The sequence below is a fragment of the Gossypium hirsutum genome, chromosome D01 (assembly GCF_007990345.1).
Source record: "Gossypium hirsutum isolate 1008001.06 chromosome D01, Gossypium_hirsutum_v2.1, whole genome shotgun sequence".
Taxonomy (NCBI): Eukaryota; Viridiplantae; Streptophyta; class Magnoliopsida; order Malvales; family Malvaceae; genus Gossypium; species Gossypium hirsutum.
In genome coordinates, this window is record NC_053437.1 from 61,934,278 (window position 1) to 62,006,366 (window position 72,089).

The 72,089-nt window shown below is 32.3% G+C and overlaps 2 protein-coding genes and 1 long non-coding RNA gene across 4 annotated transcripts; all 3 read right to left on the reverse strand.

The window, feature by feature from the left end:
• Nucleotides 1-26,086: 26,086 nt before the first annotated feature.
• LOC107928155 (transcription repressor OFP15) lies at nucleotides 26,087-27,044 on the reverse strand. The gene has a single exon (XM_016859340.2). The coding sequence runs from the start codon at nucleotides 26,965-26,967 to the stop codon at nucleotides 26,146-26,148; it is 822 nt and encodes a 273-aa protein (XP_016714829.1). The 5' UTR covers nucleotides 26,968-27,044; the 3' UTR covers nucleotides 26,087-26,145.
• Nucleotides 27,045-35,564: 8,520 nt separating this feature from the next.
• LOC107928208 (ubiquitin-conjugating enzyme E2 variant 1D) lies at nucleotides 35,565-38,682 on the reverse strand. Of its 2 annotated transcripts, XM_016859392.2 has the most exons (5): nucleotides 38,484-38,679; nucleotides 37,153-37,292; nucleotides 36,709-36,834; nucleotides 36,255-36,436; nucleotides 35,565-35,852 (listed from the first exon to the last, which is right to left on the reverse strand). In XM_016859392.2, the coding sequence occupies exons 1-4, from the start codon at nucleotides 38,515-38,517 to the stop codon at nucleotides 36,296-36,298; spliced, it is 441 nt and encodes a 146-aa protein (XP_016714881.1). In that variant the 5' UTR covers nucleotides 38,518-38,679; the 3' UTR covers nucleotides 35,565-35,852; nucleotides 36,255-36,295. The 2 variants fall into 2 exon arrangements, with proteins under 2 accessions (XP_016714881.1, XP_016714880.1); XM_016859391.2 differs by lacking the exon at nucleotides 35,565-35,852 and having other exon boundaries at nucleotides 36,062-36,436; nucleotides 38,484-38,682.
• A 6,227-nt stretch (nucleotides 38,683-44,909) lies between these two features.
• LOC107928142 (uncharacterized) lies at nucleotides 44,910-46,296 on the reverse strand. Its single transcript, XR_005909622.1, has 2 exons — nucleotides 45,733-46,296; nucleotides 44,910-45,657 (listed from the first exon to the last, which is right to left on the reverse strand). It is a non-coding gene; the product is annotated as an uncharacterized lncRNA (long non-coding RNA).
• Nucleotides 46,297-72,089: the final 25,793 nt, after the last annotated feature.

Consider the following 72,089-nt stretch of genomic DNA (forward strand, 5'->3'; position numbering starts at 1 on the left):
GATCGTTGTGAATAGCTTTTAGCCTTTTTCCTTCTATTAGGTTCAACTGATCATATCGAGATTGGATCTATTCTGTTTCATCCAACTTTAGCTCAACCAATACCCGGAGAGAAGGAATTTCAACTTCAATTGGTAAAACTGCCTCCATACCATAAACTAAGGAGAAAGGCGTTGCCGGTAGAAGTTCTGATTGATGTTCGATAAGCAATGATGGGAAATGGTAATTTCTCATGCAAGTCTTTGGAAGTTTTAGTCATTTTTCCAACAATTTTCTTGATATTTTTGTTAACCGCCTCCACTGCACCATTCATTTTTGGGCGATACAGTGACGAATTATAGTGTCTGATCTTGAATTGACTACAAACCTTTCTCTATTAAGCTGTTGTTCAAATTCAATGCATTTTCAGATATGATTCTTTCAGGCATTTTATATCGACATATAATCTCTATTTTTAAGAACTTGCTGACTGCTGCCTTTGTGACATTAGCATATGAAGCAGCTTCTACCATTTAGTGAAGTAATCAATAACCACAAAGATGAAACGATTCCCATTAGAAGCCTTCAGTGAGATTAACCCAATGACATCCATACCCCACATGGAGAAAGGCCAGGGAGAAGTCATAACGTGAAGAGGTAAAGGAGGTGCATGTATTTTGTCTCCATAAATTTGGCATTTATGGCACTTCTTGGCATAATTGATGCAATCTCCTTCTATGGTGGACCAGTAGTACTCGAACCTCATAATCTATCTAGCCATTGTGCAACCACTGGCATGCGTTACGCAAATACCCTCATGGACCCTCTTCAAGATTTTCTTAGCCTCCACACCGTCCACACATCTTAATAGTACTTGATCATTTCTCTTTTTATATAAGATCTCCCTATCTAAGACATAATCAATAGCTAGTCTTCTCAAAGTCCTCTTATCATTCTCAACTGCCTGGTCAGGATACTCACGATTCTTCACATATCATAATATATCTTGATACCAAGGGCTGTCATCCTTTTCTCCCTCTTCGATATTGTAACAATGAGCTGGGGTTTCATAGATACTCATCTGGATAGGCTTTATGTCCTCTTGTCTGTTCACTTTGATCATGGCGGCTAGAGTAGCCAACGCGTCAGCCATCTGGTTTTTATCTCATGGGAGATAGTAGAAAGTAATGTCATCAAACTCTTCAATGAATTTGAGAACTAGCTTTCGATAACTGATTAATTTAGGATCTCTTGTTTCCCATTCACCTTTGAGCTGATATATCACTAATGTTGAATCCCCATATACCTCTAGTACTTTGATTTTATGTTTTATAGCTGCACGAATGCCTATGGTGCAAGCTTCGTATTCTGCCACGTTGTTTGTGCAATCAAAATTCAATTTGCAAGTAAAAGTTTAATGATATCCATTTGGGGATACTAAGACTGCCCTGATTCCATTGCCCATAGTGTTCGAGGCTCCATCAAAGTTTAGCTTTCAAATGTGACCCACTTGGGAATTTTCTTCAGTGGTTGCCACATACATCAAATATCCTCATTCGGAAAATCAAAATTCAAAGGCTCGTAATCCTCTAAGGCTTTACTAGCTGGAAAGTCAGCTATCGCACTCCCTTTCACGATCTTCTAACTTACATAGATTATGTCAAATTTGAAAAGCAAAATCTGCCATCTGGCCATCCTCCCATTCAAAGCAGTCGACTGTATCATATACTTTAAGGGGTCTAACTTTTAAATTAGCCAAGTCGTATTGTACAACATGTATTGCCTTAATCTCCGAGTTGTCCAAATCAGGGCATAACATAATTTTTCAATAAGAGAGTATCTCATTTCATAGTCAGTGAATTTCTTACTGAGATAATATATCTCCTTTTCTTTCCTTCCTGTCTCATCATGTTGGCCTAGCACACATCCAATGGAATTGTCAAACACCTCTAAATACAATATCAGTGGTCTATCTGAGCTAGGTGGCGATAGCACTGGAGTATTGGATAAGTACTGTTTCATCTTGTCAAAAGCTTCTTGGCATTCTTCGTCCCAAGTCCCTGGATTATGTTTCTTCAGAAGACAGAATATGGGGTCACATTTCTTGGTTAGTTGTGAAATGAACCGGGCAATGTGATTCAATCTCCCTAAGAAACCTCGAACTTCCTTCTGTGTACGTGGCGGAGGTAAATCTCATATTACCTTAACTTTGTCAAGGTCAATCTCGATTCCTTTTTCACTGACTATAAAACCCAACAGCTTTCCTGACCAGCTCCAAAAGTGCATTTTGTTGGGTTAAGCTTGAGCTGGAACTTTCTCAGTCTTAAGAACAACTTTCTCAGGACCTGCACATGTTCCTCTTCTGTTCTAGACTTTGCAATCATATCATCAATGTAAACCACGATTTCCTTGTGCATCATGTCATGGAACAAGGCTACCATGACTCTTTGATATGTTGCTCCTGCATTCTTTAAACCAAATGGCATCACTTTATAGCAAAACGTTCCCCACAAAGTGATGAATGTACTCTTTCCCATATCTTCGGGATGCATTTTTATCTGATTGTATCCAGAGAAGCCGTCCATAAAGGAAAACAGAGAGTAGCCCGCTGTATTATCCACTAAAGTGTCAATATAAGGCAATGAAAAATTATCTTTTGGGCTGGCCTTATTCAAGTCCCTATAATATACACATATTCGTCCTTTCCCATCTTTTTTAGGGACTGGAACGATATTGGCTACCCATTCGAAATACTTGACTGCCTGTAAGAACCTAGCATCAAACTATTTTTTGACTTCCTCATTTATTTTTAGCACAATATCAGGCCTCATCCTCCAGAGTTTCTGCTGAACTGGCTTGCAGTCCTCTCTTATAGGAAGGCGATGCACTACAATGTCAGTGCTTAACCCCAGCATATCCCGGTATGACCATATGAAGACATCTTTGAATTCTTGGAGTAACTCAATGAGGTCTCGCCTCTTCTTTGTGGTAATGTCAGTTCCAATATTCACCTCTTTTTCCTCTTCCAAGCTCACAATTTCTATTGATTCCTGGTGAGGTAGGATTTGTTTCTCTTCCTATTCTACCATCCTCAACAAGTCCGGAGATAAACCACAGTATACGTCATCTTCAAAGTCATGCGATCCCTCTAAACACGTCTTGTTCAAAAGAAAATTCTGATTTGGTAGCAGCGTCACACATGTCATTTATATCCAGGGACCTATTGTAGGTACAAAAGAATATACAAAGAATGGATGAATTTATGAATAATTATTTGTATAGCATAATTATGAATGATTAAAAGAATGATTTGGAAGAAAATCCCAAAGGAGAAAAATATTTACTTGTATGGAATAAAAGAATATTTACTTAAAATGATTACAAAAATGTACTTCATTAAAATATTGATGTTTGGGCATGAGCCTATTTCACAAAGGGATTCTTATTACTTTCTAAGCTAAAAGCAATAAGAGTGTTCTGAACATTATTCTGAGTAAGCTATAAATACTACAGGGATTACTTCTGCAGTCCAATTGCTTAGCACGCTCCCAGGTTCATAAGGGCAGATATCTAACAAGTTCCTTCCTTCAATTTTCTCTTCATGAATGGCATTGATATGAACGTTTCCCAATATTTCTGCAATAATTTCTATCATTGGCGTCTTTCGCTCGGGATCAATAATCCCTCCTGACACAAAAATTTCGGATATGCGGGGGAATATCATTGGTTCCCACTTGATTTTCTCCCCACTCACGTGTGCCCTTCTTCTTTCTTGCCCCTTCTCTAACTCCTTCCTTCTTTGTCTTGTATTTGGCTTGTACCCTAAGCCAATACGATCATACTTGTCCTTCAGCATTGGAGCCTCAACTTTTCCTTGAAGATGTCTCCCTAGTCATTTTCCTAGCAAAGCTCCTCCTCCTACCATCAACTGTAGACCCATTCTTGTAGCCTTGGACATTTTTGGCAATGGAATCTTACTCCCCTTAGTAATAAATGCTGTATTTACAAACTCCAAAGACCGAAAAGAACATTCAACTGCCTCATCATTTATCTCTAAGTACAGCGCATCACTAGTTACCGTCGCTATAATATCCTTCTTGGCATTTATTGTCACCAATCGACCCTCTGATATCAGCTTCAACTTTTGATGTAATGATGAAGGTATGACCCCTACCGAATGTTTCCATGGTCTTCCTAACAAACAATTGTAGGAAGGTTTGATGTCCATGACAAGGAAGTCTACCTCATAGATAGTTGGACCAATCAATAAGGGTATTTCAATTCTTCCCATAACATTTCTTTTAGTGCCATAAAATGTTCTCACTATATTTTGGCACGACTTCATATGCGAGCTATCTACTGGCAACCTATTAAGTGTGGACAAGGGTAGTACATTTAATGCTGATCCATTGTCAATCAGGACCCCAAATAAGGTGAACCCTTTGCATCGGGTAGTAATGTACAGAGCTTTAGTAGACCCCATACTTCCAGGTGGTATTTTATCATCATTGAAGAAGATGAAGTTATCGGCACCTATATTGCTAACCAACCGATCTAATTTATTGACAGAGATATCATTGGCCACATATGTTTTATTCAACACTTTCATTAATACGCTTCGATGTACTTCTGGACTCAAGAGCAAAGCTAGTACAGATATGCGAGCTGGTTGTTTATACAACTATTCCATAACATTATACTCGCTGTGCTTTAAGAATTTGAGGAATTCTTTGGCTTCTTCCTCTCCTACTGGATAGTTGATGGGCTCGACTGCTTCCTTTTTCCTTTGTTCTGTCATCTCCTGTCCTTTTATAGGTTCTACTTGGGGATTTATCACGTCGTAACGTCTCTCACTATGTGTACGAAAACATATATCCTAATCTTCTTTTGAAGCACCGACTGAAGTCTCCCTTCTCGTGATGGTTACATTGCACTCATAGTTCCACGGGACCTTTTTGCTATCCTTGTAAAGGAAGGTTACGGGTTTCTGAATTGTGATTTTTGGAGCTACCAGTATTCCAACGTCATTATTTTTTTGTCTTGAAATGATAACCACAAGATGATTTACCTTCGAAACCTTCATTGTAGACTCGGATGCATATATACTTCCTTCCTCCTTGACTTCATCATCGAATTCCACTTCCTTGTCATCCATCATGCCTCGAACTAGGACTTTGAATTCTTTACACTCTTGGATTTTGTGCCCTTCCTCATGGTGGGACTCACAATAATACCTCGTCTTTTCACATTTTTCTCTGAATCTGAAACAATTAATCCCCTTTTAATCATCTCTTCCCAAACCCTTCTCAGAGAAGTTTTTACTTTTGCAATGTCGGTCTTGATTCTTCTCCCAATAGCTTCACTTATCATGTTTATCCCATTAACAACATGATTGGGTAGCGGATTTTCTGTATTGGATGAATCATCAAATTTGACAATACCCATATTGATGAACCTTTCAACCAATTTTCTAAAGGTGATACAATTTTTTATAGAATAGCCCGTAATTCTTATATGATAATCGCATTGTGTGTTTGCATCATACCATTTAGGTGGCAGAGGCTACAAGGGCTTTAAATAGAAAGGAGAAACAACGTGTATATCGAACAAACTTTGGTATAACTCCTTATACGACATTAGAATTGGCGTGAACTGGAGCTTCTCATTGTTTTGTCTTGTACCAGATTCTTACTTTGATGAACCTTGTTGGTTGGCAACCCCCTTTTCCTGTTTTATTTACAGTGATCTATTTTAAGTAACCTTTGTTGTATATACTCGTGTTGTTCACCTCGTTTTCTTTTTTCCTCGAGGCTGACCTTTTGTTACTTTTTCTGGCATCTATCTTCCCACTTCTTATGACATTCTCAATCATCTCACTATTCATGAATATATCTGAAAAATTTTTGTGGCACTTCCTAGCATGTGTGTAATGAATGGATCTTTTAGCGTGTTAATAAAGAGCATCGTAGTTTCTATTTCTAGGAGCGGCGGCTGAACTTGGATGGCAACCTCCCTCCATCTCTGTGCATATTGCCTAAAACTCTCACTAAGTATCTTCTCCATGTTTTGTAAAGTAATTCTATCAGGAGTCATATCTGTTACATGACTATATTGCTTCATGAATGCTTGTGCTAGGGTCACAGGCCAAAGTGCAAAGCCCGTGACCATGGCACAAGAAGCGCCCCATAGAGGTCTATCGATTAGATGGGGAACATTTAGCCCACAAGAACTGGCCCGATTCAGAAAACTATTGAAGAAGCCTAACAGATTGAAGCCTGGTTGGCCCGATAATAAAGACATGGCAACTTAGGCTAATTTTGGTAACTAATCTTAGAAGATAGAGAGAATCATATCTTGTAAAGATCAGATTAGATTTGATATGGCAAATCTTGTAAATCCCTAAATCAAAAGATATAGTGAATCTCGTCTGTCGATGTAAATGTATCTTGACCGTCGGTTTTGGGGGAGCTCAACTATAAATAGAGAGCCTCCCCCTCATTCGTACTCATCCATTGTAAGGTGAATTCTTAAGAGTAATAGAATTCCTTAAGCATTTACTCAAACACTTTGTGTGCATTCTTTCTTTGGATTTTTGTTGTTCTTTTGTAGCTTCTTTTGGCACAATCGCTTCCACTATACAAATTGGTGCCTTGAAGGAGTTCTAAAGAATCTTCACTTTTGGGCGTAAAGGCTGACTTAGGCGAGTTTGGAGCAAACGGATCGCCTAAGGCCGCACAGTTTGCAAGACTAAAGGTCTAGCCCCGTGGCAAGTGGTATCCGAGCTAAGTTTTGAACCAAGTGATATTCGAGTTGGTTCAAAGGCACCGTTAAGATGTCAAAATAAGTCGTTAGTCAGAGTGAGCCAATGGAGACCCGTAGGAGGGCCAGAAAAGTTAGCCGCTCGAGGGAAATGCTGATAGCCTTGGAAAATCGAGTGGTCAATCTCAAGGAATCTGTAGAGAACGTGAAAAAGACACTTGAATTCGTCGAGGGACGCACAGATGGGTTTGACTCAATGGAAGAGCAACTCAGAGATTTTGTGTTGGATTCTCTCGATGCCAATAGGGAAAAGATGAATGAATTAGTAGAGTCCATTGCGGAAAAGCTGGCAGAGAGGGATGAAGCTCTCGATGATATGTCGTTAGCCATGAAGAAAGAAATAGAGGAGTTTAAAGGGGAGCTCGCAATCTACAAAGCCGCTTTGAGTAATGGGATGTTATCTTCAAGGCCGAAGTAACAAGCAATGGATGTTTCCAAACCGGAGAAGTTCAAGGGTGCACGATCCGCAAGGAATGTGGACAAATTCTTGTGGGAAATGGAGCAATACTTTCGAGTGATTGGCATCGAAAATGATGCCATTAAGGTAAGCACTGCTTCAATCTATTTTACTGATGTAGCTCTCTTGTGGTGGCGTCGTAGGTCTACAGATGAGAAACATGGTGGAAACGCAATTGGGACTTGGGAGGAGTTCCAAAGACAGTTGAAGAAGTAGTTTTACCCACAGTATACCGAGAATGAGGCTCGGGCTAAGTTGCGTCATCTCACGCAACAAGGCACTGTTCGGAAGTATGTTCGGGCATTTAGCGAGTTGATGCTTCAAATCTTCGACTTGAGCGAGAAAGAAGCTTTGTATTGGTATGATGATGGGTTAAAGCCGTGGGCAAATCATGAGTTGTGAAGGCAAGGAATCACCGAACTTACTGTAGCCATGGCCGAAGCAGAGTCCTTTGTTGAGCTTGATCCAGCGAGAGACAAGCTTGAGGCATCTAAGCCCAATCGAAAGGGCAATAGTGAGAGAAACCATGAAAAATGAAGAGGGACATAGCGATGATGGCAACAGCACTGATAGTAAAAGTGGTACTGGGAAATCACGAGATGCGAAGTGGGGATTAGACAACCCAAGGGACAAGAGGAAGAAGATAAAATGCTTTCTTTGTCAAGGACTACACATGGCATGAAAATGTTCGAATAAAGTGATAATTTCGGCAATCAAAAAGAAGGATGAGCTGAAGGAAGAGGCGAAACCTACCGAGGTAAAGACATCGAAAGTCAATTCGATGGTGCTCATTCCTGGAAAGAGGAATGGTGAAAATAGGTTGATGTTTGTAGATATCAACATTGCGGGTCAGAAGCGGAGTGCTCTTATTGATACAGGAGCATCGGACTTGTTCATGTTAGAAAAGGTTGCAAAGAAGCTTGGTCTGGCGATTAGAAAATCGAATAAGAAGATCAAGGTAGCAACTTCTGAGAAAGCTCCAACTGTGGGAGTAATTCGTGATGCGGAACTACAAATCGACGAATGGAAGAGCAAGGAAGAATTTGAGGTAATCCGATTAGATGATTACGATTTTGTGCTTGGCTTAAACTTCCTTGTCAGGATTCAGGCAACTCTGTAACCATGGGCCGATCAATTCCATCTTGTCACTGGTCCGTCAACAAAAAGTGTTGTGCCGGTACAGCGGGATGTGAAGGTTGGGACGAAGGTGTTATCGTCAATTCAACTAGTCGAAGATGTTTCGTATTGGAGAAACATTAAATCGTCAAAACAGAATGCTACGAAAGCCCCTTCAGAAGTGTTAATGGCACAAGAGACCGATATGAAGCCTGCGGGATCGACTGTAGAGCCGACACCTTTGGGAAATGTGGGTTGCGCATCGAGCTTCAAGGGGAAAGGAGCGATGCAAAGACAGTCGAGACGAGTAAATACTGCGAGTAAGGTACATTGCAAACACTTTGATAGTGTTCTGAATTCTGACTTGTTGGCTTGGCAAGGTCGTAGGAGCCCTTTCAAAGTTCATAAGCAAGGAGGCAAAGGGACTATAGGTGCTATGAAGCCAAGATATGAGAATCTAGGGGATTCCAGTGGAACAAGTCAAAATTGGGGCAAGTTAAAATGGAGACTTCTTACCAACAAAATGTACCAACGAGCGCAACAGTTCAAGATAAGAGGCAACAGAAGCCGAGGCATAGGTTTCGAAGGAAGGGACAACCCATTTGCAAGACAAGTCGGGAAGAAGCCGAGGCAACGAGAAAATTCCAAGGTGAATCAAGTCAGTGTGATCCAGAAGTCTCAACGAGGGCGTTGCGAGAATGGGTAGGGGAGAATGTCACAGGCCAAAATGCAAAGCCCGTGACCATGGCACAAGAAGCGCCCCATAGAGGTCTATCGATTAGATGGGGAACATTTAGCCCACCAGAACTAGCCCGATTCAGAGAACTATTGAAGAAGCCTGTCAGATTGAAGCCTGGTTGGCTATATGATAAAGACATGGCAATTTAGGCTAATTTTGGTAACTAATCTTAGAAGATAGAGAGAATCATATCTTGTAAAGATTAGATTAGATTTGATATGGCAAATCTTGTAAATCCCTAAAATCAAGGGATATAGTGAATCTCGTCCGTCGATGTAAATGTATCTTGACCGTCGGTTTTGGGGGAGCTCAACTATAAATAGACAGCCTCTCCCTCATTTGTACTCATCCATTGTAAGGTGAATTCTTAAGAGTAATAGAATTCCTTGAGCATTTACTCAAACACTTTGTGTGCATTCTTTCTTTGGTTTTCTGTTGTTCTTTTGTAGTTTCTTTTGGCACAATCGCTTCCGCTATACAAATTGGTGCCTTGGAGGAGTTCTAAAGAATCCTCACTTTTGGGCGTAAAGGCTGACTTAGGCGAGTTTGGAGCAAACGGATCGCCTAAGACCGCACGGTTTGCAAGACTAAAGGTCTAGCCCCGTGACACTAGGTCCCTCCACGATCTAATCCTGGTACAGTTCAATTGGTTGTACCATTTGGAAGCTGCCCCCACCAGGCTGTCTTAGAAACAGTGTATTAGCAGTTGGTCATTGTTAACGCATCCAGCCATCCGTCTGCAAAACATGGTGATGTGAGCTTCAGGGAAACTGGTCCCGTTGTACTTTTCAAATTCTAGCATTTTGAACTTGTAAGGAAGAACTAAATCTGGAACCAAGCTCAGATCTCTAGCGTCAATTCCATGATGACTATCAGCACTTTCCATAGCCTTAAACTTTTCCTCTAGCCATCTACACCTGTCCTCTAGCTGTTTTGGTAATTCCGTCTTTACTTTTTCCTTTTCTACTACTTCATCAAAATCGGGGATAATTGAATTAGTTGGGTTATCTACTAGGTTTGAACCTGATCCAGCCTGAAAGTTCATTAGCATCGAAGCATCGGCCTGAGATTGTTGAGGCCTAATTATGACGGATGGTCTTCGCAGGTACATCTCAGCTTGGGCCTGTATATTTTGTGGAGTAAAACCTAGAGGATAGAGCGGCTCCTCATTATTCTCACCAGGGTTTGTCATGGGGCCTTTTCATTTATCTATTCTCCTAGTCAATAATTGGGTCAACTGGATCATCATGCTTCTTTGAGATTCTAACATTTGTTCGTTATGTCTTGTTGGATCTTAGCTAGCTGCTCTTGCATTTGCGCTTGTAGCTGGTCTTGCATCTCCCTTTGAAGTTGTTCAAGTTTTTCTAATCTTTGGTCCATGTCTTTCGTCTTGGCTCTGGTACCGTAACTATGTTTGGTTGGTAGGTTTTTTACCGGTTGCTAGATAAAAATGAAATGATTTTAACCAATTAGGATCTTTTGGTGGAATTTAATGAATATCATGTAATGTAAATGAATGAAGTGAATGCAAAAGGGTGTCGATTTTGATTCAATTCCATTTAAAAAACTTTACCAGAAGAAAAAAAATCTTTACATAAAATTGATTACATATATGGCTTTGCCCTAACACTCAAAGCTTTAATATTCCTAAGTAGTGAAGCTAACTCCTACCCCCGGTCTGATTCCAGCTCGTACTTTACACTCAGTACTTCAACTTGTACTGCCAAAGTCTATAAGTAATCAACTACCCCTCGAATCTGAGCCACAGCCTCTCCCATAATGTGATCTTTGTTTCTAACTTGGTTTTGACAATAGAGAAGTTGTTCTTTCTGACACTTTTCACTGGCCTCAAGGAATTTAATCTGCATTTCACAGTTTTGTAATGTCATTTCTAATTCTCCCACTCTTATTTTTATTTGCTCGATCTTACTTAAGCTCGCTCTTAGCTCTATCGCAGAATTACGGTTTCGATATTGATGAAGAGTTTTCTCCAGTTCAGCCACTCTAGCCTTTAGTTCACCCTTTTTGTTTCAATTTTCTAACAAACTCCTCTCTAGGGTTTCATTTCGCATCTGGGCCTCATGGAATTTCCTTTCTTATTTATTAGCCTTGATCTTTTCCTCTTGAATTTCCTGACACCAATGCTCTAAAGTTTTCCCTAACCTGGCAGTTCTCATTGAGAAATGCAACTTCTTATAATCTGTTTTCAAACTATCCAAATCTTCTTCAGCTTTATTCTTCCCTTTTTTTAATTTCTCAGTTTCTAGCTTCTGAACATCTATGTCTAGTCTCAAATTGATATTATTCTCTTCCATTTGTTTTATCTTCTTTTCTAACTCTGAATTTCTTCTTTCAAAATCCTATATTATAATTTTTAGCTCAGAGGGACAACTCGCAAATGTTTTCCTATCGGCTGGCTGTCTCCTTGACTTGGCTCAGGTATATTATCATTAATCCTCCTACCCCACCACTCGATATATTCAGGGGTCATCATTGGACTTATTGTCAATCTCTTCATTTGTTGAGTCTGGTTCTAGGCATTGGACATCTCTCGAATCTTCTTGTAACCATCGCCCTTATATGAGAACCCGCACTGAGCTAGTCCTTGGGTTGCGGGTACGAACTACCTTGACCTATACTGTCTTAGTACTAGCAACAGTGCATAGCCAATAGCTCTCCAGATCCCAAGTAGAGGGACTAGTCGAAATTACCACATCTATATAAGATCTCATCTGGAAGCATCCAAGGAGCTCTCCATTAGATATCCTTTTCTTGAAGATTCTTAAGCATTGCCATCCATTTTTCCTCCGTAATATCCTTCCGCTTCGGTATGACTACTATCTCTTTCAAGGGCAAATAATTTTCAGAGAAAACCCAATAAAAAACCTTATCAACTTTCCAAAATTGACTGTGAACCATGCTAAAAGGAGCTGCGCACATCCAATGAATCTACCCTCACCCGCTCTCCGGCATTCGTTCAGCGATCTGAAGGTTTCTGCTAAAATTATCAGGACTGGTGTAACCCTCTTATCAAGTCAGTCAAAGAGATCGATGACTGATTCATCAACGTGTCCCAAGGCTTTGGGAAAGACAACTAAGTCGTAGAAGCTCAAGGCAAAGACATCAACTTTCTTCTTCGTACCCGGGTGTGCTAGAATTAGATCCTTTAAGTTCATCCAAGGAATGCATTTGCCATCCCCCTTCTACTTGATCCGTACTGCAACCCATTACTCACTCATCCCGGTAATATTCATTAATTTCTTCAAAAATTTTAGGATATTAACAGCTCTCGAGTAAGCTTTGTCTACTTGAATTTTCGAGCAACGAAGTAAGGCCATGTATTCCTCCAGTGTAGGCACCAGATCAATTCCCCCAAAAGTGAAACAACTGTAAGCAGGATTCCAAAACTAGGCAAGGGCGCGAAACAAGTGTTTATCCACCTTTATGTCAAGCAGATAAGGCAGATCTCCATAGCCAAAGTAGAAAAGCTGCTTGACCTCATCATTCCACTGATCCCAGATTTTCTTCAATTCTTGCAGACTATTTTGGGTTACACTAATACGAGTGAAGTCCCACGACTCTGATACATATCCTTCGGCCAAACTATCACCTTTTTTCTGCTGTGTTGTCTTAGACCAAATTTGGACAGCCGCATTATCCTCCACCTTATCAAGAAATCCATTTTCCATGATAAGCTCTCTATCTAGTAACCGAATATGAACCAACGCCTTTTCTGATGAAATGTTATGCAGTCAAAATGCCATACAATCAAAGCAAAACACAAAAAAGTTAGTGTCACATATAAGAAATAGAATTCAACACAAACATGAAATAATAAAGTACTTATTCGGGAATCTACTAGGGTTTGGTATAGTTCTATCTAGGGCAAGTTCCTAAAGTTCACTACATGAGGTTTGGCTTTTAGAGCAAAGGTACTTGAACCAGCAGATTCCTCGATCCTCACCCATTATAGGCTTATACGGACCGAGTTCGGTTCAGGAGAATACATTTTCCTATGGCTGCACAGAGATGAAAATCTCACGAAGACATAGGTACGTATGTATTCCGAAAGTAATCCACTATCCTGCACGGAGGTGAAGACCTCACGAAGGACTAGTTTCTCACTCCCACTTAAAGGAGTAAAATTGACCAACTTATGTAATACAATGTGTGGAGATATAAAAATTTAAAATACAAAACATGATGAAAACTATAACTTAAAACAAATGAAATGCAATGAGAAAATCATATGTTAAAAACCAAAATTTCAACTTTCGACAAAAAAGTCAAAAATTAATCAATTTACGGCTTGACTCTCTTATGTTCCCTAGTGGAGTCGTCAAGCTGTCGAAACCATTTTTAAATAAAATGATCGAATTTGATTTTGAAAAACGGAAACGAAAAAAACAGGAGTCGCCACCGATATTTTTAGGTGTGATTGGATCACCTTGCGATTCAATCGTTTTAATAAAACGTTTTTATTTTACTAAAACAATAATTTTGGTCTACAGAATTCAAGAAAAACGGGTTCAGGAGTCGATTACATGTGAGGAAGGATTAGCACCCTCGTCATGCCCAAAATTGGTACCTAGTCAATTAATTAATGTCTTAATGTCGAAAAATTGAAAAGTCGAAAGGAAATTTAAAAATACGACCCTTTTAAAATCACCCAAAAATTTAAGGAAAGGTGTATTTCACATTAATCGAGAAAAAGAATTATATCCCGTGAGTTAGCACACAATACCTTTAATCCCGACACGAGAATAAACAACAAAAATTTATTTATTTTTAGAAATTTTGATTATTTTGATTTTAGAAAAGAAATCATATCCCGTAAGTTGGAACACAGTCCTTTTCTGATTCCAAAGACAATTTTAAAAAAAAAATATGTTTTTTTTAAAAAAAAGGGTCGTATATTTGGAATTATAAAAAAAATCAAGACCCCATAAGTTAGGATACGATCTTTCTGAATTTTAAAATACGAAGTATTTTATTTTTTTAAAAATATGCATTTTGGACGAAGTTGATGCGATACTTGAAATGTTACACGAATAAAATATTAGACTAACAAACGACCACAATGCGAGTGTACTAATAAACAAATCGTTACAAATACAGCAACAATGATACATCATTTTAACGCAAATATTAACAATAAATAAAAAATAAAAGATAAATAAATAAATAACATCAATGAATAACAACAATAAAACAATAAAAAATAACAAAGTCATACTAAATTTAAAAGGGCAAAATGAATTAATAAATAAATATACAAATAAATATTTAAAAAGAAAAATAATTTATGAAATATTCAAAGGACAAATAAGGATGAAATTAAGATTGTAATAAAAATAATACTAATAAAAATGAGAGTAATAACAATGATAGTAACAATAAAATATACACTAAAAATAAAAAAAAACTATTATAAAATGGGTGAAATTAGAGTTATAATAAAAAAATAGTCTAAAGTTTTAAATTTAAAAAAAAGGAAATAAAATAAAATAAATGTATTTAAAGTATTTTGGTAAGTAAATAAAAAAGATATAATGGAAATAATAATGTACAAATTGATTGATTTAACAATATAGTAATAATAATAAGTACATAAATAATAAGGGTAAAATAATAATGGTAATAATAATATTAATTTAATAATAAAATAGTCAAAATAATAACAAGGACTAAATTTAGCTTTAAAACAAGAATTTGGGGCCAATCAGAAATAAATAAAATGAATACGGCCCCAATAGAACGTGCGGATGACAATGAGGGGCCAAATGGGTAATAATTCCCTCCCTCCAAAACACATAGGTTCAAGGGACCAAATTATAAATTGAAATAAAATACAGGGCGAAATTTAAAGAATAAATGGAACCTAATTGCAAAGTAATTTAAAAGCGAAAGGGATAAAGGTGCAAATTGTCCATTAATCAAAAACACGCGAATCCTCGCCTTGGGTCGGGTCACCGCGCGGGTTAGGGCCAAAACGATGCCGTTTTGGCACCTGAACCTCTCTTGCAAAATGGCACTGTTTTATTGTTCTATTTAAACCAAAAAAAAATTAAAACAACATTTTAGCATCACATTAAAAAAAACCAAAAACCTCTTCTCTTCTCTCTCTGCAACAGCCCCAAGCCCGGCCAAGCTCCGGCGCCGGACCACTGCGTCGGCCGTCGACTGCCGGCGACGCCGCCGCTGCCGCTCGCGTTGGCCGGAAAATAAAAAACTCATTTTTTGTGTTTTTTCCTCTCCCTGACTCAAAAACACCGATTTTCATCGGAATCGGCACCTCTTCCTCAAAAAAGGTATGATTTTTATCACTTTATTTTCGGTTTTTAAAACAAAAAGGGAAAATAAATAAATAAATAAGAAATCAGATACCTTCGAAAATGGCTTGTATTTGAACTGATTTTTTTTCCGTTTTTTTTTATTCATTCGTAAGTTAAAAAAATACAAACTCGGGACTCTTTTTATAGCCCGAAAATACTAATTATCTTCATATTTTTTTCTATTTTTTACACTATTTTCTTGCTTTTGGACTCTCCTAGTTTATTTTGCAGGTACAAGGATGTGGCGGCACACGCGAAGAAAGCGGTGGGCGCGGGGGCTACCGTTGGGCTACTGTTGGGGGCGGCGGCTGTTGGGGTTTATTTTGTTGTTGTTTTGGGCTAAGCTTTAGTTGGGCTGTTTGGGTATTAGGTTGTTTGGGTATTGGGTCGTTATAATTGGACATTAATTTATTTATTTTTTATATTTGGGCTGTTTTGTTTTAATAGGCCCGGGCATAATTTGGGTTTTACATTTCGTATTTTAGAATTCAAAAAGTCGTTCCCTAACTTACGGGATTTTGATTTTTTCCGATAAATCCAAATATACGAACCATTTTTCAAAAACACATTTTCAAAATTATCTCGGGAATTAAGGAAGATCGTTTTCCAACTTACAGAATATGATTTCTTTTTTAAAACCGAGATAATTAAAATTTTCTAAAAATAAATAAAATTTTCGGTGTTTATTCTCATTTCGGGATTTAAGATTATATCCTAACTCACGCGGTATAATTCTTTCTCTCGAATGACGTGAAATACGCCCATTTTAAATTCTTTTTGATAATTTTAACAAAAGGACCGTGTTTTAAGTCTCATCAAAATTTTTAACTTTCAACATTAAGACATTAATTAATCAATTAGGTACTAATTTTGGGCGTGACGAGGGTGCTAACCCTTCCTCGCACGTAACCGACTCCCGAATCTATTTTTCTCGAATTTCGTAGACTAAAATCATTGTTTTAGTAAAATCGAAACATTTAATTAATAAATTGAATTGCAAGGTAATCCGATCACACCTCAAAAAATATCAGTGACAACTCTCTTTTTTTTCGTTTTTATTTTCAAAATAAAAATCGACCCTTTTATTAAAAAATTGATTTCGACAGACCTCATACGAAATCAATTAATTTATTGTTGCCAAAAGACCAGACAATTATAAAGTTTGGGACATGAAGTTAAAGTAGCTTTAGTGCATTGCTTGCCCAATGAATTGTAATACTGGAATTTCTAGATTTTGGAGATTAAAAAGGTAAAAGAGATTATGATAATACAGAAGAAAAAGTGGCCACACTAGAGTCATATCAAATTAATTCCTTAGTCACCATTATCACGGGGAACTCCATAATTTTGATTCTTGTCCCGTATTGTCATATCTTAACCATTTCAAACCTAATATATTTTATCAGTACACTTAATCGTGCAAAGAGGACTCTATCTCACTTTATTGATGGCTCTTCCAACTATCTACCAATGCATGGCAAATTAAAGCATTTTGTAATTAGGTTAGATTAGATTACATTCTCTAGTGCAAAGGTTACTTCAATGTAATTTTCAAAAATTATGAACTAAATCTTTGTACTTTTATTTCATGAAACTTAGTTATTTTATTTCTCAAAGAAATAAATGAAATTAATCCTTCGACCACATAATTAAGGGATGAGGTGAACCACTGCCACATCACACCACACCTCATTGTTTGTAATGCTTGATTTTAATTATAGTTGATTTGGATGTACATGTTTGAATTATAATTATACTTGTAAATTAAAAAAAACTAATATTTTAATAAAAATTAAAGGAAGATTTTTAGTTAATACGAAATTAGGCCTTTGTTTAGTCTATAAACTTTTTTTTTGTTTTGGTGCATGTCTACAACTCTTTAAATTAGTGGGTTTCATTTGGAACAAGCAAATAATGGGCCTAAAAAAGTCGTGGAAAATCCAAAATAATTGACAGTATTTCCTTGGCTGACTTCATCGTCTTAAAAGGAAATTGAAAGAAACAAGGCATGGCATGGGATTCAAATGAGCAGCAGCAAGGGGTTTGATTATTCACTAAACTGCAAGTTATTAATTTGGACAGCAAATGACTCATTCTCAAGTCACTATCGCACCAAATCCAAAAAAGCAATAAAACCCTAGTTACATACTAAATGTATATATGGATCAATTTTCCAACCACTTATATTAACTGATAACTAGTTGCATATAATATATTACAATTTTTGAAAAAGAGAATTCAATTTTGAATTTTAAAACTGATATCAGTGGGAGTCCAATCATGAATCTCAAAATAATTATCCGATTTAATTCAACTATATTTCTTAAAAGTTTCTTTAACTAAATGGATGGATAAATATTATATATAGGGTAAACTATATTATTAGTCACTAAATTATGAGTAAGTTTTCATTTTGGTCACTTAATTAAAAAAATTATAATTTGGTCACTAAACTTTTTAAAAGTTTTCATTTAAGTTGTTGAACTATTCAACTGTTTTTATTTAAATCACTAGGCTGTTAAGTTCTTTTTTTAAATTCCACTAGTAAGCTCCAAGCGGTGATTCGATGATCAATACAATGGATCAATACTCATCGACAAGTAGAACATACCTTAAATCCAATCAATCTGACAGTCAGTGTTGAAGATCAAAGAATAATGCTGTTTGAATTTTTGGTTCGCGAATTTGTAATATCCAAAGTTGTTTCATGAAAAAATACTGAACTATAGAAAAGAAGGGAAAAAAAACTTTCGATTGGTGCCAAAGTACAAACAGAAAAAGTCATATAACATCAATTTTAAAATTTTAGCGACTTACATAAAATTTTTTGAATAACTTGTTTTAGTTAAATGATAAAAATCTCCTCATAATTTAATGTTTGATGATATAGTTTAAAATATATAATGTGATGGGCCATGCTATGTTATAGCATCCAAACTCCAAAGCCCTTTGATTATATATATCCTTTTTTTTTTTTTTAGAAAATAACTTTGACAATCGAGACATTGAATGAAAAGAATGGAAAGATACTGTTTGGTCTAGTGAAAATCGATTTTTCTTGGAAAATGGAGTTGCCATTAATATGTCTTTATCTCACTAATTACCATACATTGGGCCATACTTTAATTTCATGGTTTTTGAAATACACATTTCAATTTCTGTTTGTTCTTTTCCCCGAAGCCTTCGACAAGTAAAAGCCTGCAGAGTAAAACTGGCTCTAATTATAAGGGTTGAGTTTGTTTGTCTGAAGCAGAAATTATTTGCTGCTGCTCCATTTTAGCATACGTATTCAGGTTTTTGACACATCACATGCCCTATCACCCTCTATTTATGAACCTATACATATACAGGTTGACCTACCATGACTAATAAAATTACTTACGTATAATTAAGCGTTAAGTGTGGGATATAGTGGTGGATACATTATATTTTTAAAAGAATAAATTAAATTAAATTTTAGAGATAACATTTTTAAGAGAGGTAATTATAAATTCTAAACATGAACATGGAAATCATAAAAAAAATTTTGTGTATATAAATAAATCATGATCTTTATAGAATTTTTTGAGTTATAATCACAAGTATAAACTATAAAATTATAATTAATATAGCATGAATAATTACAATTATGATTTATCATTATAATAAACTATAGGATTAATAACCATCATATATCTGGGCTAAACCAGAATAAATTTGAAAAGAAGTTATAATTATAAGTACAAATAGTATTACATGTGGAGTTATGTCTCATATTTTTCGGTTTTTTTTTCCAGTTAAACTCCATTTTTAGTTTCCCCCTTAAACTCTGATTAGTATATGTTATTTTAATATTATTTGACCTACAAATTTAGACTATAAATAGGCACTTTTCCATCCTAGAAAAATAACTCATTACATATTTAGGTATTAGCTTTTACAAGCTTCCAAAGAATTTTGTGTTTACGTTTTGAGGGTTTTTATTTCAGGTTTCGGGGTTTAGTTTTATCTCCATCTTTTGTACTAGTCATTTTTACCGTTTTAGTGGAATTATCTTTGCTCGTGATTTTTTATCCTCTTCGGAGTGGTTTTTCCACGTAAAATATTTGTGTTCAATCTTTTCAATTTCTTCATTATTTTACTTGTTCATTGCTTAATCGATTTTATCCCCATCAAACTGGTATTAGAGCCTAGTCGATTTCCAAAATCAACCTATACAGAGATGGCAACAACAAGGTTTGTTATTTGATAAGTTTGATGGCATCACAAATTTCAATCTGCGACAAGTTCAGATGACAACAATTCTGATTTAGGGTGTTTTTGAGAATGTCCTAACAGAGAATAAGCTTACAGACATAGAACAATCAAAATGACATACATTAGATAAAAAAAAGCTCTATCCTTAATTCAGTTGTGTCTCACAAATAATTTATTACAGGAGGTATTGATGGAGAAACGACATACACCCCGTGGAAAAAGTTAGAAACCCTCTACACCACAAAGTCTCTGGCTAACCTATTAATGTTGAAACAATAATTATACATGTTCCGCATGAACGAAGGTGAGTACCTTAGAGATCACATCATTTAATTTATTACTCTTTTGAATGATTTAAAGAATGTTGAGGTTCAGATTGACGATGGAGATCAGACAATACTATTATTGTGATCTTTACCCCATTCATACAAGTCTTTTAGGGAAACCCTGATTTATGGCATAGATAATCTCTCATTTGAGGATGTGAAGGGTCATTTGTTGAGTAAAAACAAACTTGACAATGAGTCTGGTTCAAGTCATTTTTTGATAGCATCAAGGAAATGACACAAGAGATGTCGCTATTGTAAGAAGTTAGGTCACGTTAAGGCAAATTGTTACAAATTGAGAAATAAAATGATTGCTAAGAGTAACGAGGAAGATTTAGTTGGTGCTAATTTGGCCAATGACAAGAGTGATGAATTCTTGTTGGTGTCAACAAGTGAAAGCTCCGAGCTTATGTCCGAATGGATATTGGACTCGGAGTGTTCTATCCACATGTGTACCAACAGGGACTAGTTTCCCACATACAATTCAGTTGAAGGTGGAGTTGTGTGTATGGGCAATGGTTCACCCAATAAGGTAACCAGTATTGGTACTATTCAGATCAGGATGCACGACGAGACAATTAGGACACTATCAAATGTCAGACATGTGCCTGACTGAAAGAAAAATCTCATCTCCTTGGGAAATTTGGACTCTAAGGGTTGTAGAATTAACATCGAGTCTAGTGGCATTAAGATATTCCACGGGACTCTCATTTTGATGAAGGGTAAAAAGATTGGCAGTCTTTATGTTCTGGAAGGATCAACAGTGACCCGTGAAATTGGACGTCCCTCGTCCGTTAATGAGATGAAGTCGACTCGTTTAAAGCGAAGACAACTTGGTCATAAGAGGGAAAATGTATGATCGTATAAGAGAGGTTCTCTTTTGAATGCAGGTTTTGCAAATATAGGGCACTACGTTTGTGAAAATTAGACCTAGTTCAGTTTTGATTTGGCAATGCATAAGTCGAAAACTAGAAGTCTTCTAGCTTCTAAGCACAACTTCGACTCAGTTAATATCCTGCATAGTTCGAGATAAGCCTATGGCGAGCTTTAGCAAAGAAGGCATTGTGGAAATATGAACCAAGGTGAAGATTTGTGGAGTTATGCCCCGCATTTTTCGGCTTTTCTTCTCTCAATTAAACTTTGTTTTTAGTTTCCTACTTGAACTCTTATTAGTGTAGTTAATATCATTTGACCTATGAATTTAGCTTTTTAATAGACCCTTTTCTATCGCAAAAAATAACTCATTACACATTTAGGTATTAGCTTTTACAATCTTTCAAAGAAATTTGTGTTTATGTTTTGAGGGTTCTTATTTCAGGTTTTGGGGTTTAGTTTTATCTCTATCTTCTGTACTCTTTATTTTTTTTTTGTTTTAGTGAAACTATATTTGCCCATGGTTTTTTTTATCCTTTTCAGAGGAGGTTTTCCACATAAAATATCTGTGTTCGATTTTTTATATTTTTTGAAAATCTAATTCAATTGTGAAAATATCTAAAAGTTTCTAAGTTGATGCAATGCTTAGAACTACTCATAACCCATCCCAACCCTTAAATAGGAGGATAAATGCGCTTCAGTACGCTCAAATCCACGTCCAGCTCCTACACTAACAACAATTCTAATACCGACCGAGCTAAGATTCAATTAACAAAATAAAATAACTACAATTAAATTCAATAATTATAATGAACAATCAAGTAAATAACCATAATACATTTCGATTTGAAACAAAGTAAATATGAAAAAATTCACGTCACTTGAGACTTTAAAATTCTTAAGCTTTCTACTAGGCTTTAAGCCAATGCCTTAATGGCCAGATTGTAACTACCATATTCAACAGCAAGGCCCTAAGAACTTTTAAGTTCAAGTTGCACATGGGTGAGTTCTCTTTAAATTATTTTGATTTCTTTTCAAAATGTTTTGATTATTAGCTTATTGTAATGGTTAAATTTTGTTTGAGGGTTTTTTTGGACAATTAAATGTAATTGGTATTGATGGGTGCTAATTGTAATTGTATCTTCTTTTTAAAAATTCCACTAATAAAACCATTTTGATTTTATAAGCGTTCATAATTTTACTTATTTTATGTAATCTATGTAATGTTTCCTACTTCCAGTGACTTAAAATATATGATTATTTATTTGATATAGATTAAAAATGTGAAAGGTGGCTAATGAAGTGCTAATTTAGTGGACAAGTTGAAGATATAAATCCAAAAGATAAACCCTCACACCTAATGAATCTAGCATTTGACTCAATTACTTAAGTTGTAATAAAGTTATATGTATTTTTCAACAATGTAATATTATTATTATTACAAAGAACTAGCAAGTCAAAATATATATTGATTTTTATTTTCTTCCTTCATTTTAATAATTTGATTCTAATTATAAGTAGTTTTACACCATTTTTGTATATCTTTCTATTATTAATATTTTAACAATTGAACTCTTGAATTTATAAATATCAAATTTGATGTAAATTAAAATTTGTTAACTATTTGTTTTAGGTAAAAAAAATTAATCAATCAATAAATATCAATATGTATAGAGAAGAGTACTTTAGATCGATGTGATGGAGATATCAGATTAGTTAAAAAATTGCATCAATAAATTTAACGGTGAAATATTTAAAATATTAATCATAGAAAGAAATATGGAAAGATATAAAACTATTTTAATTTTATATCGATGTAAGTGAATCTCTACCCTTATTTATGTTTATAGTTATATTTCTAATTGTAATTGTAAAAAGTGATTATGAAAAAGTGTTAGAATTTGTGTGACCCGATTCCCGTAACTTGTTGAATAAATGAATACAGTGGCAAAACAAGTTGGATTCGTATAGAATTATTATTCTTCTATTTGACTTTGATTAGAATAGGGTTTTTCAACCGGATTTTTCACGTAAAATTTATGTGTTCTTATTTTTCTTTTCTTATTGTTTTGCGATTGTTCTATTGCCATTATCTACATTTATTAATTAAATGAAAATATAAAATATAATGAAGATAACTCAATTAATTAATTAATTAACATAGATTCCTCTTGAAAAATGAGTTCATCTCTAGAATTGTGATTCCAACAGCAGCTTCGATTTTAAATACCGAGAGAGCAAAACACGGGACCTTTGCATTAAATTTTGTATCAATTTGTATTTAATTTATTCAAATATTCTATTAATCAATCAAATAATTTCATTTCATTAGCAACAATTTTATTTTTAAAAAATTGGGAAATCCAAACTACAATTGTATTGTTTTTTATAAGGAAAACATTAATATTATGTATTATGTAAAAGAAAATGCAAATAATGAAATAATCTTTTTAAAAAATTCCATAAGAATATTATTTTTAATGCAAAACCAGAAATCTTAAAATTATATATATTTTTATGAAAAGAAAAACAACTTAAGACAAATTAACTACATAGAAGATTTTTGAGCAAGGCTAACACTTACTTTGACAATAGACGAAATTGCTTACACTTCTTTTGGGATTTCTTCAAATAATATCAAATTTTGACTTGTATCAAAAGCCAATTTAACCATACAATTTACAATTTCATCCAACTCCCTGGGGACGTGTTATATGACCTAATGTTCAATCTTCACTAAGAGTTAATGAGTTCTTCTAATTAGGCTCGAGTTTGAAACTGTTAAGGAGAAATCCTGAACAGCCTTGACCACCTCCAAACTATATGCTTGAATCTTTACACTCTCAAATAACTTATCTTGGATAAAGGTCAGTCCATCGAGAATGTCCATAATTTAGCATCAAAGATTGAACATTTATCCAAAAATATGTTATAACCTATAATCCAATCCCCATTTCGACACCTTAAGACTTCTCCAACTACCGTAGTTTCAGACACAGCTTGCACTGCACCATCAAAGCATAAATTAATCCAATTATCCGGAGTATGAAGAAAATTAAAATTAAAATTAAAGTTTCATAAAAAGTAATAAAATTATAATTAATTAAAGAATCTGTAATTAATGCATTAGATAACTATTAGCGGATTTTTTAATCTTTTTCCTACACCATTAATTAATCATTGTTTTCCCTCGCTAAGTGCGAGAATCAATTTCTTTGGTTAGAAAATAAATAAAAAAGAGAGGATGGTGCAGGGTTTGGAAGCTTCGGCAATCGATAATTTTAGCCAATTGAAGCCAAAATTCTTGAAAAATGAACGTTGACGATTAGGTTAATTTGCTATTTGTTTTTATACGAATATTACAATGTGTTATTTAATTATTTTAATTGGTAATTAATTGCTCAAGACTTTGAGATTATCAAAAACAATGTCACTTAGAAAGTCTGGAATGAAATCTGATGTATGGATTTATTAAATAAAAATATTAAACCTCCAAAAATTTGCCTTTTTTTCCATATGTATGAGTTGGAAAAAAAATAGCAATATAATACTTTGTCAATTAATTAGTAAATTAGTTGGAATGGATATCGTGACACCGATTTCAAAATTGCTGTCTCAAGAAATGGAAGTCTTTACTTGGAGGTATCGACTTTAAAGTCAGTCCTTCAAAGTGTTGGATTCTCTATTTATATTGTAAATTTATATTTTAGTCTTTCTAATCGGATCAGATATGACATTCATGCTTCTCCATCTTTTACCAACCTTGATGTTGTTTCATAGTGAGCAAGGACTGAAACAAAAGAAATGCATATTGACTGGCACTTTCAGAAATCGATTTTCATTATAAAGAGTTTTTTTGATACAATATTTAGAACTATCAATAGTCTTTCTTAACTCATAAATAGGAGGATAATGCGTTTCAACATATTCGAATTTACATCCTACTACATTGACAATAATAAATAAGAGTGGGTTGGTGTTTAGGTACCACTCGTTTCCTCTCTCCATGACAAGCAGCCAACAACATTCTTCTTCCCGCCCACTCTGCATTTCTTGTTTTCTTCTCGCAACTTGTGCTCGTTTTGATTCAGATTTCAACCCCCAATCTATTTCCATTCAAAATTTCGCATTTAATGTTACAATTTTTATTTTTTTTAATAGTACCTAAACCCCTGCCACAAGTTTTTTAAAAATGTTCCTTTTTTAATACTTATATTAATTAGCAGTAATTAAATCTTGATCATTCGATTTAAATATTAGAATCTAAATTTGAAAATTAAATTACTTCAATTGATTTAACGTAATTGAAATATATTCGGACTATTAATTAATTAATTAATTCAAAATTTTAAATTGAAAATGATAAAAAAAATGTCTTGTTTTTAGGTGTTAAGAAAGATGATGGTGGTGCAGCAGCAAAGGGATACGAGAGTAGGACAATGCCAAAATCCTGGCTGGAATAGTACCTATCAGATGATAATGACTCTCCAATTTGAAAATCAACGGCTCTGATCTCTTTCAGGCCACAATGGGGTGCTGCCAGGTTAATTATATCCAATGGCAGATATTTCTCAATCATACCTCCTACAGGTCTACGTTCCTGATTTGTTTTTACATGACACCTAGTCCTCGTCATTTTAAATTTTTTTTATTTTTATTTGATTTTTTCAGAATAAAAATGCTAACCTAAAACTATTGAAAAAGGATATCATCGTTGTTTCGTACAATCGTTTTTAAAAATGATAAAAAATTTATTTGTTGAATGAATTTAAAATTTTTTATTTAAATGACAATTCTCAAAATTAATAACTTATAATTATAAAAGTACATAAAATGAATAGTGGGGTAGGTTTTTTGTTGGGGTTAAAAAAAATCAAATGATAACTTTTATAATATAAAATTTGTCTTATGTCAAGATTGAATAATATTTACCATTCGTACAAAAAAAATAAAGTTATACTATTTATTTTCTAAATTTTCTTTATTATTATTCTTTTTTTGTTAAAAAAAGAAGAAGCAAGATTTGAAAATACATGGAAAATTCCCTAGAGTATAGAAGTGTTATTTTCTTGAACCAAAAAAAGTTTATTTTCATTAACTGCAGAAGAAATAGTATAGCATGTTGAGATGTGCATTTGTCATAGAACATTGGACTCAGAGTCCTGTTTGGCAACACAGAAAGTGAGGGGAAATAACAAGAAATGAGAAGAAAAAAAATCATCAAACTATCATGCATATTCTGAAAAATTGGTCATATACACAATGTTTCAATAGGAAGAATCACAAACATCTAATAAAGAAGAAGCATCATCCTCTTCATTACCTTCAATAATAATCATCTCTTTTTTGTTGTCAGCTTCGAATAAACAATGACAGCTATTATCATCAATCTCTTTCACAGCTTCATTAATCGTTGCTGAAGAACAATCTTCAGAGGAAGACGAAGATGAAGAAGATGAAGAAGAAGTGTAAAAAGATAATGGAGAAGAAGGAGAACAATTATCAGACTTTGGATTAGAAGAAACAATGGTGAGTTTTCCCACAAGTAAATCAATGAAAGCACCAATGATGAACCCATGGTTACATTTCCCATTAGCTTTTAAATACCAACACAAGAGTTGTTCAAGCTCTTCCCAATCATTTAACCCTTGAGCTTCAACCATTTCTTCCATGGATTCCCTGAAATCAACGTATGGATCTCGTGACTCCATTGATAAGACCACACTTTCTTTAAAAGGCAACCCATCTTCTTCTTCTTCTTCTTCTTCTTCTTCTTCTTCACTTGGTTTTGTTGCTTCTTCCATGATTGAACTGGTTTCACCAGGCTTGAAGAACAGCCTATCAGACCTTAAACCACGGATGACAGTCTCTAAACAGTCGTCGGATGGGGGTGTTTCATTTTCATCGGCTATGGTAATGGCATCTAAGTAAGCTGAGTTGATGTTCTTGAAAAGGGTGGTGTTGTTATCCGTTCTAAAAGAGAGGGTTCGGGGTTGGTGACAAGAAGGCCATTGCCAAGAGGATTTAGGTTGTCGTACGATGTTGTTCTTGGCATTGGAGAGAAAAGGGAACTTGATTTTCTTCCCCATGTTTGTTGTTGTGCTTTGGTTTGTTGTTGTAGAGAGCGATTTATGATAAAGAGCAAAAAAAAAAAACGAATGGGGTTGTTTTTTGAAATGGTTAAAATATTGGGAGTTTGGAAATAAATAATTAAAGTGAATTGTATTTTCTCATGTGGGCATTAATGGGTGAGTCAGACTGAGTGGGGGAGAGAAGATTTTGAAGGAGTGGTGAATCAAGTAGCCCCTTGAGGGAACTTGAATTATAGATAGACCAACGTTACATTAATAAATGAGATCTTAGTGTTCCTTTAATATATATACACGGAGTATTAATTAAATTAGTATTGATATTATTGTCAGTGCAATAGAACGTGAATTTGAGTGTACTAAAAAATATTATTCACTTATTTAAGGGTTGGGGAGGAGTTATAGGCTATAATAGGAATTTATAATAAGATATTATTATAAATTTAATTTTTATGTGTTATAAATTATATGATATATACATTATAAATTTAAAAAATGAGTCAGATCGGGCTCAAGCTTTTAATATTTAAGCCTGACCCATATTTTGAATGGACTTAATTTTTTTGTCTAAACTTATTTTCTAGACTATTTTTTCATAAACCCTTTTAAAATTTAGGCAAGCCTTTGAACTTAGGCAAATAGTTCAACTCTTGAACTGGTCTAGTCTTCTATTGAAGAAGTAAAATGATATATTTTAAAAGAGTGGGTATTTAATATCTTGACAATGTACTTTTTTAACTCCTCAAGCAAAGTTATAAATTTGCAATGTGTTTCATTTTTTATATATATTTTTCAATTTTTTTACTATACCTTATATACACTTATCATCAACTCAGCTTTGCTTACAGGATTTTTAAATTTCACTAATAGTGTATTAAATATTTTTTTTCATTTTAAAACTATATATGAATTTTTAGTTAGTATTTTTTTTCTTTGTACAAACAATTATATTTATTAAATATAAAACAAGTAAATTTAATTTTTAAATGTGTAGGATTAAATTAAAAAAATTATGTATATAATTAAATAAAAAATTATATATTAATTATGTCAAATTACACGTTATTGTATGTTTTTTAAGGGTAGAAAAATGAAAGTATGAAGCCAAATATAGAATCATTGGTTAATTAAATGATAGAAAATAAAACAAATGATTCATTATAATAATTTTTTTGTTATGACACCCTTTTATAAATTAACATTTGATAAATATCAAATTAAATAGGAAAATCATATTGTTTAGGGTTAAATTAACATTTTATAGTTTTTAAATTAGCATGATAATAAATTTAACCATTAATATTTACATATGAAGTCAATTTGATCTTAATTTTTTTTAAAAATTAATCCTCACTTTTTACATATTATGTCAATTTAGTCACTTTTGCAAAATTTGGAATTACTTCAAGCAATCCTGTTAAGGTACTAACTGTGATTGTTCCTCCTGCAACTGATGCTACAGTGATTGTGGCTTTTTTGTGGGTTTTAGTTGGTTTAGTAACTTGTTTTATTAGATTTTAAAATTTTTATGTATTTTTTAATTTTATTAAGATTTTTAAAATTTGTAAGATTTACTTGAAAATTTTATTATTTTTGGAATTTATATATGTTTTTGAATTTTTTTAAAATAGAAACAAATCGACATAATGTGTAAATATTGAGGACTAAATTTTTAGAATTGAAACCAAACTCGTGTGTAAATATTAATGACTAAATTTGTTATTATGCCAATTTAAAAACTATCATATCATCTTTTTGTTACCTAATTAACGTAAATGGACAAAACAAAAACAATTGAAAATGTAAGTGATCATTTTATAATTTTTTATAATTAAGTGATAAAAAATAAATCTCGTCAATAGTTGAGTGATTATTAAAGTAATTTACTCGTAAATATTTGATCGTGTGTCGAGTGTCTAGCTTTAATACTAATTGAAAGTTTATTGATTTTTTCCAGACAACTATTCGTTCAATTGCAACTAGACCAAGTAATTACTAGTGAGAAAATAAAGATGGACACCAAAAAAATGTTTATGTAATTCAAAAATTTTCTATGTTTGCAGGGCCTAATTAAGAGAATAATCCACTATCAACAAGTACAAGCTATGAGTTAAGTTCAACTCACTCATTAAGTTACAATCTTATTTCTATACTTCAAACTAGATCGCTTTCCCCTTGAAAGTTTAGATGTGAATTGATTAACTCAATTCAATTTACCTACAAATTTTGCACTCAAAGATAATTCCTCATTTAAGTAGTAATGTGCTCTCTAATTTGTACTGCTAACCTAAACAAGCCATTGAATATAAATACAAAATATTTTTGTTTAGTTGGTGTAAAAAAATTAACTAAGCAAATTACCTAAACTTAATATTCTGCTACCGTATTATTCTAGTCTCTTCTTAAAATAACTTCAGACTCTACTGAGCTTCTCCCTGTCGGGATCAACCTTTGTGCTATGCTATACTCCTTAGCCCAACTTAGATATACTTTAATAGTTTCTATGAAATTCTACGATAATCCCTGAAACATAAAGAGATTTCTGTTCTTTCATATACACCATACAAGCAAACTAAAAAGAGTAGACTAAGGGATCCCATCTGTCGTCCCTCCGAAATTACCCAAATTTGTCTTTATTCATTCTGGGAGATTGCGTTGAATTACAATCAATTACAATTACTAATTTTTCTAAGCAACCATTTAAAAATGCCTTCAATAATTAAAATACTGGTAAGGCTCCATTCAATACCAAACTCCAATAATTAGAATACCGATAAAGATCCATTCAATATCAAACTCCTTTAATTAAATCTTTTATTTAAAAGAACTTTGATTATATTGAAAGTCTAAATTCGATTCTTGCTTAATTTAATTCTTCCATGGAAGGTCTTCTTAACTATCCAAAGAAATATAATTAAAATATACAAAGAGAAATTGTAATATTCTTATAAATTTTCTTTCAGTTGCTACTTTCCATAAATAAAAGACCGAATTAATGACATTAAAGGCGCATAGATATCCATAAGAAAATCTCTCTCTTTTTTCTCATAGAAGTGAAGATGTGCTGAATTATTAAGCTGGGTCAAGGCCGGCAGATAATGGATTTAACGTGAAACTTTTAGGTTGAGCTTTGAATTTTCCCCCCAATATTCCTCTATCAACTTCACTTTGGATCCACCTGCAAAGCTTTTTATTATTATATACATATTTTTATACTAATATTTATATATTTTATATTTAAATTCAAATAATTTTTTATTTAATAATTAAATTGAGCTAAAAATTATAGTTAAGATTCCGTCTAATTCAAATTGGACTAAATGGATAACATATATGTTTAAAGTGTTACAATTATAGTACCTTCAAAATACAAATACAAATATATTCCGAGTAATAACAAGTATCAAATTGTTACAACACAAATTGTTTAAGTAATTACAAAGTAGAATCAAATTATTGCAGCACAAATGGATTAAGAACTGGTAAAATTCAAACTAAAGTAGACTAATAGGACTAAAACCCACACATAGGATTGAGCAAAACTTGATTCAATTAAAAAAAATGAATTTTGAGTTAATCGAGTTATTCTAGTTAACTCGAATAAGTAATTCAAGTTTTGAGTTTGAATCGAGTTGAATTTTACAATTCGAATAACTCGAATAATTCAAATAATTTGAATAACAAATTGATGTAAATACCCCTTTGGTCCTGTCAATTTTAAAAATAAGCAAATTGGTCTCTCTCTCAATAAAAATTACAAAAAGAATTTTCAAAAATTCAAAATAATTTTTAAAATTCACATTATTTATAAAAATTCCAATATATATATTTAAAATTATAATAATTTAAAAAATCTAAAGAATATATAAACAAATTTAAAAATTTTCTAAAATAATAATTTCGGGACCTAATAAGTTAATTAATAATTCAACTTTATCATACTAAGGTATATTATTTTTATTATTATTTTACTTTGAAAAAGTTTTCAAATATATATGGTTTATGTACTCCAATATGGAATTAGTTATATTGTAACAAGATTTTAATTTGACATGTTTAATTTTTTAATTTAACTCAAACAATTTCACTTGATTCGATTCGACTCGAATTTCATTTTACTAAACTCGATTTGAAAAAAATTTAAATCAAGTTAGGATGATAAAAAAGGACTCGTCAACTCGATTAACTTCAAAAATTTTTACGCGATTCGATCGAACGCTCACCTTTACCCGCACGTGGCAACTACACATAATGAGATTCGAAGATCAAAATATTTAAGGTGAAGAACCTTTGCGGTTACTAACAATATCAAGATCTTTTTGACTGGATAATACGAGCTTTACAATTTATAATGCATAGGCATGATTAAATATTTATTAACTGGAATTTGAAAATAAAACATGAGAGTTTTTAGCCATATGCCACCATAGCATTTGAAAAGTTGGATAGCAAACGGTCAATTTTCTTCTTCTTCTTCTTCTATTCAAATTGTTAAGAGAATTAATGCATGACTGTGACATAGGTTGTCAAATAATGTCATCATTTACTAATTTATACACCTGAAACTAGTCGATATTTGAGATATATAGACGTTATACTAATATAAATACCCAACTTCAGCTTAGGTCAAAGCTTGAGGTATTTACTTAAAGTATTTCATGATATGAAGTGATACATTTATATAGTTATGACTGTGATTGTTCAATTTTTTTTTAATGCTTTCGGTTGCATAATATTACCCTTAACAAATATTCTATGTGAAACTACGGTTAAAAAAGTTAATAGGAATCACGTGAAATTTCATATGTAAAATATTTTTAATAAGATATAATTTATTATTTAAATAACCTAATAAGATATTTATATGTGTAAAATAATAAAATAAATTTAAAAAATTAACTCTTAATTCAAAGAAAATAAACGTAATTATCTAAAAAAATTAACTCAATAGAAAACTTCTCAATAAATAAATGTACGAAAGATTAAAACATTTTGAAAGAAAAGAAAATTTGAAGCCTTGAATTTATTCATTAAATCTGTTAGAAAAAAGCAGATTAAAAAAAGAACAAAGGTTGATAACTAAAAAAGACTCAAAAATACAATTAGAATCTTTTTAACAAAACATGTAAACGTTAATGACCAAATTTAGCATTAAGTCTATATTTAAATATGATTTATATATTACGAGACTTAAATCAAAAAAAAATATAAAAGAATTTATACTTAATAAAACTCGAATATGAAATCTTAAAACATCCTAGTGGATAAATTTATATGTATTCTTTATATATAAAAAATATATATGGATTGTTCTTGGTGGTTGGCAAATGGGATGAAAATCATGTGCAATTGTAACTCTCTTCACGTGCTATCTAGACAAGAAATTGGGACCTCAGGCTGACACAACCATTTTTATTTGTTTCTTCTTCCATTTCATTGAATATATATATATATACACACACAAGACTTAAGTTATTAGTTTTATATAATTACTGTTAGTTTATATAAAGATATCTTGTTGGAATGTTGAAAAGAGGAAAATCATAAATTCTGAAAACCCTAAATTCAAAAAAAAATTATACCATATATGTGGTGTTTTCATGAATTTGATTCAATTAATTAAAATTTAGATTAAAAAATTTATCTCCCTCCAACCTATAAATAGGAGAATAAGATATACTTGAATGCGATCAAACTAATTAAACTAACAATAATATTGATACTAATTAAGCTAAGTCTCAACCAACTTATATTAATATTTTTAAACATAAAATTTTATATTGAATTATAATTCAAATCTAATCCGTTTAAATTTAAATTATCATATTTGAAGTACAATCCAGTTTAAATTAGAGTAGAGTAATTTCACCATCTAACGTTGTTGGTCTTTATTAGTTAATATTGGAAGTTGTATGTCCTTGTAATGTATTTCATATTTATGAGATGATAAAATATCATTTTATAATTGAATCAATCGAAATTTTGTTTTTTATTATTATTTTTGTTACATCCACTCGGATAGTTTGAAGTTGTTAACTCCATGTCTAGTATGTACAGATCCCTCATAAAAACTGTACATACAAATCCCTTGAAAGAACCTTTTGGTCTTTATAATCGAACTCACTTATTAACTTCAACTACCATATCCCATTTGAGGTAACCCAGGCCACATCATAACATCACTTTACCTAAATCTATAGCAGTAGATCACTTGAACTCTTGTCCCTGACCCACCAATAACGACACAATACGTTGCTCCACGGGATGGGAAACCATATGTATATAAGGCTCAAGGCCTCAAGCTAGAGGCAAGCAACCCATACTCCTATCTCTACCTCTACACCAGTTTTAACTCTTAGTCTCCTATTCAGGTCACTTAGTGAATGATTCATTACGCTGTCTTAAACAAAGTTAACCCGTTATCTTCACTACCTATTCCTTCGTGTATCAACACTTTTTCATTTTTCTTTGGTACATATTGCAAATTAAGGAAAAAGGATGACACGAACAAAATTTGAATCTTAATATTTGAGGTGCCAACAAAGGGCTTAACTGACTATTTTTAATTTTCAGCAAACATTTTAATTAATTCAGTCTATTTAAAAAATTGATGAAACTTTAATTATTCTACCATCTTAAAATTTTAAATTTCTTCGAGAAATTCAAACACAAAATATTAGCAAAATATACATCTTTAATAAGTTAAAAACTTCCAACATGCATAATTAATAAAAGGGGACCATAATCTTTATATATGTGGTCCATTCCATTTCCCAGAGCCCATCAGTTCAAAACTTTTTTTACTCCATTACTTGAAATTTCACACACACATTATTAAATACATAAATTTGACTTTTTAATATAATTTAAAAATATTTAACAACTTTTTAAATAGAAGTACTCATGAGTCTATCAAATTTACCTCGAGTGATTGAAAATAATTGTTTACCCATGAATTAAAACAGCACAGAACTGCCTAAACTAGCTAAAAATCTAAAACCAAATACAAATTGGGAAGTGAGAGATGTCATTCTCATCAACATGCTTAAATCTAATCTTTAGCTGATTAAAAGAATGGTTTTAAAGAAAGCATGTAATGATTTAAGAATGAAAAGTATGTTTTAAGATGATGTAATGGAGTGGCGCAATATAGTTGTAAAAGGATGAAATGGTCCCATGGCATAAGCACCCTATTTTGTGATGATAGAATCCTTTTAACTTTTGGCAGTAGTCAAAATTATTCTATATGAAGATAAAAAAGAATCTTACCTCAGGCAAGCAGGCTCCATTTTCAACTAACATCACAGAAACTTAGGACCATATTGGTCACCATCTTAGCCTTTGGACACCCAATTTGCAAACTGCAAAGACAATGACTTCAGTCCTGTGTTCAGTTTCTGGCTCTTCCTTGTTCATATCAATTGCATGCATTTTTTGGCTGTTCTTCTCTGCAATACCTTTCGGCCGTTGATCCCTTTCAAATTCCCATGTTTGATAATATTTACAAAGGTTAAAAAATAATTCGCTTTTTTAGATTTCAAAATTTAAGTCAAATTGTTAATTTTATTTTTAAAATTATCAGTGTGACATTTTGAAATAAAAAAAAATACACTTGATAGCCATATAACTAAATATATGACAACCTAAATTTAATAAAATAATATTAACAATTAGACTTGAATTTTGAAGTCTTAAAAAGAGAGGAACTAAATTTCTAGAAATTAAATTTCAATTTTGTGAAAAAGTACATACACTTATATTTTTAACCTATCCTATTCATGATTTTTTTTTCAAATGAAAATTTTCATTGAACAAAGAAAAGAAAAAGAAAATGATATGAAGGCTTGACAAAGAGTCAAGTTATACCGAAACAGAATAAACTACACATTGCATGTAAAGGAGTTGATATTAGAAATATTAATTTATTGTTTTAAAAGAAAATGTTGGGGTTGGGTTGTATGGTTTTGCAACTCAAAACTATGTTACATTTTGATATGTTAAAAGTCAATTAAAAACAATATATATATATTCTGTTCCTTTTTTCTCTTTAATAAGGCGTAAACAACAATTGAGTACCAGCCTTTTTGGCAAAGCATCATATGACTATTAATTTATTTTTAATAAAATAATTAAAATACAATAACCACTAAGATTTTCATAAAAATATTTTTAAACCTTATAATTTTTGGTGCTATGGAAAGAGCTCCAACAACTTCAAGGTCTTAATACTAGTTTGAAAACTTAATCAACCTTCTTTATTATATTATACAAGAAATCTAATTTTGAAATTAAGCATGAAAATCCAGCTTATTTTTATCATAAATCAAGCTTCAACTTTAAAAATGGAATTCCACCCTCAAATGTTATGTTTACGTTTCATTTAAACCCAGTGGTGGAAGTGCACCATAGAGCCGAAAGTCAAATTGCATTTTATCTCCTGTAATAAAAGCTGAAGAAATTAATCTCTATACATTAAATCAAAAAATAAATTCATCTTTTTTAAACATTTATACTATTAAAAACTTATGTGACTAACAGAATAACTTAACACTGATATCTGACGTGCCACATGTACCTCATGCTGAGTCAATGACAAATTTTTAACGGTAGAAATGAATAGAATTTTCAACAAAAGAACCAGTTTGTTCTTGGGTCTAGCGTACAAAAATTATTTTACCATTTTCTTGACTAAAAGAACCAAAATACAATCCAACTCGTAGCACATGAATTTATGGAGTAACAGCAGTTCACAAGAAAACACGTCCAATACTGAAATAGCATTAACATCAACAAGAAAATAACCCCTCCAAATCTTCCCTACAATATCGTTTTCGTTTCTTTCCTTCTACCTTTTGCTTGGTTTAGTAAGACTAACATGAAATGAACTGAAAAAAAAAAACAAAAAAACAAATGCATAACACATAAAGCAAAATTTGCATGACAGAACAATGAAGCAGGCTTGACTTGGAATAAATAAAAAAATTTCTGGGTTTTTCCTTTTTGGTACTTTGAGGAACAAAGAGATCGAAGAACAAAGAAAATTCTGAAATGCAACAAAATCAAGGGGGGAAAAGGGGGGCGAGAACTAAAACAATAATCAAACGGGTTTTTTTATATTCGACATACGGATAAAGTCCCATTAATTAAACAGCATTCCTTAAACAGAGTTTGATAAGAAAAGGATAATGAAGATGAAACCAAGGGAAAGTAATTGGAGAAGCTTTTTGGGGCATTCCCCACTATTTTCTTTAAAGATCAACAAGCATTACAAACTATATATTGCATACCAGAAATGCACTTAGATCCAGGATGTCCGATAATCTTGAGACTAGAAGTAGGTACCCTCGGGAGGTTGAACCAGCTTTCGGTTATGTGGTGCCGCCATCTCCTTTTTCAGCTGTGTCAGTAAATCCTCCATGGTATACTCCCTCTGCCAATTTGCAAGAAGTCCAAACTTCTTTGGTTCCACCTGTTGTCATCGCATGTCATCAAATTCTTGTCATTCAGTTTTCTGTAAGCGTACTCATAAAAATATAAAAAAATACAGTTGCATTAATCAGAGTGCCCTGGATTTAAGAAGAATCGAGTATCTGAATTGGGGTTGGGGGTTGGGCAGTTTACGCAATCAAACAAAACCAGATTGCACCATTCTCAAACCATTAAATTGTTATAATGACCGATCAATAAAAGCAGCATAAGATCAACCGGAAAATACAGATATGAAACAAGTTATTAGCATACCACTCCAGTTTCGTGGTTAACACAAGTCATGTTGATTCTTGAATGAAAACGGACGCTTGGTGGCTTCTCTGGATAATCTTTATCACAGAACAGCTTCAGCTGATAGATTCGACCTTCATGTACAGTCTGACAACAGGAAAAACAAAATTCAACTCAAAGAAAGAAACTGAAATTCATGTACGAAATGGTCACTTTCAAAATCACAAAGTAAAACATCATTTGTTCAAGAGTAGGATAATCTGGAGGACAAGCACCACTGCACCATGATGCTAACCATTTTTGAAAAGGATCTTGAGCAACAATAAGATGGTAGGGACGTAGGGTAATAACATATCAGCCCAGAGTTCAGAATATTAACATATGGTTGTTCATGCAAACACAAAGTTTTACACAGAGGACCAGTATCATAATATATGATTTGTGGACACAAAAATAAGCAATTACATTATGAGGACCAATAATGGTGCCAGTCCAAGAGCGCATGTAAATGTCATCTCCGTCATCCATTCCATAGCTGACAGTACCATCTCCAATACCTTTTTCTCCACGCTCAAGCTCCTCCAGCAATCTGAAGTTCCGAGGCACTGCAAAAAGAATTTAAAATACTCATAATCTATAAGCCAATATCGTAACAAATTCGAGCAATGTACTTGTCGCCAAAGACCACCAATCTGAAAGTATGTTAAAAATGTAATCTAAGTTTTGTTCTTCCATTACAATCATGACTATCAATCCCATTGCCCAAGTACAATCATTCTAGACCTGCCATAAATTAACTGTTTGTCAACACTTAGATTCAACGATCCTAGATAAGGCTGCTCCAGAAGCTTCTCGCATAGACATTCACTGGTAAACACACTTAGGGCATACAATTTACGGTACTATAATTTCACAATAAATTTAGCACAATATTCTTGCCTCCTCAACTTACATGCATTTATCAATTGTTTCTAAGCCATTAATGGAAAATGTACCAAGTCTCTAGTTATTACAATCTCATCCAGCTCAAGGTGTAAACGGTCTACGTAGTATACAAGGGCAAAAGAAGTGACAAGGTCACTAACAAGAATAATCTGCCTTTGATATACTTGTTCTTCGAAACATTCCCAAATGGGATAAGCGCCAACAAACAAGTAATTACGAAATTATAAACATCTATGTTAGTCCTCCAATATAGAAACTGTTCAAATATTGCATAGGCTACAACTCTTACAAGCAAAGAAATTCAGAATCATCAATGACTATACTACATGCTTTAAGGACAAAAAATTAGCAATTACACAAAGAAATGTGCATTTTCATATTCTTGATTAAAGATTTTAGGTGCAAAACATTTTCAGACAAACACTAGAACATAAATCATCAACATTTAGAGTCTCGAATTTGTTAATATAAAGCTTATATTCATCATGAACATAAGATAGACGGTTTAAATTGCTAAATAGATAATCCAGCTAGGCAAGAGAAAAAAAATTCATATTTTTACATCGAATATAACAGCAATTAAACCAACACAGAAAGCAAAAACAGAAATTTACAGCAACCCAAAACTTCAAATAAATGATAAAGCCGCAGAACAATAGAAAAATAGAGGGATCCCTTCAATTAGTTATAAATTAACCAGAACATTTATTTTACATATGAAACAAAGGATGAAACAACGAAATCTAGGATACCCAATGCTTAAAAAAAACGCAAGATCAACAGGGGAAACGAAAGGGGGCATTAAAAAAAATGGGATAAAGAGAAAGGAGAAAGAAGACCGAAGGGCTAACCCACAACACTGGATCCTCCTGAGCCAAGCGTCATGGATGGAATGAGTGGAGGGTTGTTTGAATTGATGGGTTTGAAGAGATCTGATCGATGAAAAAGAGCGATAGGGGAGACAGAGTCGAGAATCTGGTAAAAGGAAAGTGACGAAAGGCAATAAGCTATGGAATGGGGGAAATAAAGGGGGCATTTTTATTTGTTAAATATTTTACCAATACGGCACACCTCTTATAATTGGAAAATTAAATCATAATTAATAAACTTTTACCTTTCTACCATCCGTAAAAAAATATTTAATTCTTCCCCCTAGCTCAATTGATAAAAAGTGAAGTCTTTGAGTCTTGAGTATTTAAGGGAGAGCAATTTTTGATCAAAATCGAATAAACCGACTAAATTGAATCAATTGATTTAGTCGGTTTCGATTTGCGCATTTGTATAATTTTTTTTTGTTATGAATTTGGTTAGGGTGATTATTTTAATCGGTTTATCAGTTTTTAAATTTTTAATTTGACTCGACTGAAAAAATTGACTTAATTTAATATATATTAATTATTTATAATATATTTATAATATAAAATATATAAAATATATATTATTCAAGCTCAATAACTAAAGTCAGTTAATCAATCAAACAGATCAACCTAAAATCGGTTCGATTATGTCAGTTTTTGAACTTTAATTTGGTTGGGTCTATTTTTTTAGGTTATGGTTAGTTAAATCGATTTAATAAAAAACCCAAACGAACCGACCGAAAAAATCAAATGCTCTCCCCTATGAGTATCTAAGTTCGAGACCTATCATATGCAGTATATTCATGGGTCTCCAAATCTCACTGTGCGGTTGTTAAGTGTAGGTTTTAATCTAGTTAGTCCAATGTTGGCTTTAGCCTGGATTGTACTTGTTATTATTACAGTTGTGTTATAATGATTTGATTCTATTTTGTGGTTCTTTGGACATGTATTTATATTTTAATTGTACTTGTAACATTAAAAAAAAACTAATCATTTTAGAATTCACGACTACCCTTCTCAACAATGTTATATCTAAAATTCGAATCAAAATTTCTCTTTAAAATATAACATTACTTACTATTATACCCAACACATTAATATTAATATTAATATTATCTATTTTCTTTTAGAAGTAATATTATATACTTTAGCTTTGCTAAGACATTCAACCTAAATATTCTTATTTCCTTGATTTTCTTCTCTAACTTACGTCTCTATGTTTTTGAATTACCTACTATTCCTTTCTCGGGCTATAAAATGACAATCATCAATGCTTTGCTCTTAAGTATGTATGGGTGATGCAATTTTTCTTTTTAACTTGAGAGCTCTTTGAAGGTGGCATAAGTCTAACATTTCACACCTTAATTCTTTGGAGAATCACGTGAACTTGTGTTTCTTTCTCCTATTTGCAAAAAGGCATTTTGCATTCGCATTTATGCTCTAATTTTTTTTTTAGTGTTTAAAGGGTTAATACATATATCACACAGTAGAGACATACTCACATTCAAAGGGAGTTGCCCAAATAAAAGTTTACTACTTACTTCCTTGAAAGCTCAAACTTAAGTGGGTACTATAGGTGAACAACCCTTGATCATTAGGTTAAACACGAGAATTCTATGCCCTAATTAATTAACATGTCTTTATAGCCAACATTTTATTGCTATCCAAGCAAAGATGGAATGTGAAACTTCAGACATTTTGGCTTATGCCCATCCACTTATCGTTTTTGGGTTTGTTAGCATTCTTAACCATACCAACTAAATAACTATTATTTGGGTGAGGCCATGTGTTCCTACTATCTGCATGCTTAATCAAATCTTGTGCCCTTAGGCTAAACTGTAAAACGTTCTTCCAATTTTAGTTGCTACCTATCTGGATACAAATGCCAAATATATCTTCTTTTTAGCATGTACTCATTTATCAATGCTATCTACAATGCACTAGCATTATTAATGTACAACTCATGTGATACATGCACAGATGAGGTGGAATTTATTAAATTAAAATTACCGAAGCTGTCAATTTTCAAGTTTGAAAAATTGGTTGATTTGCGACGCATTTTTGGATGGGATCCATGCATTTTCTATGACACCCCCTCCCGACAAACATCTTCAAGATTATTTTTCAAATGACATTATTTTTCAAACATCTTGTGTTGGTACTCCTTAACAAAATGGGAGAGTGAAGAGGAAACATCAACATATTTTAAATGTAGCTCATGCTTTGCATTTCCACGAAAATTTGCCTATATCTTTTTAGGGAGAGTGTGTGTTGGCTGCTTTTTATCTCATTAATCGAACTCCTTCACCTATTCTTCACAATAAAACACCCTATGAAATGTTGTTTGGTAGCTCTCCTTTTTTTATGATCTTCGTATGTTTGCTTGCTTATGTTTTACTCATAATCAACGTTCTAAAGGTGATAAGTTTGCTAGTCGAAGTCAAAAGAGTGTTTTTGTTGGGTACCCTTTTGGAAAAAAAGGTTGATATTTATATGATTTGGATTCTAAGAAATTCATTGTGTCCCGCGGTGTGAAATTTTTTAAGGATATTTTTCCATATTTGGATGGGAATGTTGCAACCATTGAGCCTGACAATGTTGCTTTGCCATATGGCCGTGCAAACGAAATTTTTGATACATATTTTGGTGAATCAAAAGTGTTACAATCCGTGATAGTTCCTTCACTTGCTACTCCATATCCTGTAAGTTCACCACTTGTGAGTTCTCCAACACTTGTGGTATCTTCTTCTTCCTCTAATGACACGGTGGTACAGAAGGCTTTGGGTAATGATGCGCTTGAATTGAGATGAGGGCATAGGGAGAAATCTCTTTCTATGAAGCTTTGGAATTTTGTCACCCATACCATCATAAAGAAAAGTCCATCTCTCACCTCACCTGCTTCAGAGTCTTACTCAAGTACTCCATTTCATATAACGCATTATGTTAATTGTGACAAATTTACTATAAAGCATTGAAATTTTCTTACAGCTATTACTACATGGGTCGAGCAACATTCTTTTAAAGAGGTTGTGAAGGATGCAAGATGACATGATGCTATGTAAAAGGAGATTTGTGCTTTGGAGGATAATGACACTTGGTCTATGGAAACACTTCCTCCTAGAAAGAAAACATTGGGTACTAAATGGGTTACAAGATTAAATATAACTCCGATGAAAGTATTGAGAGACTTAAAACTCGTGTTGTTGTTTTTGGTAATCACTAGGTAGAATGTATTGGCTATAATGAAACTTTTGCACATGTGGCGAAAATGGTGACTGTTCGGGCGTTCTTAGCTATTGCAACTTTGAAATATTGGGAGTTACATTAGATGGATGTCCTTAATGCCTTTCTTCATGGTGATCTTGATGAAGAGGTTTACATGAAGTTTCCTCTAGGTTTTGCTCCTGATAAGCCTGGAATGGTTTGTCGTTTGTGCAAGTCTTTGTATGGGTTGAAACAGACTCCTCGGTGTTGGTTTGCGAAGCTTGTTATTGCACTGAAAGGGTATGGACTTTTTCAATCATATTTTGATTATTTACTCTTTATATACACTAAAGGATTTGTACGCATTAATGTGTTGGTTTATGTTGATGATTTACTTATTTCTGGGAACGATTCCACTACTTTGAAAACTTTTAAGGGGTATCTCAGTTCTTGCTTCTATATGAAGGATCTTGGTGTTTTGAAATATTTTTTGGGGACAAAAGTAGCTCGTAGCTCTTTGGGGTTATTATTTGTCAAATGAAATATGCACTTAATATTATTTCAGAGGTAGGTCTTGTGGGAGCAAAGCCTGTAGGATCGCCAATAGAGCAAAATCTTAAATTAGCGTATGCTACAGGGAAAGTTTTTGTCTAATCTTGAGTTGTACAGACGCTTAATGGGTCGTTTGATTTATTTGGCAGTGATCAAAACTTATTTGGCATACTCGGTTCATGTTTTATCTCGGTTTATGCATGAGTTGAGGTAGGAGCATTGGGACGCGACTCTGTGTGTTGTCCGGTACTTGAAAAGCTCTCCTGGCTAAGGGATTCTTTTAAGATATTATAGTAATTTGCCCTTGAAAGTGTGGTGTGATTTAGTTTGGGTTGCTTGTTCATTAACTCGGCGTTTGTTTATTGGCTGACTTGTTTTTCTGGGACAATCTCTTATTTCCTAGAAAACTAAGAGACAACATATTGTTTCCCGTTCTTCTGTTGATGCTGAGTATAGGTCTATGGCTTCCATCACTTGTGAGCTCAAGTGGCTGAAGACCTTGTTATTGAGCTTAGGTGTTTATCTTCCTAAAGCAATCCTTTTATTTTGTGATAGTCAATCTGCGATGTGCATTGCACAAAATCTCGTATTTATGAGTGTACTAAACATATTGAAGTGGATAGTCACTTTGTTAAGAATGCAATCTAGGATGGGTTGAATGCAACTTCTTATGTTCCAACCTCCGTTCAGTTGGCTGACATTTTTACAAAGGCGCTTGGTAAATCGCAATTTGAATATCTTCTCAGCAAATTGGGTATTTATGATCTTTTAGCAATTTGATTCCTAATGAGATATTATAGGATATTACTATGGAATATTATCTCTTAGCAATTTGATTCCTAATGAGATGTTACAAAATATTATTATGGTATATTATCTTTTGGTAATTTGATTCCTACGTAATTATTACTGTATAGATATATATACACACCTTGAGGTCTATCAATAAAATTCAAGAGATTACCCTATTTTTATTACTTTCCCTTATCGTTCCGTATAGTAGTTTACTTGTATTTAATTTTTCTAAAAAATATTTTTATTTATTTAATAAATAAATAAAAAATTATTCAATACATCAATTTAAAATAAAAAACAAAATAATTTAAAAATTAATATAAATAAATTGAATTAAACAATTGAATCGTTGAGATTAAATAAACTGAAAACCAATATTCTTATCGATTCAACTACTGATATTGTGTCGGAAAGATTTAATCATAGTCTGCTACTGTTTACTATCAATGTTTCTATTATCCTGATTGGTGTCATTCCTGCCCATTTATGACCTGCTATGCTGGACATTTCCCCCTATGATCTTAGAAACTGATTGGTATTTCCCTTCCTATGAAAATGATTCCATTCTACCCTTCTTTTTCTGCAACTTTGAAATTATGATTTCACAGTGAAAATATGTCCCAGTTTTTATATTCCCTATGCTATTGGTATTCACTTCTAGAGGATTGGGAAGGGGGGGGGGGAGAGCCATTATGGAAAATAGAATTGAGTCACCTCAAATTCAAATCCCTTCGTACGTCGGATTAGATTGAAATTAGAGTAGAATATAAGTGGCGGATTAATAGATTTTAATATGTTTATGAAGGTTGTAGTTTTTAAAAATTAAAATTTTAATACTAACCTAAACAATATCACGGTTAAATTTAATCACTAATTTTGTATTATTTCAATTTTGACATAAATAACAGTAACTAAACAAATTTAACTATTATAATATAGTAACAGGGATTCCAACTTATGCAAAATATGTAATCAGAAACACTTGGATATTTAATAACTACATTGAGTATGGATTAAATTCGAAATTGAGCTGTAAGGCTTTATGCCCTATACTTTTCCATATTTGATAATAAAGGAAAAGTAAAGAGGAATTAAATTTGTATTTATCATAATTGACGTAATACACCCCACTCCCTTTCCCTATATTTATTCTCAACCGTCTCAATTACTCTTGCATTTATGTGTTTTAATGGGCTGTCAATCTAATTTAGTTCCCTTTGTTTTCAATGCTCGAACTAACCAACCAAACTCTCCTTCTCTTCATGAATTGAATCAAGTTAAATTCTAATCTTTATATAAGTTTTTTTAGAAATAAACAATAATTGGAGTTGATTTATATTTGATATCAATTTATAAATCTCTCTCTAAACCTAACCCAATATGGATTTTGGCAAGTTGTTTATGATTGATTGCCGTAGGTTTCATGCAATCTCTTAATTTGGTGGATGATTAGATTTAATTAGGCCCCTATTCCTACATTAATTTTGCAACATAGGTTGTTTTGTGAAAAATAAGAATTTGCAGACACAGCTGAGAAACTATCATGACATGGTGGGCCAAATTCAATGAAAAATTCTATTTTCATACCCCTTACTACCCTACCACTCACCATTTTTGTATCAAAGGAAATATATATTAAATCATTCAAATAAGTTTTTATCAATTTGTTTGGGGTAATCACTTGAAGTAAGTATTGCGTCGGTGCCCCATCAGCAGCCGATGTGGCATTTTCTGATATTCTATAAACCCATCTTATAAAAAAACTAAAATTATTGAAATACCCTGAGGTCCATCAACCGAGGTGCTAGCAGTTCTAATGAATTGGATTCATCATGCTACCACTTAACACTACATTCATCTTCGGCAGAGTGCAAAAGATAAAACTCTTATTCCAGGAGACATCAATTTTTTAATTTCATTTGTCAACTTAAAAAACCTATGCTACCAATATATCAAATTATCTAGAAACTAGAGAAAACATGGGATACTCACTACCATAAAAGCCCATATTTCTTTCTTCTGTGATTAAATTAAAAACTAAAAGAAAATATTATATCAGTGCTATTTGTCCTCCAACTTTCTCATCACTTGAAAATGAAAAAAAATTGGAGAGCAAATAGCACAATCCGAGGATAACAAAGGGTAAGATTAAAAGACAAAAAAATTATTAAGGGTGAAGTCCTAATTATACTCTAATAGCCAACATTAAATTTATGATTAGATTTATATGCTAATTATATGGTTTTAGCTCTTCCTTGCCTTGGTGGTAGTAGCGGTATCATGAAGAAAATCAAGCAAAACAGTGCTCTTGCATTTGGGACATTTAGGTTCATCTTCTGAAAGCATCACGTACATCAAACACCTTGGACATCCGACCAGAACCATTGATGTTGCTGTTGTTGTTGTTTCAGGGCTGCTCATCATCATCATCTCAACGTCATGATTCATCTCCGATGACACGCACGAGCTCGGCGGGGATGTCGGCGACACAGTAGCCGACCGGCTCGGTGATGGTTCCATTCTTGGATTACGCCTTGGTGGTGATAGGTTCAACTTCAACTCAAGCTTGGGACCATTTCTTCTTCCACTCATGATCTTTAATATAAATTAACTTAACCTAACATGAAACAACAAAACAAAGTTAGTCCAATTTTTATGTAAGAACTTGATTTGTAAAACAAATCTTAGTTACCTTTGAAGGAACCTTGAACACTTTGTTCTTCAAGAGAGATGGAGAAGGCTTGGATGAGTGGATTGGAATTTGAAGAAGAAAGAGCAAAATATATAAAGGGAGAAAAAGGATGGTTTTTATTTAAAGCTTAATTAATTAAATTACGGTGGGGAGAGGTGGAGCTGTAAATTAGAGAGAAATTATTAATGGCTGGAAAATTTAAAAAGAAAATAAAAAAAATGGCAGTAAACATTATTACAAAAATTGCAGGGAAGAAAAAGCCTTTTCCAGTCACTGTTTTTTTGCTAATAATGGTCTTTACTTCATTGCTTGAGATTAGTTAACATACTATTTAGGGTACTAACAGTGTATTAAATATAATAATTAACAATTTTATTTAATTTTTAATTTAAGATATAAAATAAATAAATTGGAGTGCAATGTAGAATACAACTGAGGGAAGAAACGCCTACAGCTTCTATGGCAAAAACCCCCAGATTAGTAAAGTTAAAAACCCAACACGAAGGCCACCTAAGAATTTAATATCAAACACCAAGAAATTTAATGAAAAGAGAGTATAGCAGTTAAAACCCAATTTAATTGTTCAACAGAAACCAGATAATTATAAAAAAAAAAAGAAAAAGGAACACCATGCACCCACAATGATATTAATGACGATTTCATAACAAACATACTCATCCCTTGTTTATGGATAACGTTAACACACATTCATTTTCATAGCAGGAACAGAGGTAAAGGAGCAGGCAGTGGCCTCGCCCTAAAAAATATTTATATTATCATCTAACCCCTTAAATTTTTATGAAATTACATATTAGTATAATAGTAAAATTACAATTTAACTCCCAATAATTTATGATTCACCTTTAACCTAGAGGCGAACTCAAAATTCTTTTTGGAGGGGCTGAATTTGAATTATAAATTTTTTAGAGGTCTAAAAAAGTAATTTCGTTGTTGTATTGATGTAAACTTTTATAATTTTCAATAGATTAAACTATAAACTTTTTGTTTGTGGAGAAGGTGTAATTAAATTTTAAAATTTAGGAGGGGCCAGAATACAATTTTACTATTAAATTAACTTAAAATTTTACAAACACTCAAGAGACTAAAGGAGCAATTTTTAATTTTGAAGGGTTAGGGCATTGTCCAAGGGCCGGGTAGCCCACCAAACTTGTTAGGCTCAGCCTAACTTGGGTCGAGTTTAGATAAAAATTTTTACATTTTGGGCAAATTCTACCCAATCAAATTTCAATTTAAAAAATAAATTAAAAATATTTTAAATAGTAAAACGGACTTATTGGACGGCCCAACCCAACCTAAAAATAGACCTAAGCTTAAAATATATTTTGGAAGCAGGCTCACCTCAATTGCCCCTCTAGCTTTGCCCCTATCTAGTCTCATAAACTAATTTTTTGGCTTTGTCCTGTCTTAAAAGAGAATATAGATTCGAATTCTAAAAATAACATTATTGAGAGACTCAAATATTAATTTCAAACATAAACCGTAAAAATAAATATAAAAGGTAAAACACGTTAAATTTTTAATGATTTTTTTTAACAATTAATGAAAAAGATTTTATATATCAAGAAAATTGTATATATGATTTTGATAAAGCGTTTTAGAAACGGCCATTTCAGTATCATATTAATTGTATTGGATTGCCAACATTTTAGTGTGTTGTTCCATCTGGCATTTGGTTGGTAAGCCAGAAAATTTTCTCTCATATAATCAATTAAATTCCCTCAACCAAAAATAAATTCAGTATATTCTAATAATGTCTATATTTATTGAAGCATTAACATATAATCTAATTTGAATTTGTGGCTTTCATTGAAATTCTGTGCTTCTGATTTGACTAAATGCTAAATAAGTAGGCAACTAGATTTTCAACCTCACACGCAGTCTTAGATTTGTATAAATGGTTGAATTATCCTTCAAATATCAACATTGCTATAATATGTTAAAAGGGGTTTGAATTAAAATATTAAATTGGAAAAAAATTAAATTTTATCTAAATTGCTCGATTTAATTTAATAGGGATTAAATTGTTTAAAATTTTTATAGTATGAGTATCTCCAAAATATTTATTCATTTTGTTAAAATATTTATTATAATTAATACACATTTAATATAAATTTATTTATTTTTAGTATTTAAGTTTGGAAGTAGGGGAATTCCTTTTGTTAGCTTAACAAGGGAGGGAAATGGAGCCTCTTCTTGCCATTAAATTTAGGAAAAAACCATAAACATTCTTAATTGAAATTAATTAATTCATTAATGTATCCAATTAACATTTCATTCAATGGGATTTAACGATTAATATAAGTGACATTTAATTTTTTTAACTCAAATGACATTTCTTTAAATTAAATAAATAATAAATAATCTGAAATAATCTTCCATCAATATATAGAAATTGGCTTCAAGTTCGTATTATTGATTCCCAATCCTCCGTTATGGAATTCATCAATCTCAAGCGGCTAATTTCAGCATGAATTCATTATAAAGAGAAAATAATTTTGGGTAAAAGTATTATAGAGGTATTTGTACTAGAAGCCATATTATATTTTTTATTTACTTAAAAAATAAATTAATTAATCACTGTATGTTAGATTAAAGAGCAAATTAGTATTTTTTTGTTAAAAATTTCATCCATTTCTACTATTAAAAACCGGTGTAACTGACAAAATAACTAGGTAATTACATGTGGCGTGCTATCTGTACTTGATGTTGATATACAAAGACCAGTTTTTAACAATAAAAATGGATGAAATTTTAATAGAATGACCAATAGACAACTTCTTTTCTTTTTTATAATAAAAAAGATAAATTATAATTTAACTCTTAATATAACAACCTCCATACTACTTTCACTTTTAAAAAATTCTAATTCTCCAAACAATTTCCATCCCCCCGGGGTAAAGTTATCATGATTAATTACGTATGTAATTCTTCAATTTTCTAAGTCCTATATTTTGCAAGGAACATCCTATAGGAATTTTAGCAAGTATTGGATGTACACTTAAAAAATCTAAATCTAATTACGGAATGATTTTTCAAATATATATATTTAACTTTTTTTAAATAAAATAATAAAAAAACCTCGTTCTTGACCTGATGGTTTGGGTATTTATTCCAAAGATTCATCATTGATTCGAATCACAAGAGTAATTTTATTGTGGTGTGCATGAGTCGACAATGATTTATTCACGATGTGAAAATCAATTGCAAATATACTAAAAATATATGATTTATGGTAAACATGTTTTTTTTATTATAATTTTTTAAATATAATTATTAAACAATAAATGGTATTCAAGAGTTAGCTATATATAAGGGCAAAATTTTTATTTTAGAAGTTTTATATGATTTATATTTAATTATTTGTTGTATTTATATGTTATTGTGGATCATGAGTTTACTTTAAATAAAAGATGTATAATTAATAAATGTTAGGTAGAATAATTTATATATTAAACTTTTAAAAAGGAAAATGTAGATTCAAATATTACAAATTTTGATGTAGTAAAGGTTGAATAGTTTAGGAGTGCATTTGAAATGCCTAAAAATAATTTTCATTTAAGAATAATTGGTAGATAAAATCCACATGCATCATGGTCAATTTTTGCTTTCTTCAACAAAAAGGGGAAAAAGAAAATTTAAGTGCAGCAAAAAAAAAAATCCAACAAATATTTTTAAGTTTTATCATTGATTTGGTGAGATTATGACAATATTCTGATTTTATCCAACATTTTTCTAATCAAGCTTCAACTTGCAAGGTTTAGAAATTAAAAAAATAACAATTTAAACATTTAATTTATCTATATAATTATAAATTTATATTTTAATTTTAGTTATGTTGGCTTATGTAATATTTTTTAAATAAAATGTTCAAAATTCTAATTTTAAGAATTCCAATTCCTTTCTATAATCTTTATTAGTAACAATCTTTCTAGAACTTCTATATATATAGAATATAAAGGTTTAAACATGTTAGAGATCCTTACAGTCTTTTGAAATTTAAAAATCCATCCTTTTGCTTTAACATTAAGTCCCTTTTCTTTTATTTAAAAATCTTGATTCTTTCGTCCAATTTACAATTATAAAAAAAGATAGAATAACTCTTTAGCTTTCAATGTTTTTAGTTTATGTCAATTTGGTCATTACACTTTAAAAGTAGAAAAAATTATAAAAAAATAAATTTTTTTATATCTTCAATAAAAAATCCTAAAAAAGTTTTAAAAATAAGTATAGTTTTTAAAAAATTTAAAAATATCTTTAAATTAAAAATAAAACAATTTTAAAAAACATTGAGAAAAACTCATAAAATTATAAAAAAAATATATAAAATGCTTCAAGATTTCAAAAAAAAAAAAAGAAAATTCACTTCTTGAATGGTAACAAATAAAGGTGTCTACAAACCAGGTAAAGCTGAGACCCATTTTTTTTAAAAAAATTCAAAGCCTAGGCTCGGGCCCATCTTAGCTAGACTCGCACTAAAAAGTAACTATTTGAAAAAAATAATAAAAATATACAATATATATTTTTTGTGAATAAAATAAGTGTTACAAAAAAACTAGAAAGAAACTAAATGAGAAGCTATATATAACTGTAATCCTTACTCTCTATCAAAAGTCAACTTAGTAATTTGATCAACTTTCATGTTATCTTCTCTAGGAACATAATCAATGGCCCATTTAGCCTCCTTCATTAAAAGTTGATTAATGCACCTTATTAAAGCATAATTTTTCCCCTTCAAAAAGGACTCTTAATGCTCCCAATAACTTTCATGTTGTCACTCTGTATCAAAATTCTGTCATGACATCTTCCTTGCGCCAAAGTTACACTATCAAGAATACCTCACAATTCAACTTCAAAAATAGAACAAATTCCTATTCTGCGATTAAAACCAAGGACCCAATCTCCATTCTGGTATCTCAGAACTCCACCTGTCAAGGCGGAACCTGTGTTAATTTTAATAGCTCTATTAGTCCTAGTGCGAATCCACTTGTCTGTTCCCACAAAGTCCTCCTTCGATGCATGACTACTAGACCTCTCCCCCTTGCGAGTAGAATTGTATTGTTGAACCCAACTGTAAGCGCCTTTAACAACCTCCTCTATATTCCACGACACTCCTTGGAAAAAGGCTATATTACAGTTCTTCCAAATTCGCCAAGCAAAAAGGCCAAAGAAGCATGTCCAATCAACTTTTCCCCAATCGATATTAATATGATTCTTCAAATTAAACTCTAGCCATTCTTGCAAATTACCTAAAAAGAAAGCATTTAGTTTATTAGAGGGAATGATTCGAAACCATACCTTTTTTGCTGCATCGCAATCCCTAATAGTGTGAAGCACATCTTCATATCCATGACCACAAACTGAGCACCTTGCATCATTAATCACACCACGCCTTAGCCTCTCTGCTTGAGTAAGCAATCTTTGTTTGAGAACCAACCAAAGGAAAAATCGGACTCTTTGAGGCACCTCAACCTTCCAAGGTAATTTCCAAGCTTCCTCCACAAAATTCCATGAACTTTTCTTAACCTTATGATAAGCGCTTTTAATAGAGAAACAACCGGATGAGGTTCCTGTCCAAGCGATTTTATCCAGACCTACTAAAGGATGTGGAGGCTGAATGCTAGAGATACGTCCAATTAAATCTTCTGGTAACCATATACGAAAGAGATCAAGATTCCAACATCCCTTTTCAGTAATCATCTCCTTAAGACAACAGTCTGTAGCAGAGCGAGCATTAGCTGGGATTAAATTCACCAAGGGCCCAATCTCCAGGATCCAAATATCCTCCTAACATCTAACTGTGTAACCATCTCCCATAGATCAGAAATTTTTTCTCTAAGCAGGGACCATATCTTAGAAAGAGCTCTCAATAGAAAAGAGTCATTTCTATGATGTATACTGAGTGGAATACCTTCTTGACCACCATACTTCGCTCGCAAAACCAGCACCCATAAAGCTTCTAGATTCGTTAGAATATTAAATTCCAACTTCAAAAAAAAAGGAGGATTTTTGATCTTTTTGCTGACGAATCCCAAGCCCACCGTAAGCCTTATGTTGACAAACTGAGCTCCAATTAACAAGGGCCATTTTTTTACTCCCTCCAGACGATCCCCATATAAATTATCTGACAATTCTCTCAATCTCATCACAAATTCCTTGTGGGATCCTTAAAGATTGCATAAAGTAGCTAGGAATAGAGAGCAAAACCAATTGAGCTATCGTAACTCTACTAGCTAGAGATAACTGCCTTGCATCCCATCTATGTAGGCTCGACTTGACTTTTTTCACCATAAACTTTAGAGAACTGATAGTAACCCCTATCATGAAAGAGAGGAACACCCAAATACGAACCAAGATTCTAAACTCTACGGAAACCAATCGTATCACAAAGATGCCTCACCGGATTATCACTCACTTCTTTGGATAAGAAAATGTTTATTTTTGAGCATTCACCCGATGTCCAGAATAGCCACAGAAGTTATCCAACAATTCCTTTATTAGCCTATCCCGATTAACATCAGCTTTCACAAAGATAATAAGATCGTCAGCAAAAAAATAAATGAGAAAGAGTAGGACCATACCTAGACAAATAAATGAGAGACCAAATGTTTAAATTTATAGAAGAACTGATGCTTTACCCCAACCAATCCATGCAAAGAACAAAAAGATAAGGAAGAGAGGACACCCTTGTCTGATACCTCTAGTTGGACTAAACTTTTGAGTAGGAACCCAATTCCATAGAATCTGCATGGTAGAACTCGTGATAGCAGACATAATGACTTTCCTAAGGAAATCAGGAATGCTTGCCGCTTGAAGAGAAGCGTCAATAAAGTCCCAACTCGCTCGGTCATAGGCTTTTTCCAAGTTAATATTAATAGCCATCCACTTTTTATGCTTGCTTCTCATTGAATGGATAACTTTTTGGGCCACAATAATGTTGTCTGTTATGTTCATTCTAGCAATGAAACCAACCTACTCTTGACCTATGATTCTTGGAAAAACCACCTTAAACCTGTTAGCAATAATCTTCATGACCAGTTTATAGAGGACAGAACACAAAATTATTGGATGGAACTGCATAAAGTCTTTAAGAGTTTGAATCTTAGGGATAAGAACAAGTAATGAATTATTAAGCTCTCTATCAATTGTTTCTCCATCAAAAATTTTCATGACCCAATCAAAAATAGCTCCACCAATCAACTCCCATTGACTTTGAAAGAAAAGAGCATGAAAACTATTGCTTACATGTGCTTTTAAAGGAGCCATGTTGAACAAAGCCGCCTTAATCTCTTCATCAAAAACAACTCTCCTTAATAAAACCTCATCATCACAGCTAAGCTTTTGGAAAGAGCTAGTCGATAAACTTCTAGTACAAGACAAAACTTCACCATATAAATTTTGGAAAAACCTAATCGCTTCAGATTGGAGCCACCCATCCTAAAAAATCCATTCCCCTTCATCATTCTTCAAAACAAAAATTTTATTACTATTTCTTCTCTGAATTGTGCAGGAGTGGAAAAGTTTAGTGTTTTAATCTCCAAACTGCAACCAATCGTATCTACCTTTCTGTTTCCAAAGTAGCTCTTCATGGTGAAAGGCACACTCTAGCTCCTCCCGTAATTCTAGATTCCACCAGACTTAAGTTTATAGAATCAGATCTACCTAGGGCCTTTTGGATATTAGATAACCTTTGCATCAAATACCTCTTACGGACCCATAATACCATAGATAGATTTATTTCAAATTTCAATATTCTCAAAAAAATTATTTAGGGAGTCAACGATGTTACCTTTCATGCACCACTTCTCTTTAACAAACTCCGAAAAATTAGAGTGTTCAACCCATCCAGCAAGAAATTTGAAAGGACGACCTTTGGGCAATGTAACTCTTGGACTGAGAGATAAAAGTAGAGGTCTGTGATTTGACTTGATTATTGGGAGATGAGTGACTGATCAATGCGGGAAATTCTCACCCACTTGTCATTCCCAATAGCTCTATCAAGTCTCTTAGATAACCCACCCTGATACCAAGTGAATAGGGGCACCCTGAAACTTAAATCTTGTAAATTAGACACTTCAAGAAAATCATTAAAAATAGGGCAACCTTTCCCAAATCAGCGTCTTTCTTTTTTCTCACTAGAATAAAGTAAAGTATTAAAATCACCAATAGTGATCCAATGAGTATTATCTGTCGGGATAACAGCTAGAAGGTCCTCCTAAACTTTCCTTCTTTTCTATCTATCGAGACTCCCATACACAAAGGCAATATGAATAGGTATAACAATACCACTACTAAGAACTCGAACACAAATAAATTGAGGATTATTACATAGAACCTTAATGGAAAGTGGTTCTTTCCAACCTATTTAGATGTCTCCAGAAAATCCAATAGCCTGCACCCTATGAGAAAACTGAAAACCCAAGCTAGAAATAATCTTGTTAGCTTTAAGACCACTTACTACTGTTTCCAACAAACTAACAATGTCAGGTTTGTGTTCTCTGCTATATTCACGAAAACTGCAAAGAAATTTTGCACTGACACACCCTTGACATTTCCATGAAAAAACCGTCAAATTCATAAATATATATAAAAATTAAAAAAAGACGAACTTACTAATTTGAGCCCAAATGCTCAATTTTCTGCACTTCTTCTGAGACTTCTGAACCTTTAATATTTTCCTTTCCAATGTGATCATTAAATAAGCCAACCAAAGAATTCATAGAATCTGACAGCTGAACTCGAGCATTCCCAACAGATTTAAAACTATTTCCATGACTACGGATAGTCTTCTTCAATTTTTTTCCGCTATAATTTCTTCCATCAAATTCAAAACAATCCGCGACTTTTGTAATTAAACCTTGCTTTCGTCTCATTTCCCAGATTTTTTTATTGGTTATATTTCTATTTTTAAAATGATTGCAGTGTGTTTTCCTATATCTAGAACCTTACCATCTAATTGAACCATAATCTCTTCTGACTTTTCAAAAGTGGGATTAAAGTGTAAAGTAGTCAATTCAGAATTATTTAATGGATTAGCATACTTCATCGAAATAAATCAAGACGGATCTCTTCGATTGTTAAGCCCCAAAATGGTCTCATTCAAATTAGTTTCAGCAGACTGCTCACGCGTCTCTAAAAGAATTTTATCACACTTGTTAAAATGACCTTTATTTGAACTAGACCCAATCGAAAGTGGGTTAGATGACTCTTTTCTTGGACCACCCTTTTTAAACTTCTCAAAAACTAATTCCTTAGCAACTTGCCCCATAGACCGCAAGCCCAAATCGTCACCATCTTTTAAATTCAACCTAGTTGTCTTAATTTTCTTAGTTTGAATTTTTGGATCCACTAAAGAATCCTTATGGCTTGTATTAATAACATTAAAATTCGAGCTTTCCTCCATTAAAACATGACCCACAGATCCATTTATAAGCCCAGATGCCTCACCAGCCCTATTTTTATTAACAAAAGGAATAGTCCATTCTTTGGTATAGTCCACCGGCAAAATCGTCTCACCTACCTTTTTTCGTCCAATAAACGTGACACTATTCCCTCATTATTATTAGTTTCCTTAGCAAAACCCCTCGAAATCCTATCTTCCCTTAAGACCAGATTTTCCTTCCTATTCAAGACCAAAAATCTCGACCCCAATCTAGTATTTTCTTGATTTTCTCCCCTTTGGTTTCGCAAATCCCTCTAGCCCTTCCGAGATTTCTATTTCACCACCATCCATAGTTTGAACGTCTGTCCCTTGTCCCTAATCATCGAATCCACCACATCCGTTTTTCTATTGACTTCCTCAGTCACAGTGCTTTTTTCTACTACCGATAAAGTACATTAATCCTTAAAATGACCATATTTCTTACAAGAAAAATAAATAGTCGGTAAGGCTTCATACTCGACCCTTTGTATCTCTTTGTTCACCATAACTAGAAAGAAGAGGTTTATCGAGATCAACGAACACAACCATTTTAGCAAAACAACCTCTTGTTTTGCTATCAGTATTAAGGTCAAACTTGACCACCTTGCCCACCAAGCCTCCAACTTCTTCCGAAATTCTCCTTATATACATGAATCACAGTAGACCCAATAACCTAATCCACGCCAAAACCATACTTGGGTAAGATTTCATGGGACTGAAGTACTTTGTCCATGGCTAAACAATGAGATATTGTCCATATATAATCCAAGGCCCTTGCGAAAGAGCTTTGTTATAATCCTCTATGCATTGAAGTTTAGCCAAAAAATAGTCATTCTCTATATCCATTAGATGGAACGGTTTCGTTGGACGCCATAGACTACTGATTCTATTGAATAAGGTTGCGAAATCAATATTCTGACCCAGTAATTTCAGCACTATCGTAGTCTCCATATCCTTGAATATGATTTGTTGAATACGTTCCGAAAATTCAATAGTCGGGATATCGTTAACCATAGACTTTTTAATGTCACCTTCCAGAAATTCAAGATCTCCATCACAATTCTTACCAAGAGATTTAAGATTTTCATCTTGATTCTGTTCCCCTTTTCCGATAAACATCTACTTCCAAGAGACCTTTGTTGGCGAATCCGAGCCCTTTGATGGTGAGTCCAAATCCTCTAGCATTTCAACATCCTCAACCCCACTATATTTTTTAAACCTAAATTTTATCGTTTCTCGATCATCGGCCGAACGAGATTCAGAGGCACTTACAACTTCCAGAGAAGACATTCATATAAATTAACATAAAATATGTTTAGTATTGCTTTTAAGAAGCTCAAATATTCAATATATTTTTATAATTATATTTTAAAAATTGAAAAAACTTTATTTAAATTAGAGTTGGGCTAGCTCGTGGACAATAACTCTTTGACCAAGTCAGCCTGGTCATAGACAACTCTAGAAATACGATCTCTCCAAAGTCTGAGCTATTCATTCAGTACCTTTCAAAATCGAAATTGAACAAATTTTTTAAAATAATTTAATTAGAAAATTATATTGAAATTCGATTTAATTATGACTAAACAAATAGCTCAAATTTACCTTATTACTATAAAAGAAGTAAACAACTTCTTTTTTTTGTACTTTTTGAAATTAGTTATATTTTTATAAAATTTTGAATTATTAAATGAATTTTTAAAAATATTATACTTTTAAAGGACTTTGTTATTGAAAATATAAAAATTTTTAAATTTTTTTTATGCACCTTTAAAAAGTAAAAAAAAAACAAATTAACAATAATAGTAAACATTGAGGGTTAAAAATTTATTTGATTTTTTATAATTGTAATATGAGACAAAAATATAAAAATGTTTAAATAAAAAAAATTACAAAAATACAATATCTCAAAATAAAAATTTAAAATATAGTAGCTAAAATTTAAAACTTACAAATACCTTGCAAATATTAAAGTTAAAAAAAAAAAACTTGTTTGAAGGAAATTAAATAAATAAATAAAGGGAACCATTATAGATTTTGTTGGTGACAGTGGAGGGTTGAGTTTGTTAATCAACAAATGGTCCCAAATGATCATAAAACCAAAACAAAGGTGTTCAATGTTTTCTACAAACATACTTGTTTTTTTCCATATTTATGGGGTTAAGATTTTGACATGTATTCTTAAATTATATTTAAAATATTAAAAAGTAAATAATTAGTTTTTTTTTACTCTATGCATCTTTTTTACCGCGTGTGATGCATGAGTTTGTTCAGAAGGTTTGAATTTGAAGTTAAAACAAGAAATTGGTTGCTTAATTGTCTTTTGCTTCCATGAATAGGAATAATATGAAATTTTGTGTTCCAGAAGGGATAATCCTCCTAAGGAATAAATTCCTTTTACTATTAACCAAACAAACACTTTAGCTAAATATGGATATTTTAAATTTCTGAAGAACTTTGGTTCATCCAATTAATAGTAATAATGGTGTATTAACAAAGGGCTTTTATGAGGGTCACCAAAGGTCAATAAAATACAAATCCAACTTCTTCGTTCTTTTGCTTTCTATTTTAAGCCACCTTTTCATTATATTTTCCAACTATTCCAATGTGACTTTGTTGTTGGTTGACAAATTAAAAATATGTTGAATTTTAGTATTCAATTTATTAGAAAATTATTTAGTATATTAAATATAATTATATTATTTCGTAGAATAAATCTTAATTTTTGAAAATTATTTATTTTTTTAAATAAATAGATAGTTTTGGAGAAAAGTTAAGCTTATATTTGAATAAATATAATTAAAAGAAAAGAAGTGAAGGAAAGCGAGGAATTCTTAAATGAATATAATAATGTGAATATCTCATTTAAAAAAAATATAATTTATTTTAAATATACATATAATAACGTACTTATATTATTCAATATATTTTTTTGCTGAATTATCAGATACATTTAATACCTATCGAAATAAAAGAAGCAATTTAATTTATAGTATTCGAAATTGAACACATAAAATCAATTTAAGCAACTATAATTTTCGTAAATAAACAATAATGCGGTGAAAAGAGAAAACAAACAGGATAAATGTAGCTATGAAAAATATGGCCATGTGTTAGTAGACCATTGGTTGAATTATAAAATATATAATGTTCATAAAATTATAAGATATTTTAAAAACTCAATAAGTATTTGTAATTAGTTCCAAATTTTAAAAATTCTAAATATAATTTTTAGAGCAATATCTAATTTTTTAAGTAAGACGTTGTATTTATCTTTTGCTTTTTCCACCACATCAGTGTTTACAAATCTAAATATTAGATGTAATATTTAATCGATCTTATCTGATATTTTTTAATAATATAAAGATTAATTTATTCCGTTTTGAAAGGGATCAAATTACTATTAGCCTAATAATTTATTCGCGAAAATAGGTAAAGCCATCATTAATTGCCCTTGTTTTCTTAAGTTATAATAGTACATGGATTAAACTACTTCGAGGGATTTAATTGTTTCTAACCTTATAGCATAAGGATCTCTCAAAATAAATTGATATTTTAATTCCTATTGTTGATGCACGGTATCTACAAGGGAGAAGAGGACTGGTGCGAGGAGGATCAGTTCATCCACGTTGGGGCCAAGACTTGAAAAGGTTAGAGAGTGTTGAGGTGAATGGAGAGGAGAGGGTGTTAGAATTGTAAAATAAATCTAAAATAAAACTTAATAAACCAGGATCTATCATGTCAAATCATCAAGAATAAATCAAGAACAAAATTAGATGCGGAAGCATACCTAAATCTATAAATTCCTTGAAATCTACGGATCTTGGGGATTTGATCTTTTAAACTAGCACACAAGAAATTCAAAGAATATTTGCTCTCTCTTTTCTAAGGATAAGATATTAGAAAAGATACCTTGTTGTGTAATTTGGGGACCATAACCCTAATATTTATAACCTTCGCATATTAGTTCTAATTCTTAATTAACCCGTCATTAATTAGAATTTGATTAGAACTCAATTACTAGAGTATCTACACATATTTGACCCATACTTTATTTAATAATTAAAGCCCAATAAAATTCTAACCAAATTAGATCACTTTTAATTTGGGCTAACCTATCATGATAGTAAATAATAACATGTAATTACCCTTATTATATATGTGATGTCCATATTTTCTAACAATCTCCCACTTGGACCACATATATATACTACTTGCTCTATAATTACATGCATTATATAACCTTATGATCTCAAAATTTTACCATCATATCCAAAAGGTATTCCGAACAATCTCGTCCATTAATTATGTTAACATAGAACCAATGCGACTTTCGATACATATATCGTAACTAAATCCATCCCTAATCACGTATATTAACACAACCAAATGACATAGATCAAGTATGGATGTGTAACATGAAAATTACATGCAATATGATCTAAACATGTCTACTTCTAACTGGTCCTCCTTAGTGAGATCAAACCTTACCAAAATCAGAGTGTGAACAAACCAAATAAACTTTGTTTCTGCAGAAAATAAACTTAATATATGTAAACTGAAATAACTAAAAATTTGTCTATAACATAAAATCATTTAAAAGTACAAACTCCCACTAAAACCAAATATCCTTAAATGAAATTATACTCATATGTGTTTTAAATTTGATGTGCTCTTATTGCTATTGGAATAAAAGACTGCAATTTGTTTTCACAATTTGCACCTTAGTGACAAAATCTTGTATCCATATTCCATCAAAATTGGAGTCTATATACCTGATGATCTCTAACTGGTTAGACATCCGATATGTGAGCATGTAATCTTTTGTTCTCTGAAAATACCTAACCCTCTTGGATGCTATGTAATGGTCCAAACCAGGGTTGTTTAAAATATCTGCCTAACATTCCAACAGTGTACATAATATTCCAATGTATACAAACCTGAACATATATTAGACTTCCCACTGCTAAAATGTAAAAAATCTTATGCATTTTTGTAATCTCAAAATCATTCTTAGGGTGTTGATTGAGATTATACTTATTATTGACAAGTAGTATGTCATTAACATATAAAACCAAATATAGAACCTTACTCCCACTAAACTTATGGTATATACAATTATCGACAAAATTCATCTCTAAATGGAATGATATAATCATTTGGTAAAATTTGTAATACTATTGACGAGAAGTATGCTTAAACCCATAGATGAAGTTCTTTAATTTGCAAATAATTAACTTTGCATCATCAGACACAAAGTTTTCTAGTTGCACCATATAAATGTATGATCAATGTTACCATTGAGAAACCATTAACTTAATATTTATCTGATGCAGCTTAAGGTCATAATATTCCACTAAAGTCATTATAACCTTTCCTCTAGTGAACTTTTTTAATGACATTCATTCTTGAGGTTGTTGAGTTTGTTCTTCTGGAATAATTACCTCATCTTGAATAAGGAGTTGTTCAACATTGTCTTATTGAGGTTTTAGATTCACTTATTAATCAATGATAGGTATGAGAACCTAAACATCACAAAAGTGATAGTAGGAACTGAGTTAGAATTCAATTCCTCCTTAAAAGCAATGTCTCTAACCTTATTTCTCCTTCCAAACTCAACATCCTAAAAGAATGTTGCTATTCTCGTCTCAAAAATATTCCTAATTATGGGATCATAAAACTCATAGCCCTTAGATTACTCAGAATTTCCTTGACCCTTATACTTTATAGACATCAAAGAAGTCAGAAATGATGCCATTTCAACCTTATCGTTTTTAGCAAAACGTTTCTCAATTTCATCAAGGAAACCTTGGCTTGAATAATCTTTTCAGATTCTGTGCCCCTAAAGGCTTCTGAAATGTTATGCTTCATGATCATTAGACTCATGCAATTTGAACGATCTCACCTCTCAAAATCATTTTTAACATAATGAGTGTTTTTCGTAGTGAGAGGTGTGGTTTGTTCTTCCCTTAGTGCAATGTCTATGTTCATACAGTCAAGCACTATAAGTAAATGCCTTTTCCATTCATTGAAATTAGTCCCATTAAGTATGGGTATAGAATTTATATTAGCAAATATTGTGGTAGTAGAGGATGAATTAGCTGAATATAGAACAAAAAATAAATAAAAATAAGCTCACATCAATATTTATAAATAAACAATAAATTCAGGATAATGGCTAATCCCATCTCAAGATACCAAATACAACATTAATATCAAGTCTTTGGACAGTAATATTAACAGTAAGCGGTACTCTTGTTGTAGCAATGAAACATTGATAATAAATTATGTCAAACAATGAATTAATCTTTGGACTAACATATTGCTTACATAAAGTACCTTATAATTGTCACACATTTATTATCACAGATGTCGTTGAAATTCTGCCAAATATTAACTTACCTTTGGGTCAATTAATAAACGCATGAATCACAAAAAACATATAATCATCTTGATATTTTAAATAAACTAATCTACACAAAAGAGGTCGCTTTGGCGGCATTTTGTTTCAACTAATCTATTTAAAATATTAGACATCCTTAATTAAAACCTAAAGCCAAAATCTGAATTTATTTGTTTCAAAATATTTCTTTTAATTTCATCTTTCAATCAAATTAAAAGATAATAATATATATGTATATATATTTATCCGAAAATAACATACAATGATGTTGGCAAATATAATAATAGTTAAATAAATAATAAACCATAAATAACCTCACATAAGACTTCAAATTTAAACCAAAATAATTTGAATAAAGGTAAACCTCATCTCAAGATATCAGACACTCCATTAATATTTTATCTTTGGACAAAATATTAACTTGTAAGTGATATATTGGTGTAATAATCAAACATTGACAATAAGAACACGTCGAACCATAAAAATCTTCTTTTGGGTCAATTTATTGCTCACATGTAAAACCGAATAATTGTCACATGTTTATTACCATAATTGCACATGTAATATTATTAACCTTCATTTGGGCCGATCAATATTAACATAACTTAAGTTACATGCACACAACCTTTTATATTTTAAAACAAAATAATTTATACAAAAAAAACCACTTTGGTGATTTATTGCTTCAATTAAGTTATTTTAAAATATATATAAACATACCAATATTCAAATTTAAAATTTACCCAATAGTCAAATGTCAAATCTATTTTTTTATCGCTTTATAAACTTCGAAATTACCCAAAATAAGGCTGTCTTAATAATACAATAAAAAACCGAAAACTTTAATCTTTGACTGGTTTTTTCTTTTTTGTTCCAAAATCACATATATCAAAACCAAACAGAAATAATGTAGTGGTTCAAAGTCAAATAATTAACAACCACATGTATTCATAATTTTGGTATGGACAAAAACACCAAAGCAATTCACGCATATACATGTATCCATAATCAAATAGAAAAACTTACCTTGAATTTACCATGTAAATCCAAAGTTGTATTTATGATTAAACAAAAATTCACATGAATACTTGGAAAATATTTTCAAGCCAATAAATCTCAAAATCAAAATCATAATAGTTGGCATATCCCACAATTTATACAATAAACCACATCATCATAATTTAACCAAATATTTGGAACCATAAGATGCCAAAACCTAAGATTATAAAACCAAACTTAAAACCAAATTATTTAAATATGTATATAGTTGACATGTAAAATTGAATATATAACCATAGCAAATAGTAACAACAACAACAACAACAACAACAACAACAACAACAACAACAACAACAACTTCAACGATATCCATCAAAACTTAATTTCACCAATTAAACTATAAAAGATATCTTATTGAATAATCCTCAAAATCATTGATATATATAATATATATACAAAATTATAATAATAGAAAAATAATATTGGCTTGCCTTACATATTTCATGTAAACTCAAATTTATATTAATGACTAAAGACATTATCATAAAACTTCTTTATACGCACAAATACTTAAAAAAAATCCATAACCAACAAATATGAAAGAATCCCAAATTGTATAAAAGCCTTCGTATGCACAACTACTTATGAAAATTCATAGCCACCATATAACAATATAACAAAACCCAAATCTATTATTCCTAATACTCGAAACATAAATTTCAAAGATATTACCATAGATAATCAAAATTAAAAAAATTGATTCTAAGAGTTGAACACATATTATTGCAATTGAAGAATAACAGTCAAACCAACTTTCATGAAATCAAGAATGCACAGATTCTTAGTTTTGGAAATTCTAGAATAATAAGTTCACTTAATTCCTCATTATCGATTAACAATGAAAGAATATTGAAACATAATTGAATCTAATCAACAAATAATAATTGAAGCTGTATGAATACTCAAAATATATATGTCTGCAATTTATTTAAAATATATAATAATAAACTAAAGAAAAAAAAAACAGCTTGCATTTAATGCACTTCAAAACCAAATCTGATTCTCGTTTATTTTATTACAAAGAATATATAACACAAGCAAAGCCTTTATATATACACGCATGTCGCATTAAAAAAATCAAAGTAATACTACTGAAACATTAATGACCGAACCTTAATTGCACAAATAAATAAACAGTGCATTAAAGCGCCAAAGAATTCTGATGAAATAAGCGAAGTTATGCCCAAAAAAAAGTACAATCAACAAAATTTACCAAACATCAGTGCAAGCGTAGATTAATATATAATTGAGAATAGAGATCTAATCACACACTTCTTTTTTAATATAAATAATTAAATTGAAAATTTAAACCCTAATTAACATAAATCCAAAAGATTTAACATGTATGATAAAAAAAACCGAATCTAAATATCAAATCCATAAAATTTGAAAAAGAAAAAAAATCGAATCAACTCAAAAATAATAAAGAATCAATTCGTTCTCAATGATTTAACATAACAAGGCTCTAATACCACTTATTAAAATTGTAAAATAAATCTAAAATAAAACTTAATAAACTAGGATCTGTCATGTCAAATTATCAAGAACAAATCAAGAACAAAACTAGATGCAGAAGTGTACTTGAATCTATAAATTCCTTGAAATCTACGGATCTTGGGGATTTGGTCTTCTAAATTAGCACACAAGAAATTCAGAGAATATTTGCTCTCCCTTTTCTAAGGATGGGATATTAGAAAAGATATCTTGTTATGTAATTTGGGGACCATAACCCTAATATTTATAATCTTGACATATTAGTTCTAACTCCTAATTAGCCCATCATTAATTAGAATTTGATTAGAATTCAATTACTAGAGTACCTACACATATTTGACCCATACTTTATTTAATAATTAAAGCCCAATAAAATTCTAACCAAATTAGATCATTTTTAATTTGGGCTAACTTATCATGATAGTAAATAATAATATGTAATTACCCTTATTATATATGTGATGTCGATATTTTCCAACAAAGGGATGATGGTTTAGCCTCTTGGGATTATTGAGAGGAAATGAGAGAAATTCCCTCAAATGCATCCATTAACATCAGGTAGTCTAATGGAGAGTTCAATCGGACAGTTAAGGATGGATGGTCCCTCCCATTGATGGAATGAATTACACGGGTGGTTGGACTGAACAATCATCGGATGATATAAGGCATAGCGTTGTTCTTTGTCTTTGGTTAGCTCTTGTGCTGCCACGCACCCTAATCAGGGTAGGAGTATAATACTTGTTTTGTAGAAAAACTGAGTAAATAAACATAATTGATGACAAAAATAATTATTTTGGTTAATAAACCATAGAGTAAGAAACAATTCAATCCATGTTAATTTATTCCATATAACATTCAGCAAATGAGGAAAACTAAAGCAACGTTGTCTTTTTGTTAATAAACGATAATATGGCAAGAAAGGATAAATGTAGCTGGTGAAAAACATAGCCACGAGTAAGTGCACAATTGATTGGATTTTTCTAAAAATCCTCAAAAATTAAAAATTGTAAAAAAATCATATATATATATTATTAATAAAATTATTAATTATTAAAAAATATAATTATTACCAAAATTTCGAAAATAAATCTAAAAACATTCTTTTAAAAATATTAAAAATATTTAAGAAAATTCAAAAAGCTTTCTTTAGAGAATTTTTTAAGCATTTTAAATTGTTTAAAAAAATATGGAAATACTAATGAACTTTAAAACGCATATTCGAAGTTTTATAATTTTTTTTTGAATTTTTAAAATTCACCCAATCGAGAAAGGCATGTGTATAGATGATTTTCACAATTATCATTTATTTACTTTATTTCATTACATAAACTTTTATAAATATTAATGGTGTTTTCAATCGTTTTTATCTACTCACTTTTGAATATCATACAAATTAAATCATCTTGTTTAATTTGAGACGATGGAAATTATTAATAATAATTATTCAGTTAATATTAATATTAATTATTTTTTGGTGAAAAAGTAAATACAACTCAAACGTTAAACATTAAAAGAATCCTTTCTGAGGGGATCTTCAATCAACGGTAAATCAATTTTTCGATTTTGTCTGTGAATTTTTTATTCTCCCGAAGACTCCGGTATTTTAAAAACTTCAATTGAAGGCCCGAGTAATCCAGAATAACTGAATTAATTCACCTATACAAAGATTTGTTGGATATTTATTCCTTACAACTTCAAAAGCTTTTTGAGGTAAATTTAAGGTTAAAATCAACAGAATAGTTAGTTGTATGATATTTTAAATATTGGATAAGGTGTTGGTATTCATCACGCATTTAATTTTGGGTAAAATAAAATAAATACTCAGGCATTAATGGATTTGAAGAAAATCACGCTGAAACTATAAATTCAACCATCTAAAAGTACAATCTTAATAAAATTGTTTATTAAAAGTTGCAACAATAAGTTTGTCAAACTCATTATTACCCCGTTGAATTTTAACTCGATTCACATCGGTATTATTGTCAGTGCCGTAGAATATTAGTTTGAGTGTGTTGAAGCGCATTATCCTCCTATTTAATGCAGGGGCGAAGCCAAATCAATCTTTTAGGGGAGCCGAATGAAATCTTAATTTTTTATAGTCTATATCTTTATAATTTTTATAATATTAGGGGGACCAAAGTATAATTTTACCTTTATTAATTTAAATTTTTTAAAAAAATTTAAGAGCTTAAATAATAATTTTATATTTAGGGGGGTTGGGCCCATGCCAGCCCTCCTCTAAATTTGCCACTGATTTAAGGGTTGGAGTAAGGTTATAAATAGTTATATACATTCTTTTATTTTGTCAATTATAAATTTATAAAGAGGATGAAAACTCAAACTATAATATAATTATATTATGGCAATATAAATATACTGATATTTTGTCGAGAAATCTTTTATAAATCTAAACCATATAATTTTAGTATCATCATTTAAAAATCATAATGTTTTACGATTTTTCTTTCTATCGGCAAAGATCCATTTAATTTGTAAAGATTATTATTATTATTTTTTTCAAAATTTAAATATTAGAGCTTTCAAGCCATTGCTGAAAGTGGTAGAGATTAAATATAGAGGTGTAACAAATGGATTTGCACATTATGGTAAGGTCACCAACTCTCTTTTATTTCTCTGAAGTGTAGTTTGAAATTATAAATTAGTGGGTCATATGAATAAAATCAACAAATGTTATTTTGATAGTTAAATATTTGGAGCCCAATATTTATATTCCATCAATTCCCTCTATAGAAAAGGATGAATTCCCTTAATGCTTACATTTTATACCCTTTATTTCTTCTTTTTCATGTAGATATTAATGTTTAAATTCCTATCTTCCCTGTTAGGTATTTTAAAAAAAATACTAAGGAGAATGGCACATAATCACAAAATAGAATTTTTTCTCCATACCATTGAAGTTGTTACGTTTTGATTTTTTAAGTTCAACTTTTACATTTTATTTTTCTAAATATATTATGGATATAAATTTAAAAATTATATTAGTGCGAGCTACAACTACTAATGCTACTCGCAAATTTAATAAAAATTAACGTAAAAAGATTTGATCTCTAAAGAGTTTGATGAAAACAATAGTTTTATTTGTATACTTCATTGCATACCTTTTTAACTTCTTATTTTAGAAGGGTTGTATTTTCATGCCATTTGTTGAAGGGTATTATTGTTAAAATGATGATTACTCATTGCTTGTATGTAGATTTGTTCATGGACTGAGCCGGGACACAATCCTATTCCAAAATAAATTCAAGCCTAGACTCGTTTTTAGCCAACCTAACTTATCTAAAAAACTCATTTCACTATTTAAAATTTAATAAAATATACAAATATTTTCATATTACTATTCTATATTTTTATTATTAAATTTAATTTTTAAAAAATATTTTTTTATTTAAATTGATTTCAAATCGAGTGGACTACTCAACCCATGGAGAAACCTACTAGTGTCACAGGGCTAGACCTTTCGTCTTGCAATCCGTGCGGCCTTAGGCGATCTGTTCGTCCAAACTCGCTTAAGTCAGCCTTTATGCCCAAAAGTGAGGATTCTTTTAAAACTCCTCCAAGGCACCAAATTGAAGAGCGGAAGCGATTTATGCCAAAAGAAGAACAACAAAAAACAACAAAAAGAACGCTCGCAAAGTGTTTGAGTAAATGCTCTCTATTCTTTTATTCACAAAGAATAATGAAACAATGAATGGAGTGAGTACAACTGAGGGGGAGGCTTTCTATTTATAGTTGAGCTCCCCCAAAACCGACGGTCAAGATACAATTACATCGACGGACGAGATTAACCATATCCCTTTATTTTAGGGATTTACAAGATATGCCATATCAAATCTAATCTAATCTTTACAAGATATGATTCCCTCTATCTTCTAAGATTAGTTACCATATTAGCCTAAGTTTCCATATCTTCATTATTGAGCCAACCAGGCTTCAATCTGATAGGCTTCTCCAATAGCTCTTTGAATCGAGCCAGTTCTCGTAGGTCAAATGATCCCCATCTGAGTAATAGACCCCCATTGGATGTATTTGGTGTGATGGTCAAGGGCTTTGAACTGCGGCCCGTGACATTCTCCCCCACCCATTCTCGCAACGTCCTCGTTGCGACTTCCAAATGGTGCTGACTTGATTCGTCTCGATCTCGTCTCGATGCCTTAGCCTTTCCATTCCTTCGGGACTTTTGCCTCGGCTTACGTCGCTTCTTAACTCGAATCGTCCTACTCGTTTGTACATCTGGATGACAAGAAGTTATGTCACTCTCTTGTCCACATTCTAACCTGACTCGAACAGAATCCTCTTGATTCACCACACTTGGCTTCGCTTTACCCATAGTCTCTCGGCCTATTTGCTCAAGAACTTCTAAAGGGCCCCTACGTTCTTGCCAAGTCAACAAGTTAGAATGCAAAACACTATCACAGTGTTCGGAATGTACCTTCGCATTTACTTTGGTCAACTGTCCCACATGCATCACTTCTTTTTCCTTGAAGTCTGATACACCACCCACCTCTCCTATAAGTGGAAGCCTCGTCGATGACTCGGCCAACTCCGACGCTTCACTCAACTTGAGCCTCATTGGTCCCAGATTCACTGTTTTCATCGCAACTCTTTCCTCTAAGTCCGATGACAAACTCACCTCTTCCTTGGGTGGAAGCCCCTCCGATGACTCACCAAGCTCAAACGCTGCCTTTCTTTTGACTCCGGCTTGTTTTGAACAGTTCCGCAACTCATGCAGACCACGGCACAAGAAGCACTTTACTCGCTTCTTTTTACTCCTTTTTGCCCTCTTGGCTTCGGCTTTTCCCTTGCTCGAACCAAGCTTCTTAGGCTCCTTGTCTGCTCCATTGTTCCCTTCGATGACAGACTTCCTCGGACATTTCCGCAACCTATGCGGACCATGACACAAGAAGCACTCCACTGACTTCTTCTCGCTTTCGGCCTCCTTGGTTTCGACACCTCTTGCGCTCGAACCAAGTACCAAGGCCTTATCCACCGGCTTCTCCTTAAGTGCGGATTTATTCAGACATTTCTTCAACATGTGTGGACCGTCGCAGAGAAAGCATTTCAGCTTGTCCCTTTTCCTCTTGGGTTTCTTCTTCCCAACGCGTGGTTTCCCATTACCACCATTGTCGCCGTTGCCATTGCCATCAACAATATCTTTCTTGTGATCCATTTCACATACGCCCCTTTCCTCGAACTTGGAAGACTCAAGCTTATCTTTCCCTAGACCAAGCTTGACCACAGACTCAACTACCATTATGGCTTCCGACAACTTTTGGACACCTTTTTGTTCCACCTCCTGTCTAACCCACGGCTTCAATCCATTCAGAAAAGCAAGCAATGCTTCTCTCTCGGTCACATCTGAAACTTGGAGCATGAGTTCCTTGAACTCTCGAACATACTTCTCTACCGTGCCTCGTTGCGTTATACCTTGCAATTTTGCCTGAGCTTCTTCCTCGGTAAATTTTGGGTAAAACTTTCCCTTCAATTCGCATTGGAACTCTTGCCACGTCCCAATCTCACATTGCCTTTTATCTGTGGTCCTGTCTCGCCACCATAAAATCGCAATGTCAGTAAGAAACATTAAAGTAGTGTTTACCTTATCTGCATCATCCACGATACCTTTGGCACGGAAGTAGTGTTCCATCCTCCACAAGAAATTGTCCATATCATATATAGACCTTGTCCCCGCAAACTCTTTCGGCTTCGGGACATCCTCGATACTGAGTGCTGTCGTGGCCATTGTTTCCTCCTTCAAAGCCATCATCATGGCCTCGAGAGCATCGTTCCTCTCCGTCAGCTTCTTCCTTTGGGAATCTAGCAACTCTTGCACGATATCCCTTTGGGAAGTGAGACACATGGTCACAAAGTCCCTGGACTTCTCTCTCAAGTCATCAATGCTTTCCCCAAGTGCATTGCCCGAATCTTTTGCGTCCTCCATGGACTCCTCTAGTTTACCCACGCGTTCTTCAATAGCCGACAACATCTCCCTCAAAGACTTTCTCGCCCACCTTTGTTCGAACTCTTCTCTCGACATCCTAATGGTGCCTTTGAACCAACAACTCATATATTACTTGGTTCAAACCTTGCTCTGATACCACTTGTCACGGGGCTAGACCTTTCGTCTCGCAATCCGTGCGGCCTTAGACGATCCGTTCGCCCAAACTCACCTAAGTCAGCCTTTATTCCCAAAAGTGATGATTCTTTTAGAATTCCTCCAACGCACTAAATTGAAGAGCGGAAGTGATTTATGCCAAAAGAAGAACAACAAAGAACAACAGAAAGAACGCTCGCAAAGTGTTTGAGTAAATGCTCTCTATTCTCTTATTCACAAAGAATAATGAAACAATGAATGGAGTGAGTACAACTGAGGGGGAGGCTCTCTATTTATAGTTGAGCTCCCCCAAAATCGACGGTCAAGATACAATTACATCGACGGACGAGATTAACCATATCCCTTTATTTTAGGGATTTATAAGATATGCCATATCAAATCTAATCTAATCTTTACAAGATATGATTCCCTCTATCTTCTAAGATTAGTTACCATATTAGCCTAAGTTGCCATATCTTCGTTATTGGGCTAACCAGGCTTCAATCTGACAGGCTTCTCCAATAGCTCTTTGAATCGGGCTAGTTCTCGTAGGCGAAATGATCCCCATCTGAGTAATAGACCCCCATTGGATGCATTTGGTGCGATGGTCACGGACTTTGAACTACGGCCCGTGACACTAATATGTTGCCAATGGACCATCCTACAAGGCTTAAGCTTTGGGCTTAAGACATGTTGTATTGGGCTTAAAAATTAGATATGTAAAAGGTATCTAACTATTAATACAACCCACCAACTTGGTCTGGAAACTATAAGAATGTCTTTTCGTAATTAAAAGTAATATTATTTGAGAATCTTTTAGTCTTTTAATTTAAAAAAACTAGTAAACCTATACATGTAGTGAAATTTGAACTCAAGTAAATTGCATTAATAAAATCTTTAATTTACCATTCAACTAAAGTTTTATTTTAATATTTTTATACATTTTAATTTTATGATGCATGTTTTATTACCTCCATTAGTTGTATATCTATGCTATTAATAAAATCCTGACCGAGTTGGTGTCACCCTCAACCAGGTCACTTACTCGATTAAGAAATTATGAGAATGCCCTTTTGTAATTAAAATAAGTAATATTATTTGAGGGTATTTTAGTATTCTCATTTTAAAAAACCAATAAAAATATCATATGGTGGAATTGTAACGACCTGGTTTTAGGCAATGTCAGAAAATACGATTTCGAGACCTCATTTCTGTAAATCGAGTTTGTAAAGGTACAATAGGAACAATTACGGAGTTAATATAAAAATATATTAAAGAACAATTAAGTAATTTAACTGAGAAAATAGTTAATTAAACCTTAGGGATTAAATTGTAAAATACCAATTACTATTGAATTTTAATTCATAAAATACTTGAAGACCTAGATAGCAATTATCCAAAGACAAAAATAATTATTATACCATTGTTTTTCATATTGATAGTGGAATATGATGATGATTTCTGCTTAGCATGAATTATAATTAAATTAAATATAAATATGCCTTAATAATTAATTAGTCATTCTTAATTAAACTAATTAAGCTACTAATTATACTATATATATTAAACTAAGTGGAATAAAAGATGAAAGCATCATCTTCCTCCACCGCCCACCACTGAAAGAAAGAAAGCTTCAAACTTTCACATACGTTCGGCTATTAATTTTGAAAGGTAACAAAACTATTTTCTTGAATTTTTTATAGATTCTCGATCATGAGAGCTTCAATTAGCTAGCCCATGTATCAATTTATTCAATTAATTGATATTTAGCAAGTTACTATTATAGTGAAATTAATGGTTTTGAGCTTAGTTTGAAGAAATTGATGGTTAATAAGCTTAGATTTTGATAAGGACTA

What these genes read in the sequence shown, in the direction of transcription:
- LOC107928155 (XM_016859340.2), bottom strand. Translation starts at nt 26,967, where the DNA reads ATGGGGAAGAAAATCAAGTTCCCTTTTCTCTCCAATGCCAAGAACAAC.
- LOC107928208 (XM_016859392.2), bottom strand. Translation starts at nt 38,517, where the DNA reads ATGACGCTTGGCTCAGGAGGATCCAGTGTTGTGG. An exon ending in AGGAGGATCCAGTGTTGTGG is followed by an intron (nt 37,293 to 38,483) that starts GTTAGCCCTTCG and finishes TTCTTTTTGCAG; the next exon opens with TGCCTCGGAACTTCAGATTG. An exon ending in CCATTATTGGTCCTCATAAT is followed by an intron (nt 36,835 to 37,152) that starts GTAATTGCTTAT and finishes TCCTGTTGTCAG; the next exon opens with ACTGTACATGAAGGTCGAAT.